Source organism: Neofelis nebulosa, chromosome 18 (genome assembly GCF_028018385.1).
Source record: "Neofelis nebulosa isolate mNeoNeb1 chromosome 18, mNeoNeb1.pri, whole genome shotgun sequence".
Taxonomy (NCBI): Eukaryota; Metazoa; Chordata; class Mammalia; order Carnivora; family Felidae; genus Neofelis; species Neofelis nebulosa.
Genome location: NC_080799.1, coordinates 36593388 through 36665476, shown reverse-complemented (window position 1 = coordinate 36665476; position 72089 = coordinate 36593388). Strand labels below are relative to the sequence as shown.

General features: G+C 39.7%; 1 protein-coding gene across 4 annotated transcripts; it reads left to right on the top strand.

The window, feature by feature from the left end:
• Positions 1–11564: 11564 nt before the first annotated feature.
• Positions 11565–71809, top strand: ATF7IP2 (activating transcription factor 7 interacting protein 2). 4 transcript variants are annotated; one of them, XM_058710213.1, is made up of 12 exons: positions 11565–11658; positions 24076–24141; positions 25013–25860; positions 27288–27412; positions 31639–31773; positions 32606–32704; positions 34817–34971; positions 50571–50644; positions 51760–51821; positions 52491–52560; positions 69599–69684; positions 70302–71809. In XM_058710213.1, exons 3-12 carry the CDS (start codon positions 25023–25025, stop codon positions 70713–70715), a joined length of 2058 nt encoding a protein of 685 aa, XP_058566196.1. In that variant the 5' UTR covers positions 11565–11658; positions 24076–24141; positions 25013–25022; the 3' UTR covers positions 70716–71809. The 4 variants fall into 4 exon arrangements, with proteins under 4 accessions (XP_058566196.1, XP_058566195.1, XP_058566197.1 ...); XM_058710212.1 differs by lacking the exon at positions 11565–11658 and adding an exon at positions 11698–12004; XM_058710214.1 differs by lacking the exon at positions 11565–11658 and adding an exon at positions 12908–13022.
• Positions 71810–72089: the final 280 nt, after the last annotated feature.

Here is a 72089-nt window from a genome sequence, read left to right as displayed (position 1 = left end):
TCTTCCAAAAGGCTGGGGGGGGGGGGTGGACATGGAGGGGGGACTTTTTTTGTATTTCATGCTTGAGCCAGCAGACCCACCCAAGGGTGGTGGCCCTCCCTACCCGCCTGGGGCCACGCCTCATTCTGCCACCTGAGGGCCACCAGCGGTTCCAACCCTCATCACCCCACGCTCTGTTCGCTTCCCTACGGAGGCCTCTGTGCACGCTGTCGGGAAGGGGGTGGGGGGCCACTTTGTCTGACTGGGACCAAGCCATCAGCCCAGGCTCGTGGGCCTCATCCAGGCGGCCAAGCTCGAGGCCCAGACCAGCCCTCTCGAGACTCTGCCCTGCGCTTCTGCTCTCGCCATTACGCTTGTGACACCATGAGCTCCACTCAAACAAACGGCGGCCCCACGGCCCAACCGGAGCGGAGCGGCGCGGCCTGTGGGGCTGGGCCAGCTGGGACCCCGGCCCTGGGGTGAGGGTCGGCCGCCGCCTGAGGCCCGGGCCAGGAAATGGGCCGTGGGCCGCCATGGAAGGCCCCGGTCCTCAGGGGCAGGCTGCACGTCCCACCGCGCCGTGCGCCCCAAATCGGCACCTCGGTCGTTCCTTTCTTAACTGCAGCAGAGCAAACACGATCTGCTGAAGTTGGTACCACCAGACGACCTTGTGTTTCCACCCCACATTTTGGAGTTACTCTGAATCCGCAGGATCTGAGTCGGTGTACTGGGAAAGGAAAAGGAAGTGAAACTGGCATCCACGTGGACACTGCGGATGAAGGAATGGACACTAGAGGTCTCACCGTCCCAGGGCTGGGCTGGACCTGCCAAGGAACACGTAGGCCTAGGTTCACCAGATAGAAAGGCTCGCTCATTCAAAGCAACATGCAGGAATGCAAGCCAGTAGCTGCGGCAGGTACAAGTACTTAATCAGCAGTACCCTGAAGATATAATCACCAAATGTACCAGATGAAATTTCTCCCCTAAAGAACAAAGACATTTTTCAGATTCCAAGTCTCTTGTGATGGAACAGACCTCCTTGTGACCAGACAAAGTGGCACCAGAAGTTATTAACATCTGCTAACAGGACTTCGGAGCCTCCGGGAGCGTCCACCTTCTCAGAAGACCCCCGCCCCAAATTATGCCCTTAAAATCTCTCACCTGCAACCACGGAGATGTTTGGGACTTTTGAGCATTAGCCGCCACTCTCTTGGGTGGCACCGTACCAATGTATAGCCTACCTTTCTTCACTGCAAAAGCTCAGTCGTCAATTTTTATTGGTTTACTGAAAGATGAGGGAAGGAACTCTCATTTGGTTCAGTTATAGGAACACTACTTTGCAATTGCTAGCTTTTTCTAGATGTTTGGGCTACTTTCGTTTTTTTTCCTGTTACTTGCAAAACATCCCAACTGATAAAGGTGTGTTCCTTCTTCCTGGAACAACTTCCTTTTTAGAACAACTCCCCATCATTTGACACTTACTGTCAAAATCTGATGTATAGATAGCATTTAACTGAACTTTTTTTTTCACTCCTAGGTCTCCAATTGCTAGAACTAAGAGGAAAAGACTAAAAAGGTATTTAATATAGTAGAAAAAAGGAGAGGGCATTATCCTATGTCCTCCAGTTAGTAATTGGTTAAATTACATCAACATAATAGAATACAGTGCACTTGTTAAGGAGAATGAGCTAGCTCTACACTGACATGGAAAGAGCTTCAAGAGATATATCTTGATTGATAAACAGAATGGTAAGATGAGCCCATTCATGCAATAACCAAAACTCTAAATTTGTATACGTTTATGTATAGAGTTGTGCGCATGCGCGTGTGTGTGTAAATGGGAAAATGTCTGGAAAGTCACATTCTGAAGGTTAGAGTAGGGGTGTGGGTAAATTCAGTTGTGAACAGGGGATTTCAATTTTTATTGTATAGAATGCTATATGGCTTGCATTTCATAAGGATGACATACGGGGGCGCCTGGGTGGCTCAGTTGGTTGAGCATCGGACTTCAGCTCAGGTCATGATCTCATGGTGTGTGCGTTTGAGCCCTGCACGGGTCTCTGCTGACAGCTCAGAGTCCGGAGCCTGCTTCAGATTCTGTCTCCCTCTCTCTGCCCCTCCCCCACTCACACTCTGTGTCTCTCAAAAACGTTAAAAAGAAAAAAAAGAAAAAAAAAGGATGCCTACGGATAGTGGCTGGGTACTTTTTAAAAATCAAAATCATGGGGCGCCTGGGTGGCTCAGTCGGTTAAGCGTCCGACTTCAGCTCAGGTCACGATCTCGCGGTCCGTGAGTTCGAGCCCTGCATCGGGCTCTGAGCTGACAGCTCAGAGCCTGGAGCCTGCTTCCGATTCTGTGTCTCCCTCTCTCTCTGCCCCACCCCCGTTCATGCTCTGTCTCTCTCTGTCTCAAAAATAAATAAACGTTAAAAAAAATTAAAAAAAAAAAGATTATAAAAAAAAATCAAAATCATTTAATGGACTTGTGGGGGTTTTAACATATGCCTACAACTTCTAGAACATTCTTCCATGGATGAGGTAAAATTTCATTACCCTCCCCATGAATATCAGATGTTCCAGGTTAACTTGTAGTCTCCTATGTATACCTGGACTCAGCTATTTCTCCAAGCTCTGGTTTCTTGCAGTGAGAAATAATATGTAGAACGAACACTGGGAAAGTCTGTTGCCCTTATATTGGTCACAGTTCCTTGGCTTTTCTGTGAGGAAAGTTAGAAATACATTATTTCTTCTGTTTGCAAAAGAAAACAGATTACAAATTCACAGTGTACAAAACAGTTATTTGCATGAAGGTGCTTTCGTGATGTAGACGAACAGGCAGTTCCTTATTCTTTTTTCAATGATATTTTTAAAGTTTAGTTGCTAAGGACACACCATCAAATAATTTTTTCTTGTGGTAATGAATCTTCTATTTTAGTTGGAAAGACAGAAACAATTATCCTCTCTTTTTCTAATATAGTTACTTGTCTCTGAATCATTCAAATTAAATTGAGCTGTTGCATAACCAAAATTAGTATCTTTTTTTGGTCTAGCTAAATATTTTTAAAATAATATTTTTGAGACAGAAAAGTAAAAAGAACAAAAGTATTCTATAATCCTGCCACTCAGAGAATTACTATCAATATTTTTAATAAAAATTACACATATACATGATAAACAGTACTTGTCAGAGTATTAACTACTTACAGATTAGAAGGCTCAACCCTGTTAAAATGTCAATTCTCCCATATTTGTCTACGTATTCAATCAAAATTAAAATCACTGTTTTTTTTTTACATAATGTAATAAGTGGATTCTATAATTTTCATGGAAATGAGAAGGACCCAGAATAGGCAAACAATTTTGAAAAAGAAAAACAAAGCTGGAGGAATTATACCCTCAAATTCAAGGCCTATTATAAAGCCATAGTAATCAACACCATGGGATGTTGGCACGAGGATAAATATATACATCCATAGAAACACATAGGGAGTCCAGAATTATATCCATATATATATGGTCAATTGCTTTTTTTTTAAGTTTATTTATTTTGAGAGAGACCACATGCAAGCAGGGGAGGGGCAGAGAGAGAGAGAGAACCCCAAGCAGGCTCCACGCTGTCAGCACAGAACCCAATGCAGGGCTCAATCTCATGAACCACCAGATGACGACCTGACCCGAGATCAAGAGTCAGATGCTTAACTGACAACTGACTTTTTTTTTTTTTTAATGTTTATTTTTGAGAGCACGAGAGAGCGTGAGTGGGGGAAGGGCAAAGAGAGAGAAGGGGACAGAGGATCTGAAGCAGGCTCCATGGTGGCAGCAAAGAGCCCGATGCAGGGCTTGAACTCACTGAACCACGAGATCATGACCGGAGCCAAAGTCAAAGGCTTAACCGACTGAGCCACCCAGCCGCTCCTAAATGTTTTTTGATAAAGTTGCCAGAGTAATTCAAAGAGGGAAAGAAGTTTTTTTCTTTTTTTTTTTTTTAATTTTTTTTTTAATGTTTATTTATTTTTGAGACAGAGAGAGACAGAGCATGAACGGGGGAGGGGTAGAGAGAGAGGGAGACACAGAATCGGAAGCAGGCTCCAGGCTCTGAGCCATCAGCCCAGAGCCCAACGTGGGGCTCGAACTCACGGACCAGGAGATCGTGACCTGAGCTGAAGTTGGACGCTTAACCGACTGAGCTACCCAGGCACCCCAAGAAGTTTTTTCAATAAATGTTACTGAAACGAGAAAAAATAGTATGAACAAAAAAATGAACCTTGATCCTAACTTCACACCATCTACAAAAATTAACTGAAAACTGATCTAGATTTAAGTATAAAAGCTATAGCTATAAAATATCTAGAAGAAAACACAGGACTGAATCTTTGAAACCTTGATTGCCAGGTTCAGCAAACTATAGACGACATCCCAAATCTGACCCACTAACCATTTTTGGTAGATAAAGTGTTTTTTTTTTAATATGAAATTTATTGTCAAATTGGTTTCCATACAACACCCAGGGCTCATCCCAACAAGTGCCCTCCTCAATACCCATCACCCACCCTCCCATTCCTCCCACCCCCCCATCAACCCTCAGTTCTGTTTTTAAGAGTCTCTTATGTTTTGGCTCCCTCCCTCTCTAACCTGTTTTTTTATTTTTTTCTTCCCCTCCCCCATGGTCTTCTGTTAAGTTTCTCAGGATCCACATAAGAGTGAAAACATATGGTAGCTGTCTTTCTCTGTATGACTTATTTCACTTAGCATCACACTCTCCAGTTCCATCCATGTTGCTACAAAGGGCCAGATTTCATTCTTTCTCATTGCCGCGTAGTACTCCATTGTGTATAGAAACCACAATTTCTTTATCCTCATCACTTGATGGACAGTAAATAAAGTTTAACTGGGACACAACGATGCTCATTGAATTATGTACTGCCTATAGCTGCTTTCACACCACAATAGCTGACTTGAGCAGTTCTAACAGAGACCATATGGCCCACAAAGCCTAAAATATTTACTTTCTGGCCCTTAGAAAAAACTTCTGCAGACGCCTGAAGTCAAGCATATATTTATTATATGACCTATAGCAGTTCCACTCCCAGGTAGGAAAAAAAAAAAAAAAAAACATACTTCCTGAATGACTTGTACACAAATGTTCAGAGCAACTGTATTTATAATAAACAAAACTAGAAACAACCCGAATGCCCATCAGCAGGTAAATGGATAAACAAAATGGAGTTCATCCATAAAATAAAACATTATTCCCTATTAAAACAGAAAAAAAAAAACCACACAGCAACATGGATGAATCTCAAAAACATTATGCTAAACAAAAAACATGAGAGGATATACTGTACAATTCCATTTATATGAAATTATAGAAGAGGTGCAACTAATATATCTTGATCAAAAGCAAATGAGGAGTTTCTTGGAACTGGGGTTCAGAGTTTGGGGATGACTGCAACAGGTACAAGGGAATTTGAGGGAAGGAAGTGATCTTAGCTGAGGTGGTGGTTACATTTCTCAGAACTCATTGTAACTTGAAATGTGTGTATTTTATGTAATTTTTTTTTAAATGTTGATTTACTTATTTTGAGAGAGAGAGAGGTGGGGGAGAGGCAGAGAGAGCAGGAGAGAGAGAAAATCCCAAGCTGGCTCTAGGCTCAGCATGGAGCCCAATGTGGGGCTTGATCTCAAGCCTGCAAGAACATGACCTGAGCTGAAATCCAGAGTCACATGCTCAACCAACAGAGCCACCCAGGCACCCTCATAAAGTTGATTTTAAAAGTAAAAAAAAGGGGCGCCTGGGTGGCTCAGTCGGTTAAGCGGCCGACTTTGGCTCAGGTCATGATCTCACAGTCTGTGAGTTCGAGCCCCGCGTCGGGCTCTGTGCTGACAGCTCAGAGCCTGGAGCCGGTTTCGGATTCTGTGTCTCCCTCTCTCTGACCCTCCCCTGTTCATGCTCTGTCTCTCCCTGTCTCAAAAATAAATAAAATGTTAAAAAAATAAATAAATGCTAACATTAAAAAAAAAAATGAATGAATCAAATTTGAACTCATACGATAGAAACAAATAGTAAAGCAAAGTCTCACTGTAGTACAACACTTGTAATAATCTATGCAGAAACGGACCTCAGGTCTAAAGCCTATTTCTGATATAAGCACCTCGGAGATTAACCTTTGATCCCTTCAAGTAAATGGTCAGGAATGTGCTGAGTTGGTTTGTGCTAGCGACCAACTGACAAGCATAACATAACAGAAGTGTTTTGAGTTGTTTGAAGATCAAAGACTTAGGAGAAGCAAATGGAAAATAGGCAGATACATAAGTATGTCTTCCTTCTAGGGAGGCTCCATAAGGAGAGGGGAAAAGAAAAGCCTTAAAGAATCCCCGTTCTAGCTGGGCCTGATCATCAACAGCCACACTACCACTGAGGAAGCCCAGGGAACCAACACTTGGTTATCTTTGCCTGTTTGCATAGTTATCACCCTGTAAATGTTTCCATAAACTTTGTCATCAAAGACACCTTACATTCTGTAGCACTATCTATGGACATCTTTTAATCACATGACTACCCTCAAGTGTGATACCCATGTGTCTTGAATCCCGAAAACAAGACCTTTGACAACAATGGAATAATTTCAGAATTGGCAGGCTCAGTGCATCCTAAACATATATTTTGGTATATAGTGTTTTCATTTTTACTCAAAGCATATTCTGATTTCTCTTGTGATTTCTTCTTCAACCTATTGGTTGTTTAAGAACATGTTGGTTAAGTTCCACACGTGTTTTCTGGTTTTCCTTCTGTTTCTGATTTCTAGTTTTATTTTATTGTGTCCCGAGGAGATACCCTGTGTGATTTCAATCTTTTTAAACGTTCGTGAGTTTTGTATTGTGGCCTAACATCTGCTCTATCATGGAGAACTGTTCCATGTGCACTTGGGAATGTTTATTTTGCTGTTTTAGTACGGGATATCCTTCAATGGTCTGTTAGGTCTGGTTGGTTTATATTGTTGTTCAAGTCCTCTGTTTCCTTACTGATATTCTTTCCGTTGTTCTATTCACTGTTAAAAGTGGGGTATTAACCACTCCGAGGATTGTTGTAGAATTATCTATTTCTCCCTCCGTACTGGTCATTTTTGCTTCATGTATTTTTTAGCTCTGTTGTGAGGTGTGAATATGTTTATGACTATTGTATTTCTTGATACATTGACCTTTTATCAATATATAATGTCCTTCTATGTCTCTTGCAATAGTTTTGGACTATAAATCTCTTTTGTCTGAAATTATTACAGCCACCTCACTTCTCTTTAGGTTACTGTTTGCATGCAATATCTATTTTTATCTATTTTCAACCTACTTGCCTTTAGATCTCAGCTGAGTTGTGTACAGAAGGCATATAGTGGGACCATGGTTCTTGCTGTTGTTTTTTAATCTGTCAATCTAACACTACTTTTGAAGAAAGTTGAATCCATTTACATTTAAAATAGCTACTGATAAGGAAAATCTTAATGCTCTCAATTTGCTACTTTTTTTCTTGTTATTATTCAATTTTTCCATTACATCCTTCTTTGGTGTTCACATGACTTTTTTTTTTTTTATGGTGTACCATTTTTATTCCATTCTCATTTCTTTTGCTGTGAAAATTTTAAAAGTTTTTTTCTTACTGGTTACCCTAAGGGATTACAATTAGACACTTCAACCTATTACAACCTATTTTGTATTTATACCACCTTAACTTCAATAGCATACAGAAACTTTGCTCTTATACAGCTCCTTCCCTCCCCCTGTATGTATACACAAATTTCATTTTTACACATTGACTTTAAAGTCAACTGATTTGTAGCTGTCATTAAATTTACAAAATATATTCACAGCAACATCTAGAATAGTATTTGACCAAACAACTGGGCACAGAGCCTTGCCAAGTTGACATATAAAAAATGACCATCATGATACTCATAGTAAAAATACATATATTCAAGATAATAATAAATTGCTTAACTTCAGAGTTATTTTTCACAGTTGACAGTGCTGAGTGCTATATATAATCCTGACTTCTTATGTTGTAAAGTACTTTGTGGCTGCTAAAACTCCCCAATACATAAAGTAGTGACAATGTGGATGGGTTTTTTTTTTAAGATTTTTTAAAAGTAATCTCTACACCCAACATAGGACTTGAACCCACAGTCCTGAAATCAAGAGTTGCAGTTTCTCAGGGTGGCTGCGTGGCTCAGTCAGTTGAGTGTCCAACTCTTGATTTCAGCTCAGGTCATGATCTCATGGTTTACAAGTTCAAGCCTGGAGTCAGGCTCCAAGTTGACAGGGCTGAGCAGACTTGGGGTCTCTCTCTCTCCCTCTCCCCTCTCTAAATAAATTAATTTAAAAAACGGTTGCAGCCTGTTCTATGATGGAACCAGCCAGACACCCCAGGGTGTACGTTTCTTTGTTTTTAATGTTTATTTTCATTTATTGTGAGACAGAGCAAGCCAGGGAGGGGCAGAGAGAGAAGGAGACAGAGAATCCCTAGGAGGCTCTGCGCTCAGCATGGAGCCCAACCCTGAGATCAGTCTCACAACTATGAGATCATGACCTGAGCCAAAGTGAAGAGTCAGGCACTCAACCAACTGAACCACCCAGGTGCCCCCCAATGTTTTCAAGGTAGGAATGTGGATGAGAGGAAAAAGGCAGAATAAACTGGCTTTTTGGTAGTGCCCATTTGGTGACCACATAAAGAGCCCTTTGGAAAAAATAATAATAAACATTTATTGAGCACTCGCTGTGTGTTAAATGCTCTATTAAGCACTTTAAATGGATTTTTAATCCAAGTAATTTAATCCATGCAATAATTCTAAAAGGTTACTTTCTTTTTCTTAGAGGTTACTTTTTTTTTTTTTTTTTTTTTTGGTAGAGAAAAAGAGGTTTCCTTTTTTGTTTTTGTTTGTTTTTTTTTTTTTTTGTAAAGAGAAAGAGAGAGAATGCAAGTAGCGGAGAAGGGCAGAGGGAGAGAGAGAAAATCCCAAGCAAGTTCCATTCCATGCTCAGCACGGAGCCCAACATGGGGGTGGATCCCATGACACTGTGATCATGACCTAAACCAAAATCAAGAGTCAGATGCTCAACCAACTGAGCCACCCAGGCAACCCTAAGACATCATTTTGTACTATGTTCCTTGTATTACAGGTAATTTCATTTCACAGATGAGGAAACTGAGTCATGGAGAAGTCCACTGATTAGTGTACAATCATGAAAATAGAAAGCACTCCAGATGTTTCAAGCATAACGGTATTTGGTACAGAGAATATGTACTTTAAAAGACTTTGGAAGGGCTAGAGGAGTTACTGTCACGTTAGTTTTCACTTGTGTCACTGCTTCTGTGATCCAGAGCATAGGGAAGTTGCTGCTGCTGGAAAAGTTCAGAAAAACCACTGTTGATTGTCCCAGCTGCCTTATGTCACTGCAGGGACTGGCTGTGAAGAGAGCCAAAGCCAAAGTGAAAAAACACAGAATGCTAATTTGTGTTTCTTCTACTTTCCAAATCTCAGGACGTGCATCCACTGGGCAAAATGTAAATGAATCCAGAACGCTGGCCACAGGTTATCTAGGAAATGTAGCTCCCAGGATTCCAGCCCTGCCTTTGAGATTGCTGAGAGGGGTATGAGAATGCTAGTATTTATTTTCTGTTGTTGCCATAACCAATTACTACAAACTTAGGGGCTTAAAACAACACTCACTTATTGTGTCATAGTTGTAGAAGTCAGAAGTTCAGTGGGCTCACCAGGAGAGCATGCACCTCTTGATCTTGAGGTCATGAATTCGAGCCCCATGTTGGGCATAGAGCTTACTTTAAAAAAAAAAAATGGGGGACGCCTGGATGGCTCAGTCAGTTAAGCGTCCGGCTTCGGCTCAGGTCATGATCTCGCGGTCTGTGAGTTCGAGCCCCGTGTCGGGCCCTGTGCTGACAGTTCAGAGCCTGGAGCCTGTTTCAGATTCTGTGGTCTCTCTCTCTGACCCTCCCCCGTTCATGCTCTGTCTCTCTCTGTCTCAAAAATAAATAAACGTTAAAAAAAATTTTTTTTTTAAATGGCACACGATATACTATTTCCCTAAATGGACATGATATTTCTTTTTTTTTTTTTTTTTTTGGTAAATGTTTTTAATGCTTTATTTATATCTGAAGCAGAGAGATACAGAGCATAAGTGGGGAGGGGAGAGAGAGGGAGACACAGAATCCCAAGCAGGCTCCAGGCTCTGAGCTGTCAGCACAGAGCCAGAGATGCAAGATCACGACCTGAGCTGAAGTCGGACGCTCAACCCACTGAGCCACCCAGACGCCCCATGGACATGATATTTCTAAAGGCTACTTATTTGCTGTTGACTGAATTAGGTCCATATTCCTTATCTGGCTCCAATTCACTTGCCTCCTACACCCTCTCTTTCTCTCAGCAACCCTATGTACACCCTTCAATTATGTGAAAAATTGTTTTCCAAAACATGGGGCGCTTGGGTGCCTCAGTCAGTTGAGCGTCCAACTTTGGCTCCGGTCATGATCTCACCTTTTGTAAGTTAAGCCCCACATCAGGCTCTGTCAGGGTAGCCTCTCTGTCTCCCTCTCTCTGCCACTCCCCACCCCCATTCTCGATCTCTCTCAAAAAATTATTTTCCAAAACAAAACATAAAAACTTGTGCAAAGATCGGTGTTATTTTACATTTTTGCCAATTTCCTTAATGTCTGACTTAAGACAGTTGGATTCTTGTATCTGTTTCTGCATTTAACCTGTTGCAACATAACACGACACTTTCCTAGAAGTTTCTGGAAAACCGAAACGTCTGAGACCAACAGAAATGTCAATACTATTTTTATAATAGAATAGACACCCACCCCCTGGACCAGATTTTTGGGAACCCACTGGGTCAAAGTGTATCATTCCGTTCATGACCCAGGCTTCCAGAACTTCCGTCCTTGCCTCATTTTCCCCGTAGCCAGTAGCTACTACACGGCAAGCAGTTGTCCCCTCGGCGATGAGAGACGTGTCATGGAAAAACTGATGGTTACACTCCCTGCGCCGAGCACAGAGAGGACACTCAGAACTGTCGAACACACAGCAGTCACAAACAGGGCCATCATCTGCCTGGAGAAATCTAACGCAGCCCAGGGTGACAGGGTGCCGGGATAATTCAGGAAACTCAAGAAAACACAAGTGGGCCATGTCCTCTCGCCTGGGTGGCAAAATTTAAGGAGTCGCCCAAAAACTCCTTCATCCAAAGAAATGAAGCTTTAAAGGCAACATTTTGAAGATTCCAATCGGTTTTTATAAAGAGTTTCAGGAGTCACGTCTCTCGGAAAACTACCGCGTCGCGCGAATCACTCAGAACGACCGCCCGCCCGGACGCAGGGCGCCGCCACGGGACCGGTGAGCACCACCGCCCGACGCGAACCGGCGCTCCAACCCAGAGGCACCCCGCCGCCGACTTCCACTTCCCTGCCACCGCCCCCTCTCGCCCCGCCCACTCCACCCGGGCGCCCCTGATTGGCCGGGCCACGGCACGCTCGCGCTGCCATTGGCCCGGAGTCCGGCGGGGGCGGGGGCGGGCAGACTTACCCCCGAGGTCCGCGCGGGAGAGTTATTGTGCGCGGCGGTTACTGTTCCTTGAGCTCCCGTTGAGGAAAGCGGCCGGTGGGGAGCCGCCGTAGGTACGTTGGGACCGGGCGGGAGCCCCGCGCGAGCGGCGGTTGGCCGGGTCGGCGGTTGCGCGGCGCCGCGCGCCTCTCTGAGGGTCGGCGCAGTTGCCCGGGGACGCCTCGCTAGCAGGGCGACAGCGGCGGCGGGGCCGAGCGAGAGGCCCCCGCGGAGTGGCCGGGGCTCCGACGGGGTCGGGAGGACGCCCGCAACGGGCGAGAGCACGCGTCCGCGGCGCTTCCCTGGCGGGCGGCGCGGGAGGCGACAGCGGTGTGCGCTCGGCGGCTGAGGCGCCCCGCGTGGGTGGGAGTGGCGGCTGCGGAGGGGCACCGCGTCGGCCGCGGGGTTTTATCCTTCCGAGTAAGTACGGGGTCGAGGCCCGGCCGGACTACTTTAGCGGCCGCGGGGGAAGGCTGGCGCCGGCGCGGCTCCCCAGGCGGCGGGGAGACTGGCGTCGAGACGTGGCGTTGGGAAGTGAGCCCGGGGCCTGGCGCGCACACGTGTGCCGGACACCTGTTGAGCTTAGCGGCGCCAGGGATCCTGCAGCCGAGTCTTCGCGGAGATGGGTCTCCCTCCCACGCAGGCGCTCTGGCTTTTGGGAGCGCTTACAAATGTATATGTACATATTTTCGTATCAGAGGCCGTTTTCTTCTTCGTGCCGCCGCCTGACCTGCTCTCTCTCCCCCATTTTGGCCAAGTCCAAGGATGTGCACGGTAGAGAGAGGAGGCGGTTAGTTTGCGTTGCCTCTCGGACCCCAGCCTGGCTGTCCTTGGAAAACTTGACTTCTCCGACTTGTGCGCGTGACTGTTGACGACGACGCTTCTGACGTTAGGAGTCGGCACCTGTTGTTGGCTCTGGGACAAGCTAGTCTGCGCTGCCCTGAAGACTTCTGTGTGGCCAAGATCTAGAAAGAGAAGCGGACCGAATAACTCCAACCCCGTGGAAGTAAAACGTTGGAAGAATTTGCGTCCTGTCCACGTACAGAGACTGTTAACTCCAGGTTGGGATTTAATAAGGCTTTTCGTGACAATCCTGTCACGCGTTTATTTGTAGCCAGCAAACGGACCAGCAGCCTACTTACTTGCAAAACAAACGGTGAAGAACAGTCAAGGTCAAGATAGGTCAGGGTCAAGGTCAAGGTGTCACAGGAGAGCTATTGAAAATGCAGAAATGCAGCCTCTGAATCAAAGATTGATGGCCCTGAATTCATCTTTTGTGAAGTATGCCTTGGTCGTGTGTCCTTCACTTCGGTTTTCCCTATCTCAGCTTTATCTGCAGATTTGCACAGACCACATCCTAAGATTATGCCTCAACAGAAATGCAGGAACAGTGTCTTATTGGAAACGATTTGTGTCTTTTAAGAACTGGTGTGTCTAGGTACATCTTGAATTTTCTGCTCTGTTTACCTTATTGACTTGTACATACCTCAGCTTTCAGCCCACTGTTATCTCCTTACTAGTTAGTATCTTGAATTCTGGTGTGAAAATTCTTGTGGATATCATGTAATTCTATCATCGTGGGTGTGGGAAGATTTATTTCATTTCATGTAATCAGATTTTAAGTAATACATTGGATAGTTGTTAGTAATAAAAACAAACTTTATAACTTTAAATGTACAAGTGTTCTCATTGAGATATTAAATATAAAAAAGAACTGTATTCTGTTCTTTTCTGTCTCCTATTCTTACATCATTTAAATATTCTTTTCTCTGAGTTTTAATTAAACTTTGACCCATACCTTTATTTTTATTATTTTTTTTTAATGTTTATTTTGAGACAGAGACACAGCATGAGCAGGGAAGGGGCAGAGAGGGAGACACAGAATGTGAAGCAGGCTCCAGGCTCTGAGCTGTCAGCACAGAGCCTGGCGCGGGGCTCGAACCCACGAACAGTGAGATCATGACCCGACCCGAAGTCGGACGCTCAACCGACTGAGCCACCCAGGTTCCCCAACCCATACCTTTAAAATGCATTATCGTAGGCTCCGGTAGCTTCTTGCCCTTCAGCTTTACCAGTCTGAGTGGGAAAGAAAAGATTGTAGTCCGGCGATATTTGGAGAGAACTAACTATGACTCTGTGGGTAGGGGAGATGATCAGATTAGTTTGAATTTTTGAATTCCTGATAAAATTTCTTGGGATACAGGGATGTTCATAGACTGATCTGGTAAATGTAGAGACTACTGTATATAGTGCTGCTGATAAGTAGCTTATGAGCTCCCAATGGCAAAAATTGCTGAGGCCTGTTTGGGTACTTAAAGAAAGACTAACCCTGGTTGACTTTTTGGATTAATTTTTAGAAGTATACATTTAAGCAGCATTTTTTAAAGCTATATGAAAGCTACCTTCCTGAGGATATAAAAGTAAATAAGATACACCTCTGACCTCAAAGCTCATAACTGAAAATATATGTAATGGCATCTTCAGAGAAGAAAGTTGTTATCTTGGGAGAAGGCTTTTTTAATTTTTTTTCTGACAGAGCAAGCCCGAGTGGGGGAGGGGCAGAGAGGGAGACAGAGAATCCCAAGCAGGCTCTGTGCTCTCAGTGCACAGCCTAACACAGGTATTGAACTCCTGAACCATGAGATCATGACTTGAGAGGAAACCTAGAGTTTGATGCTTAACCGACTGAGCTACCCAAGTGCCCCAAGGGAAGGCATTTTTGAAGATGTGATCTTTAAACATGACATACAGGTGCCTGAGTGGCTCAGTAGGCTAAGCATTTAACTCTTGGTTTGGGCTCAGGGCATGATCTCATGCCTCATGAGTTCCAGCCCCACATGAGGCCCCATGCTGACAGCGATGATCTATTGGTTATATAGAAAATACTTGTCTATAACAATGTATTGGGTTAGCTACAGATGTGATTTTAAGAAAAAAAAGATGTGTAGGGTGTAGAAAACAGCTAAATCTAATTTGTAAATATATAGGAATTGATAATTACTAGAATTTGTAACTCAGGAGATAACTAGTGTAAAGATATTTAAAAATACTGAAAAACAGGTTGTTAAATTGATTAAAATTGATTGCCACCGGGCATTAAGGAGTGCTGACGAGCAACTACATTTCATTATGAGCACTTTATAACTGTTTGATTTTAGGGCATTACATTGATGAAAGTTTTTAAAAGTAAAATTCTGCTAGCACTTAGAAAGTGGCTGGTGCAGCTGGTCCATGGACCACACTTAGAGTAGTAATTAGTTCATGCTCATTATCAGATAATCACCTGTCACAAATTGGTCAAGTTTTGTCAATTTGTTGACCATTGTATAGCCCTGAAGATAACCCTGTCCCTTCATAATTCCTAATCTGATTTGTACTTGTGATACAAGATTTCCTTGAATCTTAAGATCCTAAGATTAAATTCTGGCTCTGAACTATGTTTCCTTGAACAAATTACATAACCTAGCTCAGGTTGGTTGGTTTCTAAGTTTTACTGTTAGTAAAGGGAAGGTACATATTTGGTTCAGTGGATTTAAAAAAAAATACGATTGACATTTATTTACCGTTGATAATGTATTAAGATACTTTTGCAGCAAGAAGCATTGCAAGAGATTTTGTAATGAAAACCAATTCATCACCAGGAATAGAGAGAATAAATCAGTATGTACTTAACAGCTTCAAACTATATAAAGAAAACAATGATTAAATCAAAAGAAGTGCACAAATCCAGTGTTTTTAATAGCTGGAAGGTTGTGAACAGTACAACTAAGAACATCTGAACTAGTTGGCATTTACATATAACAACATTGTACTCAACAGTGTTAGAATACAGGTTCTGCTCAAGTATATATGGAGCTTTTGGAAAAATTGACGATGAAGCTAGCCTCAACAAATACCATTTGGAAGATAGTCATTTTGGAAGATATTCTCTGACTCTGGTGCAATTAAGCTAACTTTCAACAAAAATATAAATAGAGAATCTGCAAATTGCATGGAAATTAATGTTTCGAAATCATCCACAGATCCTAGAAGAAATTCTAATGACAATTGGAAATATTTTGAACCAAATGATAAAATTGAGAGTGGGTTTATCAAAATGTATGGGACTCAACTGAAGCAGAACTAGAGAAAAATTTTAAAGCTTTAGATGCAAAAAGTGAAGAGGGGAAAGCAGCTGAAAATGAAAGATCTGAGTTTTTATCTCAAGCTGGAAAAAGAGCAACAAATCAAGCCTGAAGAAAATGGAATTATGCCAACAGGAAATGAACACTACATACAATAGAGGGTCAACAAAGCCAAAAGTCAGTGCTTTGTCAGTATTGATTCAATAGATAGATTTCCAGTAAAAATGATGAAGTGGGGGAAAAAAACCCCACATCACTAATATCAAGAATAAAAAGAGCTTCAGTGAAGCCTGGCTGGCTACAAGGGCAAGGAAGGAGCAGTGGCAGCAACACCAGCAGACAGAGGCCCAGTGCTAGACAGCCAAGGACCAGAATGACTTCATCCTGCTGGACCACTGGGCCAGGCTTGCAGGAAAACCAACTTCTAGGGCCCATGGGTGCCAATATCCTCTGACTTCACTCACTGCCCTGACATCTGCCCAGATGAGCTAAGAAGCTAGTGTGAGTGGTAAGACAGCTAGAGATTGAACATGGCCTGAGCCGCTACCCGCTCATTTTAAGAAAGGAAAAGAAAAAAAAAATACTACAAATCTTACGGATGTTACAAATATAATTAGAGAAAATTATGAAGAACTTGATAAATTTGAAATTCTGTTGAAAGGAGAAAAACCACTAAAAGTAACAAAAAGATGTAGAAAATATGAATGGTCCTGTGTCTCTTTAAAAATTCAATTATAATTGAAAACCTTTATTACTAAGTTAACTCCAAGCCCAGGTGGCATTATGGTGAATTATTTCTAACATTTAAGGAAGAAGTAATAACCATTTGCAAACACAAACTCTTCAGAAAATAGAAAAGACTTTCAATTTTCTTGATGTGAGACCTGTAAAACAAAATGTAAAATGTAGACATAAATCGAATTGTCCATATTAATGTCAGATATTAATGGATTAAACAGATTTTCAGACTGGAGGGAAAACCGCATCCAACTATACGCTGTCTACAGGGGACACTTTAGATTGAAAGCTACAAATCTGTTGAAAATGAAAGGATAGAAAAAGATCTGTCATGCAAAGAGCAACCTTAAGAAAGAGTGGTTATACTGATTTCAGACAAAACAGATTTTAGAACAAAAGATGCTACTAGAAGAGAGATGTTTTATAAAAAAAAAGGACCAGTCCATCAGGAATTTATAACAATTATATACATACACCTAATAACAGTACCAAAATCTATGAAGCAGATATTGACAAGAATTGAAGGGAGAAATAGACAATTCAAAAAGAATGGTTGGAGACCAGTACTGCCCTGTCTTAATGTACAGAAAACTAGACAGGAGACCATAAGATTTGAATAACGCTATGAACCAACTAGACTGAAGAGATGTCTTGTGAACACTCAACAAGATAACAGCAGAATACATTCTTCTCATGTATGGAGAACATTCTCCAGTGTAGACACACTATGCCATAAAACAAACATCAGCAAATTTAAGAGGATTGAAGTCAATGAACTAGATTGATAACAGTGGAATAAAATTAGTATTTAATGCCAAGAAGAAACTTGAGCAATTCACAACTATGTGGAAATTAAACACCTCCTACTAAATAACCAGTGGGTAAAAGATGAACTCAAGGAAAAACAGAAAATACTTTGAAATGAATGAAAATGATATGCCAAAACTTTGGAGTGAAATTAAAGCAATCATTAGAAGAAAATTTTGTAGTGATGTATGCCTGTATTGAAACATACCTCAAGTCAATAACCTAACTTTAATACAAAAAGAAGAGCAAACTAAACCTAAGTCAGCAGAATGGAGGAAATAATGAGTGTGGTGGAAATTAATAAAATAAAAAATAGAGAAAATCAAGGAAACCAAAAGTTGTTTTTCCAAAAGATCAAAAAGATTGACAAACTTTTACCTCGACTGACCATGAAAGAGACTCAAATAATTGAAATCAGGAATGAAGGAGGGAGGCTTACTACTGACCTTCCAGAAGTTAAAAAAATAAATAAGAGAATAGAACAACTCACTTGTATACCAGTCAGTTAAGTAGTTGAAACAGACAAATTGCTAGAGACACAAATGAACAAACCTGACTCAGGAAGAAATAGAAAACCTGAACAGACCTATAACAAGTAAAGGGATTGAATTAGAAGGCAAAGAAGAGCCCAGTCACAAATGGGTTTATTGTTGAGTTCTACAAGACATTTAAAAATACCAATTTTTAATAAGTTATTTTAAGAAATACAAGAGGAAGGAACACTTCCCTAATTCTGGGAGGCCAGTATTCCTCTGAAAACAAAATCAGACAAAGACACCACAAGAAAACTACAGAACAATATCTCTTATGAATATAAATGCAAAAATCATCAACAAAACACTAAAAAATTCAATCCAGCAACACAGAAAAGATTATACACCATGACCAAGTGGGATTTATCCCAGGAATGCAAGGTTGGTTTCACATCCAAAAATGCAATAATGTAATGTATCACTGGAATAGAGAACAAAGCCGTATGATTATGTTAATAGATGATGAAACATTCTCTGACAAAATCCGATGCTCCTCTATGACAAAAACACTCAACAAAGTAAAGATAGTTGGGAAATTCCTTATCCTGATAAAGGTTATCTGTGAAAAATACACAGCTAACATCATACAAAAATGGTTACAGAGTAAAGGTTATCCCCTGAGTCCAAATAAAATGAGGATGTCTGTTCTCACCACTTCTGTTCTACGTTATACTGGAGTTTCTAGTTAGGATAGGCAAGAAAATGAAATAAAAGGCATCATGACTAGGAAGGAAGAAATAAAACTACTGACATATGACAGGATCTTACTTGTGGAAAATTCTAAAGAAGCCTTAAAAAACTAGAGATAAAAACAAGGTCAACAATGTTGCAGGCAAGACCAATATACAATATTCTGTTGAATTTCCATGTACTTGCAACAAACAATACAGAAATGAAATTAAGAAAAATAGTTTCAATTAAATAGCATCAAAAAGAAGTACAAAGCTGTAAAAACTATGAAATGCTTTTGAAGGAAATTAAAGATCTAAATATGGAAAGACTTCCATGTTCATGGATCAGAATGTTTGGTAGAATTGAGGTAGCAATATTCCCTAAATTGCTCTATAGGTTGAACACAACCCCTATCAAAATCCAGTAGGCTTCTTTGCAGAAATTGTTAATCTGGTCCTGAAATTCATATACACAGTCAAGGAACTCAGTCCAAACAATCCCCCTGTCCCCACCACGCCAAAACAAACAAAGTTGAGGACTTACATCCTAAATTTAAAACTTAGCAGAAACCTACAGTAATTGAAACTCTGTGGTACTGGCATAAGGACAGACCTATATGTCAATGGGATAAAATTGAGAACCTTTAAATATGCCTTAACATTGAAATGAATTGGTTTTTGACAAGAGCGCCAAAACAATTCAGTGGGGGAAAGAATGGCCTTTTCAAATGGTGCTGGAACAAATGTCCACATGCAAAAGAATAAATGGACCCCCTTGATACTATATATAAATTAAAATGGATTTCAAGAAATAAAGCTATAAAATTTTTAAACAACAGTAAATAGTCATGACCCTGGATTAAGCAGTGATTCCTTAGATATGACACCAAAAGCACAAGCAACAAATAAAAAACTAAAGTGGACATTATCAAAATTAAAAACTCGAGGTTTTCAAAGCATATCAAGAAATTGAAAGGACACCTACAGAGTGTGAGAAGTTTTCAAATCATATGTGAAAAGATACTGAAATCTAGAATATACAAAGAGCTCTTACAAGTTAATAATAAGGCAAATAACCCAATTTTAAAGTGGAAAATGAGCTGAATAAACAAGATAAACGTGGCCAGTAAGCAGCATTAGCAACCATCAGGGAAATGAAAATGAGTATCACATCACCCTCACCAAGATGAGTATACTAGGAAAGAGATCATAGTGAGTGTTGAGGAAGTGATCCTAAAACGAGATCTGTCATTCACTCCTGGTGTAAATGTAAATTTGTCTAGATGCTTTGGAAAACAGCCTTTCTCAGAAAGTTAAATATGGAGTTAGAGTATATCGCAGCAATTCCGATGGGTATATACCCAAGAGAAATTAAAACAAGTCCACGCAAAAACTGACACATGCGTGTTTGTAGCAGTTTATTCATAATAGCCAAGTTTGGCTCTGAACCAGAATGTAAATATCCAAAATTATTCTTGAAAGTATATATAACATTAGGGTAAAATCCGGGATGTAAAATTCAAATACTTTTTAAATACTCTCTATACCCAAAGTTGGGCTCAAACTTCAACCCAGAGATGAAGAGTCACATGATCTTCCAACTGAGCCAGCCAGTCTCCCTTTGGATATTTGTTTTAATAATGTATATTCAAATAATGTTTCATTTTGTACTTAAGTGGTTACTGAAACATTGGCTGAAATGCTTTTGGAAAACTTTTTTTTTTTTTAATTTTTTTTTTTTAACGTTTATTTATTTTTGAGAGAGAGACAGAGCATGAATGGGGGAGGGTCAGAGAGAGCAGGAGACACAGAATCGGAAGCAGGCTCCAGGCTCCGAGCCATCAGCCCAGAGCCCGATGCGGGGCTCGAACTCACGGACCGTGAGATCGTGACCTGAGCCGAAGTCGGCCGCTTAACCGACTGAGCCACCCAGGCGCCCAGGAAAACTTTTCAATATACTAAAATCCATGGAATTGGAAAGCATGTGTAGACCTTAAAAAAAGAACAAAAAATAAAAAGGACATTCTTAGTGAAGCATAATATGGAGATCACAAATAACAGAAAGGAAAACGTAGCAGCAAAAAGCTGTGAAAATCAGAGAGGCATAACACCAATATAAATTAAAGCTTTAATGGCATTTATATTACATGTAATTTGATTAAATTATATTGAAAGATTCATTAGACCAAAATCAGTAAGTTTTACAAGAGACATCTAAAATTGATGGGATGAACAACAGTATGTTCAGAAGGAGTTACATCATCAGATAAATAAAAGAGACATTATGTTTTTAAAGTTAAAAACTAACAGGATACTGTCCAACAATTAATTATACACCTGAGGAAAAAACGAATTTGGATTCCTTCCTTCCAGTACATTCTAAAATCAGTTCTAGATAGATTAAAGACTTAAATTGCAAAAGACAGGTCTTTAAAACTTGAGGTTATATAGATGACTTCTCTTTTCCATCCTTATGCTGCAGAACAGTACCATGATTCCAATGATGTGTCAAATGTGGTTTATTTGACAGCAAAGGATCGAAGCACAGGATTCAAGGTTGAAGAGTGTCAGGAGCTCTGGTGATGGGAGGGATCCCCCAATTACAATTTTTTAAGTTTTAATCTACCAGTAATAAATTTCACTAAACCTCTCTACAACATGTAAACTGTAGTTTACCTTTTATTTTTTTTATTTATTTTTTTTATTTTTTAATATATGAAAGTAGTTTACCTTTTAGATAGTTACTGGTACTTAAATTCCCTGAGCCCTTTACTGGCAGTGTTACTTATTTCTCTCTAAGCATACTGATACAGAAGTGATTTGTCTCTCTTTAGTGCCCTAAGTTTTATCAACGAGCAAGTTGCAGTTAATGACCCATTTTCTCATGTTTATAAACTTTAAAAATAATTCTGAGCAAGTATTTCTATTATATGCTCACTCAGGCCTGCATTTATATCATATACTTTTATAGTTAACGCAGCCACGCTACAGGTCCATGTCCCGAGATAACCTATTCGGAAGAAGGCTTCTCTACCTCCAGTGGGCCTTATTATTTCATACATTACCATGGGGGTGGGAAAGGATTTCTCAAGGGAGATTAAACTTTAGCCATAAAAGAAAAAAAGAAAGAAATTTGTCAATATAAAAATTAGGAAGATCCAAGATACTTGTAACTCATTCAACAAATGGTTGACAAAGGATTATTAGTCATAATCTATTAAGTTTTCTTAATATGTAAATAAGAAAGGACAACCCAGGGCGCCTGAATGGCTCAGTCGGTTAAGCATCCCGACTCTTAGTTTCTGCTCAGGTAATTATTTCGGAGGAGTTTGAGCCCCAGTTTGGGCTCTGTGGGGACAGCATGGAGCCTGCTTGGAATCCTCTCTCTGCCCCTCCCCCACTGACGCTGTTCCTGTCTCAAAAAATATAAATAAGCTTTAGAAAAAACCCAGTCAAAAAAAAAATTAAGATATAACCAGGAATTTTGCAGATAAAGAAAGCTGTATAGCCAATCAACATGAGAAGATGCTAGTAATTAGGGAAATGCAAATAAAGACAGTTGGGATATATATCTATATCCAGGTAGATTGATAAAAATTAAGTCTGGCGGGGCGCCTGGGTGGCGCAGTCGGTTAAGCGTCCGACTTCAGCCAGGTCACGATCTCGCGGTCAGTGAGTTCGAGCCCCGCGTCAGGCTCTGGGCTGATGGCTCGGAGCCTGGAGCCTGTTTCCGATTCTGTGTCTCCCTCTCTCTCTGCCCCTCCCCCGTTCATGCTATGTCTCTCTCTGTCCCAAAAATAAATAAAAAAAAAAAAACGTTGAAAAAAAAAAAAAAAATTAAGTCTGGCAATACCAAAGGCTTGAGGGGATTTGGATAGTGGTAACTCTCATATATTGCCCATAGAGATGTAGATTGGTATACCTGCTTTGGAAAATAATTTGTCTATCTTGAAAAGTTGAACATTTGTATATCTTACCTGCTACCCAACAGATCCACTCAAAAAATTTATACAGATATGCCCCCTTGAAACAAGTATTCGTCAGAAAAAGAAAACTGGAAGTGACTCAGATATCTTCATAGAGAAGTAAACAAGTTTTGTTATATTGACCCAATCGGTCATTATAATGCCATTAAAATGTATGAATTATTGCTATATACAATTGTGTGGATGAGTCTGGGATATTCATGAAGGAACAAGTGTTAGAAAACTATAAGTTACTCTAAAGCAAAATTAAACTATACTGTTTACACATGACATTTACAATGAAACTAACTTACAAAGGGTAATAGGAGTATAAACTCAAAACTTAGGATATAGAATTATCTTAGAATGGGTACCAGGGAGGAGACATGGTATAGGGAAACTTAAGTAAATGAAAGTTACTGGTAGTACTTGATTGAATGAGTGGTGGGTGGTTCAAAGGTATTCAGTATTTTTTAAGTAATCCCTGCACCCAGGGTGGGGCTTAAACTCACAACCCGAGATCAAGAGTCACGTGCTCTTCTGACTGAGCCAGCCAGGCACCCCAAAAATGTCCAGTACTTTCAAATTGTTGTATTTCATAATTAATGGATATTACATGCCTTTTGGATGCATCATATGGAGGGGCATATTTCCCCCAAAGTTTTCAGGGCTTTTCACTATTTTTGGCCTTCTCTAAAGGCCATGAGAAAGGACCATGGCAGTGTATTCACATGGTTGGAAGTTTTTGTAAGATTTTAAAAAATAAGATGCTGTAATCATTTAAGACTACTGTCTCTCTTCATTTTCATTTCCCCTTACCTCTGTGTCACCTGGCAGTAGAACAGCTTCAGGCAGATTGTGATTAAGGATATCCTTAGTGTGGGTTTAATAGAATACATCTGTGGTTCATAGTCACTTTTGAGTGCAGGTAATTATTGCCTGTTGGCCTGATCGTGATGGGAATGTGGTCTTCAGTGCCTAGCACCTGAAATATGTGAGGAGTAAAGAAGCCGCAAATTGAAATTTATGAAGCCAGAAGGTAGTCAGGAAGACTTTCCAGTTACCTCATGTTTAAAAATGTAAGTAGAGGATATAGCTCTCGTGGATTTCCAATCAAAAGAACTTCTCTCTTTGTTAAAAAAAAATAACATAGCATGTTCAATTAAAACTTCACCATAGGGGCGCCTGGATGGCTCAGTCGGTTAAGTGTCTGACTTCTGCTGAGGTCATGATCTCACAGTTCGTGGGTTCAAGCCCCATGTCGGACTCTATGCTGACAGCTCAGAGCCTGGAGCCTGCTTCAGATTCTGTGTTTCCCTCTCTCTGCCCATCCCCTGCTTGTGTTCTCTCTCTAAAGTAAATAAACATTAAAAAAAAAAAAAAAAATTAACCATGCTGGAAGAAAGCCTTGGTTTGATCATTCTTTCTATGGGAAATACTGCAAAAATTATGTTCACAAAGAGGCAGATATTCAGTCATAGAGGCAAAACAGGATCCTATATTGTATCAGGCCCTTGATTAATGAAAGTATGCTATTTTTTCTGGATTTTGTGATGTTTATTTATACATGACAGGTTTTGTTTTTTTTTAATTTGAATTTGTTCCGATTTTTTTTTTTCTTGCTATTAAATAACTATTCACCTCAACCTTCAGGTCTCACAAATCCTGGAACTGTTCCTGATCATATGAAATAGTGAATAAAAAGGATAAAAGCTTCAGGTAAGAATATAGTTACAAATGACAAAATTACTTAGGTAGTTTTGACTGTGTTGTTTGTTCCTTAAAAAGTCTTAGATTCTTTCAGTTTAATAAGTTCGCTATAGTTTGCTAGATAACTGGTCTACCATGCCCGTATATATTATATATATCTATATTCTTTTGCTTTTATTATGCCTTTGATTGTCACTTGGCAGAGTTCTTTCCTTTAAACCATTTACCTACCTGCAGTTTAGATCAGACTTGATATAGATACTGAGAAACACGAAGATATTTTTCTCTCTTATGTAGATTTTTCTTAAATTATGAGAAATTATTATTATAAAACCTAAATCGGCTTTCTTGTTTGAACTGGCGTCACGTTGTGTATCTTTAGCGTTTATTTTATACTCCTACTGGGAATTACTCCCGCAGTACCATTTATTTTGGAAATTTGAACATTAGGAAGGCTTTAAGAAGGTGCCATTATGTGGAGAAAATCCAAAATTCTTTGCAAAACATTGAGTTTTGTTTTTATGAAGAAATGCAATTCAGTCTTTAGATTATGTAAAGTATGACCTGTTTGGATTGTTGACACCAGACTTTAATGGTTACAGCAGTGAGGTAATACCACAAAAAGTGGCCAGATAAAATTATCAGACTTAGTATCAAGTAGAGGCTTACTGGCAATATGAAGTCTGAGTTTTACATAGTTTAGATTTATAGAATAAAATTAAAATTACTTGTACATTTTAATGACAGATGGAAATGGATGTAATTTTCAAGAAAATTACCTGACTCTTCAGGGATAGTCTGAACCTAATTTTAGTACTGCAAATAAATAAGCTTTTGTCTATTAGAGAGAAGCACTTAAACATGGTATTTTAAATTCTAGGATATAAAAGATGGTAAGTCCAGATAGAAGTAAGCGGAAGATACTAAAGGCCAAAAAAACAATGCCTGCAAGTTGCCGGAAGCAAGTAGAAATCCTGAATAAGTCAAAGAATGTCGAAGCACTGAAAACAGCAAGTGGGAATAATATATCAAGTGGTAATCAGAATTCAAATACCAGTGTCGTAACTAGCATATATGGACAGTCTGAAAATGCTGCTTCCTTGCTGGACTCTAATAAAAATTCAGTATGCTCGGTGAAAAGTAAAGTTTTGTCTCAGAATGTAATGAAACCACTAGAAACTGTTGATTCAGAAACAAGATCAGAATACACCCAAGAACAAGTTGTGTGCCCTTCCAAAAAGCCAAGTAAAACAATAGAATCTTCTGGGAAACCCTTTATACAAGAGACAAAAGATTCACAAAACACTTCTAAAAATCATTTGGAATGTCAGACAGATGTAACAAGGTCCTATTTTGAACAACGTGAAGAGGATTGTGATCTGAAATCCATTTGTTGTCCGTCCAGTTTATGCAGTGGTATGGTTCCAATACCAAAATCTACAGTAAACACCTTGGATGATAAGAGAATTGACAAGATCGTTTCCCATTTAGAAACGAACTCCATTTCCGAGTCACATGATAAAAGACAAAGTGACATTTTAAGTTCAGATACCCATTTTGTGCCTTTTGATAAAATACCTAAGTTGGTGAATTCAGTCATCTCCAGTAACTGTCCTGCTGACATGTTGAAAAGTGACGAATCCTGTAGAACCGGTCATTCCAGCGTTTCAAATTGTGACAATGCAGACTCAACATGGCCATCAGCACTCGACACAGATAGTAATAACAGTAAGTGCATACTTAAGCATCTTTTGGAGAAATGAGTCATTTTCCTTTTGGGGGATTTTTTTTAGCCTCAGATGTAGAAACAGTAGACTACATATAGTCAAGAGAAAGAGTAAATAATGATAATTGTTTTAGAATATCTTGTTTCTGAACCATTTAGCGTGAGGAGGGGGAAATAGTATTCTCCATATCCAAAGGAAAATAAATTCTGGCAAAGAAGGAATCAGTCACTTTCCCTTAAGAGTACAAAAAAATCAAAAGGTGGTTTAAGGCAGTTGTTTGGTTTATTTCATCTACATCTCTTTTTTTTTTTAATTTTTTTAATGTTTATTTATTTTTGAGCGACAGCACTAGTGGGGTAGGGGCAGAGGGAGAAAGAGAGACACAGAATCCGAAGCAGGCTCCAGGCTCCGAGTTGTCAGCACAGAGCCCAAAGTGGGGCTTGAACTCATGAACTGTGAGCTCATGACCTGAGTCGAAGTTGGATGCTCATTTCACTGAGCCACCCAGGCACCCCTACATCTTTTCTTATTTTGAATTTTTTTTTTCAACGTTTTTTATTTATTTTTGGGACAGAGAGAGACAGAGCATGAACGGGGGAGGGGCAGAGAGAGAGGGAGACGCAGAATCGGAAACAGGCTCCAGGCTCCGAGCCATCGGCCCAGAGCCTGACGCGGGGCTCGAACTCACGGACCGCGAGATCGTGACCTGGCTGAAGTCGGACGCTTAACCGACTGCGCCACCCAGGCGCCCCATCTTTTCTTATTTTGAAGATTTATTTATTAGGTTAATAAGGAGACTAGTTGAAAGAGTGTGTTTTTTTTTTAATCATTGGTGAACTCATTTCTTTCCATAGAATTGACCTGGAAATCATATGCCAAGTATAAGCTGATAGGTAATAAGGGTATATACACATGAGCATATACATGTGTGTGCATAGAGTGACAGAGAAACATCAAATAATTAACCAGTGATGTTCTAGAGCTACCAAATCAAATAGCAAAAGTAAATTTCGTTAGAAGTAGAATGTTTTTGTAGGTTAATGAAATATAAGAAAAAACCGATTTCGTAGGAGAAATTTTGTGTTCTTGTCTTGGCTTCATAGTGATGATTAAACAAGATGGATTTAAAATTAAAAATAATAATAGTATCACATATTAAAATAGGTCAGACTGCCTAAGTAACTTTATAAAAATACTGTAAGACCACTTAAGTAACTAACTAGAGGATTAAATGCTATAATTCAGTTTTTGTTGGTGTTAAATAGGCACTAAATAAGGTTGAAGGGAAAGTGCATCTGAGACCAGAACCCTACCTAAAAACCTAAGACAATCATTTTTTGGTCATTTTTTGGTCACTAGATTAGAGAATTCCCCTGTTTCTTTCCTTAGAAGGAATGTTTTTACCTCTGATCTTTCCATTTCCCGAAGGCCATAATCAAAAGAAGAGGATGTTTTCAGAAAAAAAAGAACATGTTAAGCGCATGAAAACTTCAGAGCAAATTGATGAAAATATTTGTGTAGCTCTGGAAAAGCAAACAGCATTGCTGGAACAGGTAAAATATCAGGGCATATATATTTGCTTCAGAAACTTCTGATTAATAAAAAATGGCAAAAGTTACTTGATCTCCACAATGACGTATAGTACAGGTGACTTTCACTTGGTGCAAAGGTGGTACGTGAAAACGGAATCAACAGATGGAGGTATCCGGGAAAAGATCCTTGTTGACTTTACCGTCTCTAATCAATCGAACATAGCCCTATGCAGAGCAACCTGGAGAATCACTTGGAGGTAGAGTGCTGTAGTAGAAAGAGAATGGCCTTTTTAGTCATATTACATTTCAATTTCCTTGAAAGACACTGCATGACCTTAAGCTTTGCTGGATCTCTTTTGTCCTGGTCATGGGGTTCTCTGATCTGCAGCTACAGCTGTTGGTATACCTTGTCACAATTGACCACTTCATAGACTCTGACAACCCAGAAGTCTCCATCATAAAGTCCAGTTGCATTCAGTGTTACTTGCCCTGATTTCCAGGTTTACACAGAAATGTTGCATTGTCTGACCATTTGCTGCATAGCATCATCAAGTGCACGTTTTGCTTTCACTTTTGCCCCATTTTATTTCATCGTACTACAGTTTCCTACGTCTGATCAACTCTGAGTTTAAGTGTAATGAGCTTTAATTTTAATAAAAAAGGTCCTCATTACAGGACCTATTATAACAATCATATTTTACTGTTTTACCACCACTGGAATTGTTCACCCAAAAGTCATTATGTGGTAGATTAATGTCTGTCAACTATAATGGACCACAAAGCCCCAAGCCAAACTATCCTGCTATTTCAGGAACAAAAACACTACTGTTTTCTAAAAGAGACCATTACAGTTATATGGTTATGTATTATATGAATATATAGTCACATAATAAATAAATGGAAACCTTATTGAAAGACTCATGCAGAACCATCATGAAAGCCAATCAGCAGTTTTTCCCTTTCCTCCTAGTCTTTTCTTCCAGGAAGACCAAAGGAAACTCTAATATGTACATAACTCTATTATTTGCAGGAGGGGAGTAGCAAAATTATGGTAAGCATAGATCTAGCTTACGAAAAAGTTTGCGGATTCCAGCTGTGTCTTACTTCGGTGATTAGTAGCTGAATTTAGAAAGAAGTTCTTTTTTTTTTTTTAATGGGTTTTTCTTGTTTTTGTTTTTGTTTTTTTTTGAGAGAGAGTGCAGGAGGGGCAGAGAGAGAGGCAGACACAGAATCCGAAGCAGGCTCCAGACCCTAAGCTGTCAGCACAGAGCCTGACACGGGGTTCGAACTCAAGAGGTGTGAGAACGTGACCTCAGCCGAAGTCGGACACTCAACTGACTGAGCCACCCAGGTGCCCCTAGAAATAAGTTCTGATAGGGACATATAAAGACAAAATTTAATTTTTGTATCATTTTGGTTTCACTGGCAGGGGAAGATTACACTTTTCATTCATTATTGTTATCTGTCTCACAAAATACTTGGTCTGAGTTGACACAGAAAATGGTCCTTCCAAGTGAGGTTTAAGGAATGCAGTCTATTTTGTTTTGTCAGCCCCCCCGCCAAAAGTTTTCTTGCACATTCTTCGGAAATACCTTGGGTTTCAACTAATTACTATCTTTTTACCTATCTCTAAACAGCTAGCTTTCCATCCCTTGATATTTTAATTCCTGTTCAAACAGTTAACTCTCTAAACCATACCTATTTATTTTTCTTGTTTGATTCCCAGAATAGGTCCTACCATTCTGACATCGTTCTTCCCTGAGAGAGTCCCAGAGCTGTTGACTCTTCTCTCTCAAGATTCTGTAAGGATCTTGGCCTCACTGATTTCAATTAAATTATTGAAGTGGAGGGGTTTTTCTTCTAAAGTCCAAGGTATTCATCTACCCATAGATAAGTGGAATTCCTCATCCTAGGAAGTTGGGGCAGATTGGAAATGCATAATTGCCAGTCTTTCTCCAAGCTCTAGGCTACTTTGACTGCCATCTGCAAATTGTACCTAGGATTTGCATCTGATACCATACTTTTGGACACATTACCATCAGCACAAGACATTTATGAGGTATTTGGTCGAAGTTATTACATCTTCCTTGTTCTTCAGGAACATCACCACTAAACGAGAACAAATGTCCCCTCTAACCAAGAGTAATCACCCGTAGGTGGGCAGTTAGTCCTTTTAAATAACCAAGTTTTAAGAGTAGGCCTCCATCTGAATCACCAGGAATACTTGCTTGGTTAAATTGTGGTTTTTACTGGGCTCACTAATAGTTGAAGACTGTTGTTTGAGGCTCCTTTTTTCTCACACTTACCTGAGAATTACTCGTGGTGCCTGTTAATTATACAGCTTTCCAGGCCTTTTTCCAGGAAGTTCTGGTTGGTGAATTCAGGGTAGGGCTTAGGAATCTGTGATGTTCACAAATGTCCCATAATGGTTCTTGGTCACCAGGGAAGGTTCGCAAATACTGTGTGGCCTCCACTTGTTAGCAAAACGCTATTTCCATATTCAAAACATTTAGATAGTTTCTCCAAGATTCATCTCAGTATGAGCTTTACATATTGACCCCAGCCATTGAACTGGCAAGTATGCAGTAACCCATAAAAACCACACATGGGTAACAGGTAACACCCGACAGTAAAAAATAGTATGTTTTTCTGAGCACTTATTTATATAATATACTTATTTTGAGCACTTACTAGTTTAATCAAATACTTAAAAGTTTGAAAGTGAAAATGACAGTCGTGCCTAATATTGAGAAAACCACTGAAGAAATGTTAAGCATTACAGAAAAAATCAAGTAGATGATAATGTTGAAGAGTAAGAACAGTTGGAAATGTGAAGGAAAAACCTTAGGAATAATCAAATAAAATTGCTGAGTATGAGAAATCATCCAGGTGATACCAGTGTAAAAGAGTTAACATAGAAGCTTTGTGTTCCAATTTCAGACACCAAGAAACAAGAATTTATGGGGAAAAATACAAATATTACCAATAAATATCTTAAGTGTATCATGATAGGTTTTGTTATTAAGAGAGACTACTTACTGTGTTAGGAAAGTGGCTTACAGGAGGTTACAGGTTCAAAAAGGTACAGTGGATGTTTCTGAATATATGGCTCGACAGAGCTTTTCATAGCCGTGGGCATTGAGATTAATTATACTCCCTGAAAATAGGCCAGTCTGTTTTCTAAAAAACAGCCAGACAATGAAATGCATTAATGTTTCGTGTGATAGCTACTACAGACTGTTAGGATAGCTTGTTTTATGCCAAACGGCATTAGTCACTACCTAATTGTTCCTGGCCTCTTTCAGTTTTAACAGTAGGAAAGTCACCCCCTAAAAAAACCTATGCAAGTAAAGTGGATTATGTTGCATATTTATTTCCTTTATGCCAATTCACTATTTTCTATTTTATGGAGCTCTTTCACATATTAACCTTTCGTATTATAAAAATCCTATGAGGATCATTTGTTCAGCATTGTATTATCTACCCCTATGTGGACAAAGAAAATGAAGCCGAGAGATACTGTGACTTCCCAAAGGTCATGTAGCTTGTTAATGACTGGGCCAAGGCTCAGACTTCCATAATTTGCTTCAGATTTACTACAGACCAACCAACCATGTTCATTGGGCTCTGGTTTTCAGATAGGTAGAGATCCTTTTTATGGAATACAGGTTTCAGTTATGCTTATTAAAAAATCTAAATGGGGGCCCCTGGGTGGCTCAGTCGGTTACGCGTCCGACTTCGGCTCAGGTCACAATCTCACAGTTCACGGGTTCGAGCCCCACGTCAGGCTCTGGGCTGACTGCTCGGAGCCTGGAGCCCGCTTGGGATTCTGTGTCTCCCTCTCTCTCGCCCCTCCCCTGCTCACGCTCTCTTGCTCTGTCTCTCAAAAATGAATAAATGTTAAAAAATATATATATAAATGGGATATAGGCTTTTACCTTTCCTTTAATATATATTATGGAATTCAGCTGAAACTACAGGAAACTAAAATTAGCACTGGGAGACGACATTTAATTTTTTCTAACATCTCCATAGATGGTGTGTCTTGCTGAATTTGATATTCGAACTTCTATAAAACTTACTCATACAGTCATATACATAGAAACATAAAAATATGAAAAAAAAAAGTATATTTTATTGGTTACAGTAAATCCAAAAAAGAGCAAAGATGTTTTGAAGGGGCAGAAAATAAAATTGTTTTTCAACTTGAAACATGGGGTGTTTGGGGTTTTTTTTTTTAATTCTAGGTCAAACATTTGATTCGACAGGAGATCTATAGTGTAAATTACAAACTATTTGATAACAAACTGAAAGAACTGACTGAACGCATTGGGAGGACACAGTGCAGGAATAAACATGAAGCAGTAGCTGATGAACTCTTCGTAAGTTTCTAATTTCATCTGACTTAATTTAGAAGTGGAATATAGTGATATTTTACCTGTTAGGAAATGGAAACAATAAAGCAGACCCAAGTCTGATCCTTGACCACAAGCATTATGTACTATACCAGAGGCAATAGAATCTATTAGCAATATTGGCCCTTGTGAGATACTTTTAGAAATATTATTCTGTGCTTTTCTGTTGTCAGTAATTCTGTGTCGATTGACCTAATACATAGGCAGTTGTGTTTTTTTTAATTCAAAACATATTCTGTATTAGAGCTCCTACAGCCTGTTTCAAACTGTCTCGGGGGTTTTGTTTGGTTCTACTTTTCTAAGGTTACTTGCTGATTGGTGTTTGTACCGACATGAGTGTTACTGTGGCTCAGTTAGAAGTTTGGGGTTTTTATCTTCCATTCTTTTTTTTTTTTTTTTTTTTCAACGTTTTTTATTTATTTTTGGGACAGAGAGAGACAGAGCATGAACGGGGGAGGGGCAGAGAGAGAGGGAGACGCAGAATCGGAAACAGGCTCCAGGCTCCGAGCCATCAGCCCAGAGCCTGACGCGGGGCTCGAACTCACGGACCGCGAGATCGTGACCTGGCTGAAGTCGGACGCTTAACCGACTGCGCCACCCAGGCGCCCCTTATCTTCCATTCTTAAATGGTATATCAGCATCAAACATGATTTAAATCTTTGCTTATATAAGAATTTCTCATTTACTTGGGTGGCTACCTAAGTGTTAGAAGACCACTTTGGCAAATACATAGTTTTCCCTTCATCTCTATATTATTTAGTACTTTGGTTTCATATTTGTTTTCCTCTTTTTCTTCTAGGCGAAAATATCCAAACTTCAGAGACGCATTAAAACAGTATTGCAAACTCAAAAGAATTGCTTGGAACCAAATGTATTAACCAATAACACAGCCTGTAAGGTTGGTATAAACATATAGGAGTTTTAATTACCTCACTGACCCACATTACAGGTAGTTGGATTTTATGAAAGGAAATGTCGGCTTTAAAGACAATACATTTGTTTTTGGAATGTTCCTATGATGCTGTCTCTGGAGAAGATAGTCTGCAGAGTATCCTCCAAATGCCACTTATATTTCTTTCATCAAGTGAGTGGAGAGGTAAAAAATAAAGTAAAATAAAGTGAGTAGAGAGGTGATTTGTGATTACCTAGACTGCTCCCATCCCCACCATTTTATCATGATAAAGAATTTAAAACACACACTACAGCAAAGTTGAAAAAATTTAACAGTGAACACTTGTATACACGGCATCTAAATTCTACCTTTACTATTTTTATGTGTTGATTTTTGTCATATATCTGTCAATCCATTCGTCTCCTAAGCCATCTTTATATTTGGTGCATTCCTAAATACTAACCTGTTTTGTAGCAGAATATATTTCCAAAATATTTCAGCAAGGGTATCATTGGAGTTTGGCATCTGTTTATATTTTTTATATAAAATTTGAATCTAATCTTCAATGTACGTTCACTGAGTTTTTTTCTTGTAGTGTCTTTATTTTCTTTGGTATCGTATTTATGGTAGCTAGCCTCAGTACAAGAATTGGAAAGCATTCCTACCCCTGTTTCCTGGAAGTTTGTGGTAAAGTTTTTGTTACTGCCTTAAATGTTTGATAGAATCCATCTCTGAAGACTCTCTGGGCGAGAGCCTTTTTTATAGGGAGACTTTTTCTCGAAATGCAACTCTTTAATAGGTACGGGGAAGTTCACATTTTTCTCTTTGATCTCGTGTCGTTTTGTAAGTTACCTTCACAAGGAATGTGACCATTTTATCTAAGTTGTTGAATGTGTTGACAAATGAATGACAAAATTTTCTTGTCCCTTTTTTTTTTTTAAATATTTTTTTTATGTTTATTTCTTTTTTTTTTTTTTTTTTAATTTTTTTTTTTCAACGTTTTTTATTTATTTTTGGGACAGAGAGAGACAGAGCATGAACGGGGGAGGGGCAGAGAGAGAGGGAGACACAGAATCGGAAACAGGCTCCAGGCTCTGAGCCATCAGCCCAGAGCCTGACGCGGGGCTCGAACTCACGGACCGCAAGATCGTGACCTGGCTGAAGTCGGACGCTTAACCGACTGCGCCACCCAGGCGCCCCTATGTTTATTTCTTTTTGAGAGAGAGAGAGATAGAGCATGAGCAGGGAAGGGGCAGAGAGAGAGGGAGACACAGAACCCGAAGCAGGCTTCAGGCCCTGAGCTGTCAGCACAGAGGCTGACATGGGGCTTGAACCCACAAAACAGTGAGATCATGCCCTGAGCCAAAATCAGGAGTCTGACGCTTAACCCATTGACCCACCCAGGGGCCCCAACTAACACAGATATTTTAAGTACTGCAAGTTCTCAGGGCACCTGGGTAGCTCAGTTGACTTAATTGTCCAACTCCAGCTCAGGTCATGATCTCACCACGGCTTGTGAGTTCGAGCCCCACATCAAACTCTACGCTGTCAGCAAGTTCTCTCTCTCTCTGTCCCTCTCTCTCCCCCACCCTCAAAATAAATAAACTTAAAAAAAAAAAAAACACTGTAAGTTCTCAACCAAAGCATGTACTAAGTACTTCAGCTTCCAAGTTTTAAACAAAACTCACCAACTGGAAGAACAAGTTGGAAATTTGATTTATTTCTGGTTTTCACTTATTATTAGAAGTATAATGAAAGTAAAAATTTGCTTATTAAAGTTTAATGTTTCTGAGTTCCTATAACATAGTCTGATAGGAATAAAACGTTGTATAAGTACTTAGGTATTTATTTTTCTTTTCCACGCAAGCTAACAAGTTCATTTGTTACTATCATTTTTATTTCCTAGAAGTATTTTTAAAATTCATTTTGGCAGAGAAACTGCAGTGATTGTCATTAGCCATCGAAATACATATAACTTAACGTATGTTTTGCCATATGTATTCGGGAATATCTTGAGAACATTTTCCAGGTGAAAGTTTAACTAGTAGTTGTGTGTGGAAGAATACAAGTGGTAACACTCCACTCCCTTTCAGTGCTTTCCCCTCACCCAATTAACAGGTTACAAATTCAGAGACGAATTTGGATAAGAGCCCAGAGTCAGTCAGTAGTCCAGATAAAAGAAAGACTTCGGTGAACTCTGAATCTGCTAACCCTTCACAAAATGCGAGTGAAAAGATTAATTTATCAAGGAAACATGATGCTGTTTCTGAAAGGTAGGCATTTCTATAAAAATGCATATTTAACTAAGTAGATGCTTGTAAACTATGTTTCTCAAGCGTAAAACAGCTTAAACGTTCACATTCATTCTTGTCTGTTGTGAAGGAATGGAATGGGTTATCCAGGGCTTTTATCATTGTTGTTTTACATGGTGGTTTTTACTAAATATGGGCACCTGAATGGCTCAGTCGGTAGAACATGTGACTTTTGATCGCTGGGTAGTGGGTTCAAGCTCCACATTGGGAGTAGGGTTTACTTAAAAAGAAAAACAGTACTAAGTCAACTTTAGAATTGACTAGGGGATTGGGTTTTCCATTATGCTGTGTTCCAGCTTTGGTATGGGGACCAGAGTGGTCACTTGATCACTCCTGTGGTTTTTGTTCTACACACGGAAAAGTCAAGGTCCTGTGAAACAGTGGCTTACAAAAATTACAGAGAAGACTGAGGCTAGGAAAGTAAGAGTGGAGAAGAAGTGCCTGAAATTATTAGTTTCTTAGAGGTTGAAAGCAGTGTCATGGCAACTTCAAATTAGAGTGAACAGACTAACTTCCTTGTCTAAAAAAAGCATCCAAGGGGAGCCTGGGTGGCTCAGTCAGTTAAGCATCCGACTTCAGCTCAGGTCATGATCTCACAGTTCTTGAGTTCGAGCCCCGCATTGGGCTCTGTACTGACAGCTCAGAGCCTGGATCCTGCTTTGGATTCCGTGTCTCTCTCTCTCTCTCTCTCTCTCTCTGTCTCTCTCTCCCTCTCTCTCTCTCTCTGTCCTGCTCATGCTCTGTCTCTCTCTCTCAAAAATGAATAAACTTAAAAAAAAAAAAAAAAGCATCCAAGACCTGGAACCCCTGATCTAGTCTAAAAGATTTGGGGCTGGTAGGGAAGAAATCATTAGGTTTAACAAAGAAACACGATTACTGATTCCAGCCTAGAGAGATGATGGAGGAGGGGCATTTTAGTGAATTCTTTTCTTTGGTGATTTTGAACAGTTTTGGAGCTTTATAATACTATTTATTCTTAACATAAACTCCTTAAAATGTCCTCAGGTTTTACTTTTATATGTTAAATTATACTCCAGCTTTTAAAAAGAGAAAAATATATAACCAAAAATAAATAAAGGATGGCCATTATTTGAAGAACAACACCCTTTCTCCAGATAACTGCGCATACCCAAGGAGGCAGCAAAAGAAGGAGAAGCATCCCAAATATACACCATTTGCAGTAGATTCTTGGTACTTGGGAATTTACATGCAGTTTTGACTCCTCGGAAGAAACCCTAACATTCCTAATATTCCTAATATTCATTTTAGTTTTGAGCCAGGAAGCTGCTATGAAGAATGCATTTATTTAGTTTATGAAGGCAGGAGTCCCATTTCATCGAGTCTTTGTTGTTACCACTTCTTTTTTTCTTTTCAATTTTTTAAAAATTATTTTGAGAGAGTGTGAGCAGGGTAGGGGCAGAGAGAGAGAGAGAGCAAGAGAGAGGATCCTAAGCAGGCCCTGCACAGTCAGTGCACAGAGCCGCACACGAGGCTAGAACCCACGAAACTGCCAGATCATGACCTGAGCCGACATCGGCCACTTAATCGACTGAGCCACCCGGGCGTCCCTGTTGTTACTACCTCTTAATGTGTGTGCTGAAACTCATCATGTGACTAAGAAGAAAAATAAAATGCTTGTGATAGAAGTTGAGAAGTGAAGACCCCATGAAAATAGCATTTTGTAGACCAATATGGCAAATTTGTCAGTGGCTTTATCTGATAAGAACAATCTACCTTGTGCTCTGTCATGAAGAATCTGCCATTTATGGAACTTGTCCCAGGCAACCATGCTAACAAGTGTGTATAACTTGACCTGGATGGATGGATTCAGTGGTGAGTTTTAAAAACACCGAAGAAAGAAACAACACCGGTGTTAAACTCTTCCAAAGAATAAAAAAAAAAGGAAATACTTGAGTTCATTTTATGAGACTAGATACTACAATCTAGCACAATTCTGATACAAAGTCAATTTTAACATTTTACAGAAATGGAAACCTACAGTCCACTTTTACCCACAAAACAGACACAGGTATCCTAAACAAGACACTAGTAAGCCGAGTCCAATAATCTATAAAAGTTGAGTTTGTTACAGCAATGCTGCCAGGTTGGTTCAACAATAAAAAAAATCAGCGAATGTAATTTGCCAGGACAAGAATCATTGTTAACTCACAATAGAGGTCGGATTTGACAAAATACCTGTTGATGATTAAAAACCAAATTCCTGGCAAACTTGGAATAGGGAGGTAACATCCTTAATCTGATAAAGAATATCTACAAAAACCCTAAAACAGATCTGATGGTGAAATATTGGAAGTATTTCCTTTAAGATATAAAATAGAAGGATGCCTGCTGTCATCACTTTAACCTTCTACTGGATCTCTTGGCTAAAGGAAGAAAAAGAAGTCAAAATATAGAGGGTTTAAAAAGAAGGAAGAAATATTATCGCTATCCTTGGATGATTAGTGTAGGATTATAATGTAGGAAATGCAACATAACTTACAGATACATTATTAGGATTACTAAGAGGTTAGCAACATTGCCAATCTCAAATGTGTAAGAAATCAGTTATATTCCTGTATACCTGATACAAACAATTAGGGAATTGTAAGATATTTTTTAAAGATACCACACCAATACAGTAGCACCAAATACAGCCATTAGCTAAGCTAGGAATACATTCACTAAGACATGTAATAACTGAAGAAAAGGAACAAAACTTCCAGAGATTTTAAGAAAAATTCAGTGGAGAAATGTACTATATTTATGGGTTGCCCAATGCAGTATTTATAGAATGTTCTCACTTTTGTTGAAATTAATTTATGGAGTGCAATTCCAATCAGTTCCCCAGTGTGTAATTTTGTGGAACTTGACAAGATGATTTGATTTCTAAAATGTGTGCATAAATGCAGTAGATTAAGAAACCCAAGATGTCCATCAACTAGAGAAACACAAAGGAAGGAGTTTGCCATCAGATGTCAGGACACTACTAAACTGGAGTAATGAGGATAATGTGATACGAGTGATAGACAAATGGAGAATCCTTAAACCTATGCATATATATATATGTGTGTGTGTGTGTGTGTGTGTGTGTATATATATATATATATGATCAGTGATGGAGAATGTATGGCACATCATCTGGGACATGAGGGACTTAGTAAATACTGCAGTTACTTTGCTACTCTTGTTGAGGGAAATATGAAAGAAATTGGATCCCTATATCAGACTATACATAAAAATCAATCTCATGTGGATTAGGAACTAAATAACAAAAGGAGAATTATAAAGCTTTTAGAAGGTAATATAGAATGTCTCCATGAACTTCAGATAAGGAAAGATTTCTTAAGACACAAATACCTTTGCAATAAGTGAAAAAATTGATCACATTAAATCTTTTTTTTTTTTTATTTACCACATTCAAATTCGAAACTTCTTCTCTCAAGGCACTATAATTTTAGTGAGAAGACAAGCCATCAAGGTGAAGAAGACATATGCAGCACATAGAACCTATTGAGGACTAGTACCCAGAGTATATATATAAAAGAGTTTCAGTGAGTAAAAGCCAGATAATACAAAAGGAAAATGGGCAAAAGACTTGTATGTGTATTTCACAAAAGAGGAATTCCAAATGACCAATAAACATATGAAAAGGTGCTCATTTTCATTAGTAATCAGGGAAATGCAAATTAAAGCCACAATGAGCTGTCATTTCATATCAGGTAAGGAAAAGTAAAACGTTGAAAAATCCAACAACACCAGATGTATTGGAGAGGCTTTGAAATAAAGGGAACTGACTGTTTAAAATTTTGTTGTTAGAAGAGCAAATTGGTATAATGCTTTAGAAAAAATTTGGCATTATCTAGGAATATTGAAGATCTGACCATCATTTGACCTCATGTTCCTATCCTTTGAAACATGCCCTTTAAATGTGCAATAGGATATATGCAGAGGAACATTTATTAGCATTTTCCATAATAGTCAAAAACGAGAAGGAAAAAAAGCCCATCTACACTTGAAGTGAATAAATTACAGTAAATCCGCACAGTGGAATTCTGTACGTTAGTGGAAAGGGAGGAACTGCAGTCACATGCAACTGAGTTACTCCCGTAAAAACATTGAATGGTTCGATTCTGTTCAAATGAATGTCAAAAATAGCCAGAAAAATAGAAGTACGTTATGTAGGAATTCAAGGCTAGATGGTGAATCTAAAGAATAAAACAAAGAAATTAGCACTACAAATGCTATTTATGGAGGAGATTTATAATACAGGATAGAGGCACGTGGGTTTCTGAAATGCTGATCATATAAAATATATTTACCTGAGCGGTGGTTACATGGGTGCTAGCTTTTTAATTATTAAATTAAACATGTGGTTTAAACCCAATTTGAAAATAGTTGCCTATTTATTAGAAAATCTAGATTTATGTTTAATGTAATCTTACTGAAATACATGGGTTCAGAACTACAGTCTTTCTTCTGTTCTCTCTCATTCCATCTGTTTTATGCTCCTTCTCCCTTGTCTATGTCTGTGTGTTGGTCGCTATTTTAGCCTTTTGAATCAATCTTGTTTTCCTCTTTCCCCATTACCTTGTTAATTACACATCTTCATTGTTCTTTTAGAAATTGCCCTAAAGATCAGATTTGGATCCTTGACTCTAGTAATCAGAATCTCATATGATTTGCTACCTCTGCCATTTTGTAGGCAGTGCTTGACCTTAGAACCCTGTAACTCCATTTACTGCTCTCACTCCATCTTTTGTGTTTTCACACATTTTCATTTTACATTACAGTCGACACTCGAATAATGCAGCATCGACCCCACGCACAAAACTTCACACATAACTTTTGACTCCCCAAAAATGTTAACTACTAATAGCCTACTGTTAACTGGAAGCCTTACTTAAAATAAACAATTAAACATTTTGTATGTACTATATATTACACTGTATTTTTACAGTACTGCCATCTAGAGAAAAAATATTAAAAATCATAAGAGAAAATACACTTGGGGTACTGTACTTTATTGATCGAAAAAATTTCCACCTGTAAGTGGACATGCACAGTTCAAACCCTTGTTGTTCAAAGTCCTCTGTATTTTAAATCTCACAAGACAGTATCACTGTTGTTTCTTTTTAATGTTTTTATTTATTTTTGAGACAGAGAGAGGCAGACCATGAGCAGGGGAGGGGCAGAGAGAGAGGGAGACACAGAATCTCAAGCAGGCTCCAGGCTCTGAGCTGTCAGCACAGAGCCCGACATGGGGCTCGAACTCATGGACTGTGAGATCATGCCCTGAGCGGAAGTTGGATGCTTCACCGACTGAGCCACCCAGGCGCCTGGTATCACTGCTTTGTTACAGTCATTACTCAGAGTTACCCACATATTTACCACTCCTGTTGCTCTTCATTTCTTCCTGTATTTCTGTCTTTCGATCTGCGGTAATTTTCCGTCTGCCTGAAGAACTTTGTTCTTTGTTACTTCTTTTTTTAGTTTTGCTCAAGATAAATTTTGTCAGGTTTTTTTGGTTTGGAAACAATGCCATTCTGTCTTTTTTTTTTTAAGTTTATTTATTTGAGAGAGAGAGAGAGACAGAGCCCAAGTGGGGGAGGAGCAGAGAGGGAGAAAGAGAGAGAATCCCAAGCAGACTCCACATAGCGCAGAGCCCGATGTGGGGCTCGAACTCATAAATTATGAGATCAAGACCTGAGCAGAAGTCAGATGCTTAACTGAGCAGAAATCAGATGCTTATCTGACTGAGCCACCTGGGTACCCTCATTTTGTCTATATTTTTAAAGACTATTTTAACATAGGTATTGACTTGTAGGTAGTTACTTGCTTTCAGAACTTTTAAGATGTCTTTACCTCTGACTTCTACCATCTCTGTTGAAAAGTTAGCTTCAGTCTGATTGTTGTTTCTTCAAAGATTGTGTGGGTATTTCTGCTTTTAAGATATCCTACTTACCTTTGGTTTTCATTAGTGCACTATGATGCTAGTTGTGGGGGCTTGGGTTTAGTGTTTGGTTTTTAATTTATCTCGATTGGGACTCACCGTTTTCATGAATCTGGTTTTATGTTTTCCACTATCTTTGGAAAAATCTTTGGAAAAATCTTGGCCGTTGTCTCTTCAGATATTCCTTTGGCACTATTCCATCTCTTCTCCCCTCTGGTATTTCAATTACTTGCTTCTCTGTAGCCGCCATGTCTTCTGTTCTCCAGGCTTCAGTCTGGATATTTCCTATTGACCTATTTTCCAGTTTATTAATCCTCTCTTCAGCTGGAGCCTGCTTGGATTCCCTCTCTCCCTCTCTCTGTGCTCCTCTCCCACTTGTGCTCTCTCTCAAAAATAAATAAACAAACAAACAAACATTAAAAAAAAAAAACAGCCATCATTGGTGTCAGTCAGTAGAACGGTTTTATAAAAGTCACATGTCTTTGAATGGTCATGGGATTCCAATCTTCAGTGTGCAGATACACAGATTAGCTTCTCCGGGTAAGTATTAACAGTTTATATACACACACAAACAGACACACTTTTCTACATGCATATATATACACACACATTTATATAAATAATTTTTAAAAATTAAGTTAATTGACAATGCCCACTGAAAACTACAAAAGATAAATGTATAGCTTGGCAAATGTATAGCTTAGAAAATAAAAACATTTTGTAACTACCTCTTGGGTCAAACCAGTGCCATCCATTCTGCCTCATGCCTCACTTCTAATCACCAATCCTACTCCTACCAGAGCGACCTAAGTAACACTATCTGAACTTTTAACCTAAGTTTTTGGTTGGTTTTCACCTTTATAGAAATGGAGTCAGATTCAGGGAACACTTTGGTGTCTTGCCTCTTTTGTCCAACATTATATGTTGTGAGGCTCATCCATGCTCCGCTGAGCAGCAATGATGTGTTCATTCTCTTTTCCGTATAATGTTCATCATATGAATATACCTCAGTTTACTTATTCGTGGGCACCTGGTTTGTGTGCAGATTGGGGAAATTATGAGTAGTGCTGTTATGAACATTCCTTTACATGTGTTTTGGTGAATGTACGTACACACATTTCTGTTGCCTGGAAATGGAATTGGTAGGTCCTAGAGTATATATGTACTTTCAGGTTTAATAGATATTACCACACACTTTACCAGGGAAAGCATACCAAAGCTGTATTTCCATTAGAAAGGATAATGAGGTGGTTGTTCTCCCATATCCTTGCCATCACTTGATACTCTCTTTTTTGCCTCGCTACACTGGTATGTTGATAACACCACGTATTGGTTTTGAATTTGTATTTCCTTCTAATAATGTAGTGAAGTACAAGTTATGGTTGTGAGCCATTCTAATACCTTTTATGAAGTTTCTCTAAGACTTTTGCATGTTTTCCCTTTGAGTTGCCTGTCTTACGTTTTTTGTCAGATACGTTTGCAATGAATACCTTTTTCTAGTCCCAAGTCCTTCCACTTTCTTAATAGTGTCTTTATATGAATTGACTTGTTAGTTTCAGTGTAGTCTTTTTTTTCCATAGTTTCTGCTTTTCTGATGAATGTTCCATCTGGCTTTAACTATATCTCTGTCTTTCCTCACTATTCTTAAAAGTATTAATTATAGTTTTTTTAATGTCCTTGTGTTAAAACTGCAGCATCCACATCATCTGTGTAACTGTTGCTATTGCTGTTCTGTCAGTTTCTGATCATTTGATTCTGTTTTCTGGCACACTTGATAATTTCTGAAAAATTGGTGAGGCTCTGGAATGATATCATACTGTACACAAGGTTCATTCTGTCCTCTGGCAGAGTAGGGCCTGGTCACCTAAGCTCCTCAGAGAATGGTATACATTTAGGCTTGTTGTGAATGTGGCAAGGTTCCTTCTACCTTTCGTTCACTCTGGCTCTTAAGACATAGCCCTATGTTTTGTTTTGTATGGAACAAACATGTGAAACTTAAAAAAAACAAAACAAAACAAAAAACCTAGCCCTCCATGGATTCCTGGCTGAAAGCTTGGAGCATTCACTAGGTCCCTCCACTTTAGTGGGTCTCAAATTGCAATCTTTACCACCCCAGCCCAGTGAAAAAGCCAAAAATTCCACTCTGCTTTTTAAAGTCTTCTGCTTGGTTTCTTAGACTCCTAAAATAGCACTGTACTGTATTTGGGTTGCCTAGGTGGCTCAGTTGGAGGAGCATGTGACTTACAGTTTTCAAGCCCCAACATGGGGATAGAGATTACCTAAATAAACAAACTTAAAAAAAAAATACTAGAAATACTTTACAAATGTTAAATGAAGAATTTTGAGATTGATAAAGAGATTTTGACTCTGGTGTAATGAACATCTGAAAAGAATTGCTTATGGTTAAGCAACAAAATAAATATAGTTATCAATCTTTCAACCATATGATCACTATTACTGGTAGAAAGAAATACATACAAAGCAGTTTTGTTAGAGACCAAAAGTGGATAGAAGATTAAAATGTTGTTGATCAAATTTCGATCTCAACATTTGTTTTTATTTACTGAACTTAGAAATGATGGCTATTAGACTCTCTTATTGATAAATTTGGGGAAAAATAATTGAATTAAATCTGCTTTAAAATGTGCATTTAAACCAGTTGATTTCACAAAACTAAAGGGAGCATGTAGGAAATGTTCACTTCTGTCCGTGAAGTATTAATTACTACAGGAATTGTTCTTTGGTTGTCAACAAATAGAAAACCAAACTAAAGAAGAAAAAGAATTGTGTTCAGAAATGTTCAACAGGGAGCATAAGACTGTGTTCCCTGGGGAAAGGGAAGCACCTGAAATGTACCTTACAGTGTTCAAGCTTACTGCCCAGAGGCATTTCGCAGGTTGAAAGACAGGGGCAGGAAGAGCCCAAACAGCCTACAGGTCTTGCTACATTTATTTATTTATTTTTACATGTTTATTGTCTATTTTGAGAGAGAGAGAGTGAGCAGGGGAGGGACAGAGGGGGAGAGAGAAAGCATCCCAAGCAGGTTCCACGCTGTCAGCACAGAGCCCAACATGGGGCTCAGGTCACAGATTGTGAGATTGTGACCTGAGCTGAAACCAAGAACCCAATGTTTAACCTACTGAGCCACCCAGGTACACCTGAGATCTTGCTACATTTAGATCAGAGACTTGGAAGTCTGAGTTGGCTAGAATTGTGAGGCAGAACAGTGATGAAAAGCAACTGTGTAAAGATAGAGGTCTGATGACTTGCAAAGGCACCCTCTTGAGTTATTGTTTGAATACAGATCTTTACGTGCAAAGGATGAAACTTCAAGAGGCTGGGAAAAGAACCATTGAAAAGAAGAAGACCAAACATTTCTTGGGTATTGTACAGGGTAGGAACATTTTGCTTTCCCTCTGGCTACAACGAAGAAACTTAAAGTATGAACACCAGGTAGAGTCTTGAGGTGGGCATGCTATAGTGGGGCTGGCTTCATCCTCAAAACTGCAGTGGACCTACTCCCAAAAAACTGAAAGGACACCAAGGATGAAACTAATCCTGAGTATTTAACTGCATGCCGGAATCAAGTCCAGCATTCTTTGAAAGAATGAAATGTCATCCATCACTCAACAGTGTAAATTTTACAATGTCTGGCACCTTTACCGGGGATGCAAAGTAGCCAAAAATATAATTCATAGCAAGGAGAAAACTGAAATGATAGAAACAGACCTGGAAACAGTATGTTTGATGGACAACCACAACATGAAACAGCTATTAACCTGTATAGCGTTCATGTCCTACGATAGAAAGGAAGATGGAGGATGTAAAAAACAACAACAAAAACACCCAAGTTGAACTTCTAGAGGTGAAAAACACAGTAAATGCAGAGTACACTGATTAGGATTAAGAACAGAAGAGATAATTACTCATTTAAAAAACAGTGGAATAGTACTAGAAACTGTTCAAACAAAAGCATGGGGAGGTAAGAGACTAACAGAAAAAAATGAACAGAGCATCAGAGACCTTTGGAACAGTATCAAGCAGTCATATATATACATATACTTTATTGTGTGAGAGAGAAAGAGAGTGTATGCAGGCGGGGAGGGGGCAGAGAGAGGGAGACAGAGAATCCCACGCAGGCTCCGCACCGTCAGCACAGAGCCCTATACAGGGCTCGATCCCAGGAATCTGAAAGATCATGACCTGAGCTGAAATCAAGAGTTGGACACTCAACCAAATGAGCCATCCAGGCGCCCCAGTGACAAGATCTTAAAAGCAGCCAGAAAGAAAAGACTCCTTACATAGAAAGGAACAAAAAAAGTAAGATAAGGAGACTTCTTGCTGTGCACTATGCAAACTAGAAGGCATTTCTAAAGCATTGGAATGAGGACATCTCTAAAGCATTGAAAGAAAAATGACCCATTAAAATTTTAACACTCCTGTGAAAATACCTTTCAGACATGTAGGGGGAAACAGACATTTTTCCACTAAAAAAAGGTGAATATAGGGGGGTGGAGAATATATCAGCAGCTGACCTGCACTGCAAGAAATGTTAAAGGAAGTTCTGTAGGCAGAAGGAAAACAAAACCAAATGGAAATGTGGATCTGTGCAAAGGTAAAGAGATGCAGAGTGCTGGATATTGTAAATATGTGGGTAACGTAAAGTATTTTTCTGTGTTTCCATATAGGGTATATATGCGTGTATATAGTATGCTGTTCCTCTATATTACATGGTGTGTGTGTGTATGTATGTATATGTGTGTATATATGTTATATAAGTCCTGTTTAATACAGTGTTTCTGCATACAGGCCACAGATAGTTAGAATTTCAAATTTAAAATCCATCCTATTTACAATAATGTCAAAGAACATGATATACATAGGGCTAAGATTACTAAAATATCTGTAAGACCTAATTTCAAAACTACAAAGTAGATACCAGGTTTATGATCCAGCATGCAGGGAGTCGTCACTCCATTCTAACGACAGGTAAAAAAGCTGAACAAATTGAAAAATCAACAGCTCTTCTTAGAACCACTAGAGAAGAAGTAAGGCCACAGAGCAACGTTCCTTCCCCCCCCCCCCCCCCCACCAATGGAGAGGACAACAGGCAGAAATAATCCTCACGACATCCAGGAACGAGAGCAGAAGACTCCGTGGGAACCAGTCCCAGGGTAGGAAAACCTAAACTGTAATTGCTGGAGGCTCAGTGTAGACAAATCAAGAGTTAGCACCTCCAGGTGGGGCTTTGCCAGGGCCTTACGGTGAATACTGGAGAAAAATCCCCTCGTGCTTATAGAGGCGGATAGTGAAAGGAAGCTTCTAAAATACACCAGAGCACTGTGTTCTTAACAAGGCCTGTCCTAGAGAGAAACTGTTACCAGAACTTAACCTACCTGGGGGAAAGTAAATGTCCAGTTCCTGCTCCCTCTGGCCTTCCATCTGGAGGAAGTAAATACGCAACTCCACCTGCTCCAGCCATCCTGTCCTGCCTGAACGGTGTCGGGGACTGAGAAGCACTGGTGAAGTCCACACTCCAAGGGCACAGGCTTACTTAAAAGCTGAGAGCTAATCACAGGACCAGTAGAAGCTTCCCCTCCCTACCCCGTCTTATTAATGCATTACCAACGACCTTTTTATCATAGCTCCTTTCACCCAGTATATCATGTCCGCCTTTCAACAACAACAAAATATCACAAGACATACTAAAAGGCAAGAAACACGATTTGAAGAGACTTAAGCATCAGAAGCAGAGTCAGAAATGTTCAAATTATCAGACTAGGAATTTTGAAAAATTACCACTTTGCTAAAGGCTTTAATGAAAAAAAAAGGTAGAAAAAAATGCAAGAACAGGTAGATAATGTAAGCAGAGAACCGGAAATTTTATGAAAAAGAAGTGCTTGAGATCAAAACAGCGACAAGAATGCCTTTGATGGGCTTATTAGAATAGACATCGCTGAGGAAAGCTTCACTGAGCTTGAGAATGACAATAGAAGCTTGAAAACAGAAAAGCAAAGAGAAAAAGACAACAGAAATCTCCAAGAAGTTGGGACAACTACAAACGAAGGCACGTAAGCAAAATGGGAACACCAGAAGGATAGAAAAGGGGAGGAGGCTGATAGAAGGAGTAAAAGTAGTATTTCAAGCAATCATGACGAAGAATTTCTACCAAATTAATGTTAGATACCAAGTCACAGAACCAGCAATCTCAGAAAACACCAAACAGGATAAATACTAAAAAACAAAACAAAAAAACCTACATTTGGGCATACGATTTTTAAAATTCCGAAAATCAAAGATAAAATCTTGAAAAAAGCCAGAGGAAAAAAACACCTTACCCATAGTTGAGCAAAGATAAGAATTACCTCCAACTTCTCCTTAGAAATGATGTAAGCACGAAGAGGGTAGAGTGAAATGTTGAGAGAACAAAAAACCACCAACTTAAGATTCTGTACTCTGTGACATTCTCCTTCAGAATCAAAGGAGAAATACAAACTTTCTCAGACAAACAAAAGTTTAGTGTGCTTGTTGCCTGTAGACCTGCCTTGCAAGAAATGTTAAAAATTCTTCACAGAGAAGGAAAATAAATCAGAAAAGCAGATCTACAGAAAGAAAAGATTGTCAGAGACGTAATAAGCAAAAGTAGAGCGCAAGCTTTTATTCATCTTATTAAGTGATTTGACAAGAGTTTGTTGGAAACAATGGCAACAGTGTATTTATGTATGTGTGTGTTTGTTTAAATGAAATGAACGATAGCAATGATACATGGAAAAGGCAGGAAAGATTAGGAATATTTTGTTATTGGGAGGTACTTGCCCTACTTGTGAAGCAGCATAGTGTTATTTGCCAGTAGTCTTGGATTCGTTGTAAACGTATAGACTCTAAGGGAACCATCTAAAAAAAGAAGTATAACTGATAGGCTAAGAAAGGAGAGAAAATAGAATCATATAAAATGTAATTTTATTCGTCACTGCCAAAACTTGGAAGCAACCAAGATGTCCTTCATTATATAAATAAACCGATACATTCAAGACAATGGAATAATACACGACACTCAAGAAGAAATGAGCTCTCCAACTATGAAAAGATCCAGAAAAAACTTAAATGCATATTGCTAAATGAAAGAAGTCAATTTGAGAAGGCTGTATATATTGTGATGCTAACTACATGACATTCTAGAAGAGACAAAACTATGGAGACACTAAAAGGATCAAATGCAACCAATGAGTTAGGAGAAAAGAATAGGTGAAGCACAGGGACTTTTAGGGCAGTGACACTATGGTCTATGGTTTTATAATGGTGGATATACATCATTTTACATTTGTCAAAACTCATGGAATATTCACCACGAAGAGTGAACCCGATTGTAGAGTGTGGACTTTGACAATGATAATGATGTGTCAGTATAGGTTCATCATCTGTAACAAGCATACCACCGTGATACAGGATTTTGATGGGAAGTTGTGGGCGAGAGGTTGGTTAGGGACAATAAGTACATGGGAACTCTCTGGACCTTCCACTTAATTTTGCTATAAACCTAAAGCTGCTCTTAAAAAACTCATCTGTTAGTTTTTAAAAGTACAAGAAATTGCTGAAATTAAAGGAGACCTAAATATAGGGTGAGCTACGTCATGTTTACAAATCAGAAAATTCATTATTAATGTCACTTCACCCAAATTGTTCTATACGTTTAGTGGAGTCTCAATCAAAATCCTGGTGGCCTTTTTTTTTTTTTTTTTTTTTTTATAGATAGTAACAAGCTGATTGAAAACTTACATAAAATGCAAAAGATCTACAAGATGAAAGCAGTGTTAGAAGAACAAAGTTGAAAGACATGCACTACCTAAGTTTAAGACATTTATAAAGTTGGAACACTTAGGTGGCACAGTCGGTTAAGTGTCCGACTTCGACTCAGGTCATGATCTCAAGGTCTCTGAGTTTGAGCCTCGCATCGGGCACTGTGCTCAAAGCTCAGAGCCTGAAGCCTGCTTCAGATTCTGTGTCTCCCTCTCTCTCTGCCCCTCCCCCACTCACGCTCTGTCTCTCTCCCTCTCTCAAAAATAAACATTAAAAAAAAAAGACTTTTATAAAGTTATACTCATTAAGACAGCACTTACGTGGTGGTGTTTAGGATAGACCTACAAATCGGTGGACAGGTTAGAGAATATGCATATGATCCAGTGGTTTTCAACAAAAATTCCCAAGGTAATTTGTTGGAAAAAAGATAGTCTTTTCAACAACTGTTGCAGGAATAACCAGAGGGGAAAAGTGAACCTCCCCTCTTAGCTTACACCATATACAAAAATAATTTGAAATGGATCATAGACCTAAATACAAAAGCTCAAATTTAAAACATCTATAAGTAAGTGGTGTAGGGGCGCCTGGGTGGCTCAGTCAGTTAAGCATCTGACTTTGGTTCTGGTGAGGATCTCACGGTTTGTGAGTTTGAGCCCCACATCGGGCTTTATGCTGACAGCTTGGAGCCTGGAGCCTGCTTTGGATTCTGTGTCTCCCTCTCTTTGCCCCTCCCCTGCTCACACTCTGTCTCTCTCAAATAAACATTAATTTTTTTTTTTTTTTAATTTAGAAAGTGGTGTAACTCTGTGCATAGAAAATTCATCTAACAATTTTATGGGCTTAATGAAATTTTTGTCAAGATTTTCTTAAAGATTCTGATTTTAAATATCAAACTCACGAAAGTAGTAGGGGCACCTGGGTGGCTCAGTCGGTTGAATGTCTGACTCTTGATCTGAGCTCAGGTCTTGATCTCAGGGTTGTGAGTTTAAGGCCTGTGGGAACCCATGCCCAGGGTGGAGCCTACTTTAAAAAAAAGGAAAGACGGAATTATGTTTAGGCCTCTCTTATTTCAGGGCACCTGGATGGCTCAGTGGGTTAAGCATCCAATTCTTGATTTCAGCTCGTGGTTCATGAGATTGAGCTCTTTGCTGACTGCCCAGAGCCTGCTTGGGATTCTCTCTCCCTCGCTCTCTCCTCCTCCCCCATTCTCATTCTCATTCTCTCTCTCTCTCTCTCTCTCTCTCTCTCTCTCTCTCTCTCTCTCCCTCTCCCTCTCCCTCTCCCTCTCCCTCTCCCTCTCTCCCTCTCTCCCTCTCTCTCAAATAAATAAACTTTAAAAAAATAATGTAAACTCATGAAAGGAGTCCGGGTCAAATGGGAGCTGAAGACAACCTTCTGACTCAGGATATTCTGTAACCACAATCAGCATCATTTACCAACTTTGTTTAGTTTAGTAAATGTATGGTAACTATTTCTACTATAGTGATACAATGTAGAATCGTAGCAGAACTAATTTGTTATAGCTTTGTTTGTTATAGTCCTGTATCTGGAAGAGTCTAAGTGTCTTAATGGGTTTCTTTCAGTTATACTTTTAATTTTCATGAAGGCAAGTATACATGTTAGGGTGACTTGTATGTGTTGAACACTTATGTATATTGTATACTTATCATCTCTCTCCCTCTGCCTACAATTGTTAGATTAAAACGTGTCAGTTATGAAATGTTAAGTCAGAATTCTAACCACTGATTGCATGTTTCAGCCTAATAATGCATGTTTAGTTTATTTTTGTTTTTAATTTTCTTTATCATTTTAGTAACAATGATGATGTTATGTTGATTTCTGTGGAAAGTCCTAATTTGACAGCTCCAATTACATCAAATCCAACAGGTATCTGAAGTTGATTAAAATATCATCTATCAAATTAGAAAACCTCAAATCAGTTTTTTTCTAATAGAGAATTGAATATTATCTTTCAATAAATAAATATTTTAATTCTGGTTCCAAAAGTGTTTTAGTTTATGTCTGTGTTTTAATTTATATCTGAATAAGTAAACGATTCCTTGATATAACTGAGGTTTCTTTTTAAACTCGTGTTTATCACTTTATGGCCTTTTGTTTATTGTGTTTAATGGCTTTTTGAGTTTTGAAACTACTTACCCTTTCGTATACATTATTTTTCCATGTTTGCTCTGGCCTGTGTTGGGGGAACAGATTTGTTTTTTGTTTGTCTTTTTGTTTTGTCTTTTAAGTTACCTTACAGTCCACTTAAGATTTAAAGTCTGGCTGTTGTTTTGCATCTTTGATGTTTTAACTTTTACTTTCTTTGAGAATACTTTGTTGTTCTTTAGAGTTTCTGTCTTATTTCACTTACGTAAAAATCTTTAACCTAAGATTTCTAAAGTTTGTCTCTTTTAAAATGGCTTTCTTGTTGGCCTAGAAGTTCTCATTCAAAATTATCCATTTCCTTTTCATGTTTTACTATTTTAGAGTATTTGCATCTTGATTTCAGAAAGCTTTGCCTCCACTTATGTATCTCCTGAATTGCCCCCAGGGTTTGGACTGTTAAGATTGTGAATCAGATAGTTACAAGGGATATTAAGCATTGATCTGAGATTTTCTACTGGTTCCGGATCGAATGCTCTTCAGCCCTCTCCAGTAGTCTAGTTTAGAAATACTGTGAATAAAAAATGTGCGTCTTTCCTCAAATGCTATGTTAATTTACAGATGGATTTTCAAAAAAGGGTCACTAATACACTTGTAAAGTCAAAGAACAAAATCTTTTGAACAAAAATTAGATTTTTTGTTTGTTTGCACTGTTCCTTGGTCTTTGGAATAGGTATGTCCATTGAATTACTTTTTGTGGCTATGTACCCATACTTGGTAAATGGTTAATTAGGATCCTCATTATTGTGTTTTAGCATTTGTATATATTACAAAGTTCATAAATATTTAATTGCTTAATAAACTTGTCAAATGTTGGTATTTTAATAATTGTCTTTCAGATACTGGAAAACCTACATCAGGAAATTCTAACAGTCTACCAAATGCTGAAACAGAAGTTCAGGTAGGTAATAAATATTGTTTCTGAGTGCTGTTTATTTGAATATGTTAGTTCTGTGAACTTGAGTGTTGCTACATGTTGGATGACTTAGTTTTGTTATTCATTCTTCGGGAGATTCATTCTCTGTGAAATTCATGTCTGACTATTTGACATACCCATGGTCCAGTCTAGCTTAAACACTAAAAAGCAAACAGGGCACTTGACTGGCTCAGTCGATTACACATTCAACTTTGGCTCAGGTTGTGATCTCACAGTTCATGAGTTCAAGCCCTGCATTGGGATCAGGCTCTCTGCTGTCAGCACAAAGCCCACATCAGATCCTCTGTCTCCTTCTATCTCTGCCCCTCCTATTCTCATGCACCCAGGCACAGGCACTCTTCTCTGTCAAAAATAAACATTAAGAGAGAGAAAAAATTAAAAAAAAATAAAAGCAAACACTTAATGATAAACATATTTCAAAACCATACTTACCAAATTAACTCAGACTTTGCTTAGTCATATTGTGAAAAACCACGTAGTATTTCCTGAGCTTCTCCCTCATAGAATTAAATTAAACCTTAAGGACTTATAGGATGTTCTATCTTCTAAATGGTAATTTAAAATTTGTGTTTTATTTTTTTAAAAATGTGTTCTGTTATGGAGGCAAAATCTTGTTTAACAACAACTTTTCAGGCCACAGAGAAAAAGAAATTTGATTCTGTGATCGATCTGACAAAAGAAGCCCGATCAAACTGCAACGCAGGTAAAGGAGTTGTCTTTCCTTCTTAAGTACGATGGAAGGTAACAATTCAGAAAGCATTTGACACATTTATAGAGTTTGTTTCAGTGTGTTAGTATATGTGTGTGTGTAGTTCTGTGCAGTTTTATCATGTAGAGATTCACGTGATGGTCACCACAGTCCAATGACACAACCATCTGTGGGTGTTCTGTGATGATATGCGTGTATCTTTTTGAGATTGGCTTCTTTTCCTTACTTAACACAATTCCCTCAGAGGGTCACCAGAGTTGTGTATCAGTAGTATTCCCTTTTGCTGCTGAGTAATATTCTGTGGTATAGATGTATAAAATAGTTTGTATTCACTCACTGAAAGACATTGGGTTGTTTGGGGCTATTATGAATCTCTTCTCTGGTACACACCTTTTTTCTTTAACTATAACATTAGCACTGTGAGAGGAAGCTAGGACATAACATGAAAGGGAAGAGGAACAGCGCCCTCTTTCTCAGAGTTAAAGAGAAAGAAGTAAAATATAGTCATCTGGGACTAGTAATGAGTTATAGAGTTTCAGCCCTTAATAACTGCACTTGAATGTTTTTGAAACTCTTGATAAACTCTTGAAATATTACTTATTAGCAATAGTAAAATGGTGTAATATTTAAAAATGGAGATCAGCATAGGAAATATATAGTCTAACTCCTTCTCCCCTTTCAACTGTGGACCCAAACAAAGGTTGGAACCATTGAAATCTCCAGGTACCTCATGATAGAATTAAGAAACCCTTCAATTTCCAGTTTAGTGATGAAAATTACAAATATAAATCTGAAAATGAGTTGGAATCTATAATAATCAGTTGGTTGTTAATTCAGATTACAGATTGTTTCTAAACTACATGGTACAGTGCCGTAGACTCTAAGTCTAAAGTTCTCTCTTGACCACCAAGAGAGCGGACACAGGATTAAAAGCGAGAGATGGCTAATATCCGGGAAAAGAGCCCCGATTAAGGGTCCTTGCTCCATTTTTATTAGGATCAGAAGGCTTACAAACATGGTAATGGACGTGCACAAAGAGGCAATGAAACTGTGAACAGTAACTCATGGACGTGAGGGAAAGGGGGTCTTGAAGGGGTTTAGGGGTTTGGGTTAATAACAAAACAAAATCCTGACACCAGGCAGATGGGTAGATGGTTGTTAAGGGCAGACAGGAGGCCCCGTGTCTGTTTATCTTGGCTAGCCTAGAGGATAAGACAGAGCACATAACATAACCTCAGGGTTAACAAGACACCTTTCTTTTGTTAATCAGCTCCACTCTGGGCAGCTTCACCCACAGCACAGAGGTCTGTAGCCCTATTTACCTGTTTACCTAATTTGGTCCTTCCTTTTAAGCAGCTTTCTGCTATAGTACTAAATTGGGGAGCCCTTTTGCCCTGAATACCTTATCTTGCTTACCTCATATACCTTTGTATTGGGGGCCTTTGCCCCCTCCTCTATTCTGGGGACCTTTGCCCCCCTTCTCTATCCTTATTCACCTAATCTTGTTTACCCATACTTGGGTGTGAGCATCCTATGGCTTTGTAATTCTTTCTGCCTTGTTAACTCATCAGTGCAGGCTCAGGGAGTCCCTCAGCTTATTCCCCAAAGTACAGGATTTGAGACACAATAAAATAAAAAGTAGGAACACAGATTCGTCACTGCTTAAGAAGATAAATCAGACCTCTAACCTGGGGGGCTTTAGTCTGAAATCTAGCAGTTGGACAGAGAGATCATGTTAATTCATGCTGTTGACCCATGATAACATGAGTCTGTTTATCTTGTAGAATATCCACTTCTCAATAAAGGTTCGTTTCTCAGGTCAAACCTAGACTGTCTCCTGTATTCCCAGTCTTGATGAATGGTATCACCAGCTCACTCCATTTTCCAAGCTAGACAGTTTTCCTAGACAAAAGGAAACACTTTTGACGCTTAGATCTGCCTCATTCCACGGTCTCGTCACTTTTCAAGCCCATCAGTTCTGTCTCCTGAAAAGCCAACCCGTCTGGTCCATGTATTTTCTTATTTCAGAATTCCATCACCTTTAGCCTGGTCCTCTGTCATGACCTAGTAAGTAATGTTCCTGCCCTAAACTTAGTGCTTCTGGTGACTCTTGCAAGCTGTCACTGCAATACTGCTTCCTGTGTACACACCTGTGTGTACAAATCAAAACTCCTTAGCACGACAGAATCCTTAATGACGTAGACCCTGCAAACTTTTCTAGCTTATGTTCTACAAATCCCTTAGCTGTGCCTTAATCGCCTCTCAACAGGGAGGGCTGCTTCTCTCCTCACCACCTCCACGTGTGCGGTTCCCTTTGTCGGGACACCTCTCCCCTCTGGGCCTCCCTAGGCTTGTGTGATGTCCCCACTCTTCATCCTTTCGTATTCAGTTTAGACACTTTGGCTACACTGTTCCTTCCAGGTTCTCCTTACCATTGGTATGTAGCGCACGCCCATATTATAGCTTGATTACACCGTTCTGTAATCATTTCTTTACATATGTCTTCCTGAAAGCACCTGAACTTCTTTTCTACAGCATCCGTGTCTTTATTAATCTGTAAGTTCCCATCCTTTTAGCACAATGTTTATCACGTAGTTTACTTCCCCACCAAAATGTTCAATTAGTGCGGCAGATTTTCCACTAAAGAGTTTTAAAGGAAATATAATTTTGCACACTGTGAATGGGAGTGTGAATCTTTCTGGATGACATTTTTATCAATGTCAAAAACTTTACAAATATGGAAGCCTTTTGACCCCCAAATTCTTTGAAAATGTTCATCACAGTGCTATTTGTGATAAAACTTTGGAAACCCTTAAATTCCTAGAAATATAGGATCGATTGCACACATTTATATGGTGCAGCAGTATTCAGCCATTAAAAATAATGCTGTAGAAGAAGTACATGTGTTGATGAAAACGTGTTAGTAATATAACAAGAGAAAAAAGTTACAAATGTATGTATAGAGAGTAGTGATGTGAGTAAATGATCCCAGACTTCCCTTTTCTGCCATAAACACACTAAACTAAACAAGATGTAATTTTTAAAAACCTTTTCAGATATTGCAGGATAGGAACTACAACCCCTGAGAGAAGGCAGTGAATGAGATGAGCTGTACAGATCGTCCCAACTCCCTTCCTAGACTGTGGTACACGGTAGGAGCTCCCAAGCAGAGAATGTCTGTCTTGCTGAGGTGAGGAGACAGAGATTGGCGTCCAGAGAGGCTAAGGCAGCTGGAGAGAAGGGGAAGACTATAGTATCAGAATCAGCAAGCCACTCAGAGAAAGAGCCCCAGGAGGTTACCATAGAATCCTCTTGAGTCCTTACTGAAGTATTAAGCCACACATGGGTAGAGTGAAACTCAATACATCTGGGCAAAGAATGACCAAAGAGCTTTATGCTCACAGGTAGGAAATGTTTCCATTTTGACCAGCTATAGTGGCAGAGTCTTCTGAATATCTGGGTGTAAACTCATCTTAGAGCAAAGCCAACTGTAGCCTTACCCTAATAAAATCTAAAAACAAACTTCGAAAGGATCAAGCTGAACTACATGTAACTTGATGGCTTACCACACAAAGCTCACTGTGTTCTGTTTAAAATGAGAGAGAATGGAATTCGACATACAGCCATTTACATTTTATAATATCCATTATCCAATTTAAAAGTCACTAGAGATACAAAGATTAAAAAAAAAAAAATTGGAATCCAGGGGCGCCTGGCTGGCTCAGTCGGTTGAACGTCCGACTTCAGCTCAGGTCATGATCTCATGGTCCGTGAGTTCAAGCCCCACGTCAGGCCCTGTGCTGACAGCTCAGAGCCTGGATCCTGCTTCAGATTCTGTGTCTCCCTCTCTCTCTGCCCCTCCCCCGCTCATGCTCCATCTCTCTCTCAAAAATGAATAAATGTTAAAAAAATTTTTCTTTAAAAAATTGAATCCATAACCAAGAGAAAAATCAATCTATTTGAAACAAACTTAGAAATGACAGAGATGACAAAATTAACAGAGAGGGACTTTGAAAGATGTGATATAAATATGCTCAAACTGGGGCACCTGGCTCTTGATCTGGAGTTTGAGCTCCAAATTGGGGGATTACATAAAAAATTTAAATTGAAAAAAGAAAAAAGAAATATGCTCAAAGGTAAAAAGTACACAGGAACATAATAAGAGAAAGAAAATATATAAAATAGAACCAAATTAGAAAACAGAATTCAGTGACTAGAAAAAAACAGCATATTAAACACAGAAGAAGGAAAACAAATTGGTAAATTGGAAGAAATAGTACCTGACCAAATAGCTTAGAAAGAAACTATCCAAATTAAAGGAAGATTAAAAAGAGAAAAGAAAAAAGGCTGGGGAAAAAAGGAGTAAGAGTTTTTTAATGAGCTGTGGGATAATACCAAGTGTACCTACATACATGTATGGTCAGAAGTTTTCTAAATTTAATGAAAAGCACAAACCCACATAATTAAGAACTTCAGTAAATTCCAAGGAGGATAAATACAAAGAAAACCATATCAAGGTACCTCATAATCAATTCCTGAAAACCAGGGATAAATCTTCAAAGCAATCAGAAAAAAAACCAAAAATTGTTTTTAAGGAAAAAAATGTATCATAAAATATAGAGAGAAGAACGAAGAATTCAGTTTTCTCATTTGGAACTGTGCAAACCAAAAGACAGTCAAATGACATCATTAAAAGGCCGGGGGGGGGGGGATATCCTTACCAAGTATATCTTTCAAAAGTGAAAGCAAAATTGAGACTTTTTTAGATAGGAACGTGTGGGTGGTTCACTCAGTTAAGGATTCGACTCTTGGTTTCAGCTCAGGTTCATGCATTCTCATGGTTCGTGAATTCGAGCCTCACATTGGGCTCTGTGCTACTGGTGGAGACGAGCCTGCTTCAGATTCCCTCTCGCTCTGCTTCTCCCCCCTCCCACACACATGCTCTTTCTCTCTCAAAATAAATATATAAAAAGACTTTTTAAGATAACATTTGTTGCCAGTAAACCTTCATGATTAAAAATAAAGGAAGTTCTGGGAGGGGTAGAGGTCCCTAAACTTGCCTCCTCTCTTGAACACAGCTAGATAAGTATCAAATCATTCTGAATACCCAGGAAATCGATCCGAGGCCTGACGGAGGAAAACTGCACAACTGAAAGTAGGAAAACAGCCATGTTGTGGAAGGGGAGCTGCAGAGACTTGATTTAGGGGAGAAAAGAGCTGTGGGTGCTGCGAACGGAAGGGAGCCCTGATCACAGAGAAGGGAGCAACAGAGAGAGAGAGAGAGAGAACACCTGCAGTGGATTGCACAAGAAGAAAATCTTCCTCGAAACCATCAACCGGGAAAAGAAGAAAGGCTGACTGCTGCAGGTTATTACAAGCAGTGGAGCGCAAAGTCTCAAGTTTTAGAGGGCTACGCCATCGCTGTGGCCGTGCCTGGTGGGCTTAGCAGGTGGGGAAGGAGGGTGGAGACCCAGGAACAGGCACCGTGGTCTGAGGATCCCTTGGGTGGCACAGGAAGAAACGGTTCCCCTGCTTGGAGTACGTGTGGGAGTGGTGGCATGGCCTCTCTGGGGACAAACAGAACTGGCGGCGCCAGCATGCTGCCCTGTTTGCTAGCGCAGGAGCAGACACCAGCTGGGGGGCAGCAAACCTCGGTGCCAGCCTTGTTGTGCAGTTTACCGTGAGCTCCGAACCGCCGTGCAGTTCTGCGACTGCTCTTCTGGGACAGACTAGCAAAAGGCAAAAGCAAGGCAAGACCCTCCCCCAGAGGATCAGCGGGGGTCTGCGTCTTGGAGTTTGGAGTTTTGAAACCCAGGCACACACCCAACGTAGAACACAGCAGTACCGTGCTGCCTGGCAGGTGGACAACTCAGACACAGGCAGGGTGAAGGCAGGGATTTGGCAGCAGTGGGGCACACAAGAAAGGTGATGATTCACATTTCTCTGAGGGCGTCCTGAAGGGTGGCGGGCACAAACTCCCAGCTCCTAGGAGGAGAGAGCAAGGCAGTGCCATCCCCACCCCCTCACCCTCTACGCCTCAGTGCCCCCCACCTCTACCCATCAGCACGGACCGACTTCAATGAGCAAAACAGTGCCATCCAGTGGAGGCTAGAGCCGCTTACACCAAGCACCCCCCCCGCCCCCGGGAGATGCACCTCCATTAGGGCAAGTTCACCTGAGAATCAGCATAGCAGGCTCCACCTCCGGGAGGCCAGCACAGACCCCCCCCTCCCCCCCCGCACAAAGTCTTGGACTGCTGCAAAGCTTTGGCTCTAGGGGAAACTGGACCTAGCTTCCTTTTTTTGTTTTGTTTTTTGGATCTAACTTATTTTAACAAGCAGACCAAAGCACACCCAGGATTTACTTTCATTTTTTTTTAATTTATTTTTAAATATTGCTTTATTTATTTATTTATTTATTTATTTATTTATTTATGGATCTACTTCTTTTAACAAGCACACCAAAACACACTTAGGATCTAGTTTTTTTTTTGTTTTTTTTTTTTTGTTTTTTTTCCCCCCCTGTAATAGCCATTATTCTCAAGAGTAGGAATACAACAGACTTTCCTAAACAATCACACACACAAACAGACCAGTGGCCCAGACAAAATGACAAGACGGAGGAATTCAGTAATCACAAGGATACTAGCTGGGCTTGAGAAAAACATAGAAGACACTTAGAGAATCCATTACTGCAGAGATCAAAGAACAAAACACTAGTCAAAGGCCAAAATAAAAAATGCTGTAATTGAGATGCAAACCCAAATGGATGCAGTGACACTGAGGACGGATGAAGCAGAGGAACAAATGAGTGATATAGAAGATAAAATTATGAAAAATAATGAAGCGGAAAAAAAGAGGGAAAAAATGTATTGGATCATAATTGTACATTTAGAGAACACAGCAACTCCTTAAATGTGTAAACTTTCGTATCATAGGAGTCCCAGAAGAAGAAGAGAAAGAAAAAGGAGGAGAGGGTTTATTTAATCAGATTATAGCTGAAAACTTCCCTAATAAGGAAACAGACTTCAAAATCCAAGAAGCACAGAGAACTGCCATTAAATTCAGCAAAAGCTGGCCATCATCAAGGCATATCGTAGTCAAATTCACAAAATACATAGACAAGGAAAGAATCCTGAAAGTAGCAAGGGGGAAAGTGTCCTTAACCTATAAGAGAAAATAAATCAGGGTCACATCAGATCTGTCCACAGAAACTTGGCAGGTCAGAAAGGAGTGGAATGATTTGTTCAACATGCTGAACGGGGAAAATGTGCAGTCAGGCTGCATATCCAGCAAGGCTATCATTCAGAATAGAAGGAGAGAGAGTTTCCCGTGCAAGTAAAAACTAAAGGAGTTCATGAGCACTAAAACAGCCCTGCAAGAAATATTAAAGGGGCAGACTCTGAGTGGGGAAGGGAAAAAAAGACCAAAAGGAACAGAGAACATCACCACAAACACCAACTTTACAGATAACACAATGGCGCTAAATTCCTATGTTTTCAGTACCACTCTGAATGTAAATTGACTAAATGCTCCAGTCAAAAGACATAGAGTATCAGAATGGATAAATAAAACAAGTCTTGTATATGCTGCCTACAAGAGACTTATTTTATTTATTTTTTGAATATGAAATTTATTGTTTAATTGGTTTCCATACAACACCCTGTGCTAATCCCAACAGGTGACTTCCTCAATGCCCATTACCCACCCTCCCCTCCCCTCCCTTCCCTCCCAGCCCCCATCAACCCTCAGTTTATTCTCCGTTTTTAAGAGTCTCTTACGGTTTGGCTGTCTCCCTCTCTGACTTTTTTTTTCCTTCCCCTTCCCCATGGTCTTCTGTGAAGTTTCTCAGGATCCACATAAGAGTGAAAACATATGGTATCTGTCTTTCTCTGTATGACTTATTTCACTTAGCATCACACTCTCCATTTCCATCCTCATTGTGACAAAAGGCCATATTTCATTCTTTCTCATTGCCAAGTAGTATTCCATTGTGTATATAAACCACAATTTCTTTATCCACTCATCAGTTGATGGATATTTAGGCACTTTCCATCATTTGGCTATTGTTGAAAGTGCTGCTATAAACATTGGGATACAAGTGCCCCTATGCATCAGCACTCCTGTATCCCTTGGGTAAATTCCTAGCAGTGCTATTGCTGGTCAGAGGGTAGATCTATTTTTAATTTTTTGAGGAACCCCCACACTGTGGACTGGCGTGAGGTGGTATCTCAGTGTGGTTTTGATTTGTATTTCTCTGATGAGGAGTGACGTTGAGCATCTTTTCATGTGCCTGTTGGCCATCTGGATGTCTTCTTTGGAAAAGTGTCTGTTCATGTCTTCTGCCCATTTCCTCACTGGATTATTTGTTTTTCGGGTGTGGAGTTTGGTGACTTCTTTATGGATTTTGGATACTAGTCCTTTGTCTGATATGTCATTTGCAGATATTTTTTCCCATTCCGTTGGTTGCCTTTTAGTTTTGTTGATTGTTTCCTTTGCAGTGCAGAAGCTTTGTATCTTCATGAGGTCCCAATAGTTCATTTTTGCTTTTAATTCCCTTGCCTTTGGAGATGTGTCAAGTAAGAAATTGCTGCAGCTGAGGTCAGAGAGGTTTTTTCCTCCTTTCTCCTCTAAGGTTTTGATGGTTTCCTGAAGAGACTCATTTTAGACCTAAACATAGGTGCAGACTGAAAGTAAAGGAATGGAGAACCATCTATCATGGCTAATGGATGCCAAAATAAAGCCAGAGTAGGCATACTTATATCAGAAGTACTAAATTTTAAACCGAAGACTTAAGAAAAGATGAAGAAGGGCATTATATCATGATTAAGGGGTCTGTCCATCAAGGTGATCTAACAGTTGTGGGCCGTCTGGGTGGCTTAGTCATTTGACCATCCGACTCAATTTCAGCTCTGATCATAATCTCAGGCTCCACGTTAGGCTCTGCGTTGAGCATGGAGCCTGCTTAAGATTCTCCCTCCCTCCCTTTCTCTCTCTCTCTCTCTCTCTCTCTCTCTCCCTCCCTCTCCCTCTCTCCCTCTCTCCCTCTCCCTCCCTTCCTCCCCTGCCCCTCTCCCCCATTCACACGTGTGTGGTCTCTCTAAAATAAATAATAAACTAAATGAAAAAATAAATAATAATAAATATAATACATTAAAAACAAAATCTAACAACTGTAAATATTTATGCCTCCAAGTGGAAGCCCCCAAATATACAAATCAATTAATAACAAACATAAGGAAACTCACAGATAATAACACAATAATAGTATGGGACTTCAACAACCCACTTTCACAGCAATGGACAAATCATCTAAACAGAAAATCAAAGAAACAGCGGCTTTGATTGGCACATTGGACCAGATGGACTTAACGGATTTATTCAGAACATTTCATCCTAAAGTGGCAGAATACACATACTTTTCAAGTGCATATAGAATATTCTCCAGAATAGATCACAAATCAGCCCTCAACAAGCACAAAGAGACTGAGATCATGCATGCATGTTTTCAGACCACAGTGCTATGAAACTTGAAGTCAACCACAACAAAAAATTTGGAAAGACCACAATACATGGAGATTAAAAAATATCCTACTAAAGAATAAATGGGTTGGGGCACCTGGGTGGCTCAGTTGGTTAAGCATCCAACTCTTGATTTCAGTTCAGGTCATGATCTCATGGTTTGTGAGTTCAAGGCCCACATCAGGCTCTGTGCTGATAGCACAGAGCCTGCTTGGGACTCTCCCTCTTTCTCTGTCCCTCTCCCACTCGTGCTTGAAAATTAAAGCACAACAGTGCAAAACTTTTGGGATGCAGCAAAGGCTCTGCTAAGAGGGAAGAATATTGCAATACAGGCTTACCTCAAGAAGCAAGAAAAGTCAAATATGCCACCTAACCTTAAGGAGCTAGAAAAGGAACAGCAAATAGAGTGAGCAGGAGAAGGAGAAAACAAGGATTAGAGCAGAAATAAATGATAGAGAAACAAACAGATCAATGAAACTAAGCTGGCTCTTTGAAAGAATAAAATTGATAAACTCCTAGCCAAACTTATCAAAAAGAAAAGAGAAAAGATGCAAATAAATAAAATTACAAATGAAAGATATCACCGCAAATACAGAAATACAAAAAAATTTAAGAAAATATTATGAAAAATTGCCAAAAAAACCAGGCAATGTGTAAGAAATTGACAAATTCCTAGAAACATATACACTACCAAAACTGAAACAGGAAGAAATAGAAAATTTAAGCAAGCCCATAGCCAGCAAAGAAATTGGATCTGTAATTAAAAATCTCCCAACAGGGAGGGGTGCCTGGGTGGCTCAGTCGGTTAAGCATCCGAGTTCAGCTCGGGTCACTATCTCGCGGTCCGCGAGTTCGAGCCCCACGTCGGGCTCTGGGCTGATGGCTCAGAGCCTGGAGCCTGCTTCCGATTCTGTGTCTCCCTCTCTCTCTGCCCCTCCCCTGTTCATGCTCTGTCTCTCTCTGTCTCAAAAATAAATAAACGTTAAAAAAAAAATTAAAAAAAAAATCTCCCAACAAACAAAAGTTCAGGGACAGATGGCTTCCCAGGGGAATTCTAACAGACATTTAAAGAAGAGTTATTGGGGCGCCTGGGTGGCGCAGTCGGTTAAGCGTCCGACTTCAGCCAGGTCACGATCTCGCGGTCCGTGAGTTTGAGCCCCGCGTCAGGCTCTGGGCTGATGGCTCAGAGCCTGGAGCCTGTTTCCGATTCTGTGTCTCCCTCTCTCTCTGCCCCTCCCCCGTTCATGCTCTGTCTCTCTCTGTCCCAAAAATAAATTAAAAACGTTGAAAAAAAAATTTTAAAGAAGAGTTATTAATATAATATCCCAAGACCAGACAAAGACCCCACCTAAAAGGAGAATTACAGGCCAATATCCCTGATGAACATGGACCCAGAAATTCTCAACAAGATGCTAGCAGATTGAATCCAACCGTACATTAAAAGAATTATTCACCACAACCAAGTGAGATTTGTTCCTAGGTTGCAGGGGTGGTTCAATGTTCACAAACCAATCAGTGTGATAATACCACATTAATAAAAGGGTAAGAACCATATGACTGTCTCAATAAATGCAGAAAAAGCATTTGACAAAATACAGCATCCATTCTTAATAAAAACCCTCAACAAAGTAGGTATAGATGGAACATACCTCAACATCATAAAAGCCATATACAAAAGATTCACAGCCAATATCCTCAGTGGGGAAAAATAAGGTTTTTCCTCTGCAGTCAGGAACAAGACAGGGATATCCACTCTCACCATTATCATTTAACATAGTACTGGAAGTCTTAGCCTCAGACAACAAAAAGAAATGAAAGGCATCCAAATCAGCAAGGAAGAAGTCAGAGTTCTGCTATCTGCAGACATGATACTTACTGTGGAAAACCTGAAAGACTCCAACAGAAAAATTGCTAGAACTAATACATGAATTCAGCAAAGTTGAAGGATATAAAATCAATGTACTTCTGTACATCTCTGTACTTCTGTTGCATCTCTATACACCAGTAATGAAGCAGCAGAAAAAGAAATCAAGGAATCGACCCCATTTACAGTTGCACCAAAACCAGTAAGATACCTAGGAATAAACCTAACCAAAGAGGTAAAAGGTCTATACTCTGAAAACCAAAGAGCACTTACAAAATAAACTTAGGAGGACACAATGAAATGGGGGGAAAAAAATCCATGCTCATGGACTGGAAGAACCAACATTGTTAAAATATCTACATGATCTAAAGCAATCTACACATTTAATGCAATCCCTATCAAAATACCACCAGCATTCTTCACAGAGATAGAACAAACAATCCTAAAATTTGTGTGGAACCACAAAAGACCCTGAACAGCCAAAGCAATCTTGAATAATAAAGGCAAAGGTAGAGACATCACGATTCCAGACTTCGAGCTATATTACAAAGCTGTAGTCATCAGGACAATATGGTGCTGGCACAAACAGAGACACATAGATCAGTGGAACATTTCAATGGAGAATTGAAAACTCAGAAATGGACCCACAACTATATGGTTAACTAATCTTTACCAAAGCAGAAAAGAATAGCCAATGGGAAACAAACCATCTCTTCAACAAATGGCGTTGGGAAAATTGGACCACTTTCTTATACCATACACAAAAATAAATTCAAAATGGATGAACGACCTAAATGTGAGACAGGAAAGCATCAAAATCCTAGAGGAAAACACAGGTAGCAACCTCTGTGACCTCTGCCGTAGCAACTTCTTACTAGACACATCGCCAGAGGCGAGGAAAACAAAAGTAAAAATAAACTATTGGGACTTCATCAAGATAAAAGGCTACTGCACAGCAAAGGAGACAATCAACAAAACTAAAAGGCAGCCTAAGGAATGGGAGAAGATATTTGCAAATGACATATCTGATACAGGGTTAGTATCCAAAATCTATAAAGAACTTACCAAATTCAACACCCCAAAAATAACCCAGTTAAGAAATGGGCAGAAGACATGAATAGACAGTTTTCCAAAGAAGACATCCAGATGGCTAACAGACACCTGCAAAGATGCTCAACATCACTCATCATCAGAGAAACACAAATCAAAACCACATTGAGAAACTACCTCACACCTGTCAGAATGGCTAACATTTAACAACACAGGAAACAACAGATGTTGGTGAAGATATGGAGAAAGGGGAACCCTCTTAACACTGTTGGTGGGAATGCAAATTGGTGCAGCCACTCTGGAAAACAATATGGAGGTTCCTCAACAATTTTAAAATGGAACTACCATACAATCCAATTGCACTACTAAGTATTTATCCAAAAGATATAAAAATACAGGTTCTAAGGGGTGCATGCACCCTGATGTTTATTAGCAGCATTGTCAACAATAGCCAAACTATGGAAAGAGCCAAAGTGTCCCATCAATTGAAGAATGGATTAAAGGTGTTTGTATATGTATGTGTACGATAATACACATACATACACACACCCACACACAATGGATTATTACCCAGCCACCAGAAAGAATTAAATCTTATAATTGGTAACAGCAGGGAAGGAGCTAGAGTATATTATGCTAAGTGAAATAAGTCAGTCAGGGAAAGTCAAATACCATATGATTTCACTCGTGGAATTTAGGAAAGAAAACCGATGAACGTATGGGAAGGGAAAAGAGAGAGAGGGAAGCAAACCATAAGAGACTCTTAATGATTGAGAACAAACTAAGGGTTGATGGAGGGGGGGGGGGAGATGGGGGATGGGCATGAAGGAGGGTATTTGTAATGACGAGCACTGGGTGTTACGTGTAAACGATGAATCACTAAATTCTACCCCTAAAGCCAGTATTACATATGTTAAGCAACTAGAATTTAAATAAAAATTTGCAGAAAAAAAAATAAAGGAAGTTCTTCTAGCAAAATGAAAATGATAGCAGATGGAAAGTGTTGTATGTGAAAGAATGTAATACCATGTTGTAGAGTTTCTAATATATGTGGAAGTTAATATATGACAAGAGTGGTGCATAAGACAGGAATGGATGTATGCTCTTGTGAGGGTCTTAACGTTTTATTCGTATGTTACTTGAAAACAGACTAAGTTATTGAAGATACATATGGTAATGCCTAGAGCGATAATTTTTTTAAGTGCAAGTATAGCTAATAGACCATAGTGAGGATAAAATGGAATTTTTAAATAATCTAAGAGAAGCCACAAAAAATGCAAAGAGCAAACGAAACTAACAGAGAACAGAAGGCAAGGTGGTAGAGTTAAACCCAGCCATACTGATAATTAGAACGAGTGTTCGTGGTCTAAATACTACATTCACAAGCAGACCTTGTTGGACTGGATAAGAAAACAAGATCCAACTTTAAGATAATTATATGATGCCCTTCAGATACAAATACATGGAGAGGTTAAAAGGATGGAGGGAGACAGCTATGCCAAAGCATACAGACGCTAGTCGTGAGAAAGCTGGGGTGACGGTATTACCATCAAATGGACTTGAGAACAAGGAATATTACCAGGGGTAAAGAAGACTATCTCTAATGGTAAAGCAGTCATTTCAACAGGAAGACCTGGGAAACCTACATGTGTATGTACTTAATCACAGCATTTCAGAATTCCTGATGCAAAAACTTATAGGACTGAGATGACAAATAGAAAAATAAGCCATTAGAATTAGAGGTTCCATCACTCCATTCTCAGCAATTGACAGGGTATGTAGAAACCTGAGCAACACTACCAACCCAGCTTAAGCTAACTGACATTTGTAGAACGCTCAACTCAACCATGGCAGAATATACCTTCTCTTTAAGTGCATATGAAACATGCAGTAGGACAGATTGTGTTCTGGACCATAAAACTAGTCCCAGTATATTTAAAAGGACTGTAGTCCTGCAGGGTATGTTCTTTGACACGGCAGAATTAAATTCACAATCAGTAACAGGGATCGCTGGAAAATCGCTAGGTATTTGCAGACCAAACACGTTTCTAAATAACCCAGGAGTCAAAGCAGTCAAAAGGGAAATTTGAAAATGTTTTCAACTGAATGAAAATTGAAACAGCAAAATGTGAGGGAAGCAGATAGAGCAGTGCTTGGAGGGAAGTTACTAGCATTAAATGTTTATATTAGAAAAAATGGAAAGTCTAAAATGAGCAATCTGATAAGCTTCTCCCTTAAGATGCTTGGGAGAAAAAGAGCCAATTAAACGCCAACAAACGGATGACACTTCACTGTAGAGGCTGTGGGGATGGTGGACTGGCACGAGAGAACATCCTCGACATCGTCACTCGCCAGGCCAGTGCAGACTGGAATGAGATGCCGCAACATGGCTACAGAGGAGAACAACTGAAAATACACAGAGTGTGGGCACGGATGTGGAACAGCCTAGAATTCCCAGGCCGTAGCGGTAGGGATGTACTATGGTAAAACCACTTTCGAAGTGATCTGGCGGTTCAGTAGGTCAACTGCACCCGTACCGTGTGACCGCGTTATTCTAATCTTAGGTATTGATTGGCCCAAGAGAAATGAAAACCCACATCCACAAAGACTTGACACGTATGTTTGTGGCCACTTTATGCATGTAGCCCCAAACTAGAAACAGTGCAAATGTCCATCAGTGGATAAATGGAGAAACAGGTTGCGGCATATCTATAATACAGCTAAATGCTACTCAACAGCAAATATGAACAAAATGTTGGGGTGTCTGGCTGGCTCCGTTGGTGGTGCACGTGGCTCTTGATCACAGGGTTGTGAGTTCAAACCCCACTTTGGGAGCTTATTTAAAAAAAAAATAGGGGCACCTGGGTGGCTCAGTTGGTTGAACCTCCGACTTTGGCTCAGGTCATGATCTCACAGTTCGTGGGTTTGAGCCCCGCATCAGGCTCTGTGCTGACCTGCTTGCTCAGAGCCTGGACCCTGCTTCGGATTCTGTGTCTCCATCTCTCTCTGCCCCTCCCCGGCTCATGCTTTGTCTCACTCTGTTTCTCAAAAATAAATAAATGTAAAAAAAAAATTTTTTTTAAATAAGCAAAATATTATTATATACAACTACATGGATACAACTTCAGAACATTGTCCTGGGCCAACTAAAATCTTCTGTCTCTCCCTTAGGCTCACATTTTCTCTGTTTTACCCTTTTCTTCCCTTCACCAGCTCTCTTCTGTTCTCCTTTTTCTCCCTTTTCCCTCCCCTCTCCCTTACCACAGTCCACAATTTATGGTTGACCCTGGGTAATGTGGGGGATAGGGACACCAGCCTCCACACAGCTGAACATCTGTGGGGTGACTCAGTTAAGCGTCTAACTTTGGCTCGGGTCATGACCTCATGGTTTGTGAGTTCGAGCCCCACATCAGGCTATCTGCTGTCGGCACAGAACCTACTTTGGATCCTCTGTATCCCCCTCTCTCTGTCTCTCTCTCTCTCTCTCTCTCTCTCTCAAAACAAATAAACATTAAACATTTTTATCAAGAAAACAAAAGAAAAGAAAATCTGCCTAGGGGCACGCAGGTGGCTCAGTTATACATCCAACTCTTGATTTTGGCTCAGGTCATAATCTCATAGTTCGAGAGTTCAAAGGCCCGCATCAGTCTCTGCGCTGGCATTGTAGAGCCTGCTTGAGACTCTCTGTCTCCCACTCTCTGCCCCTCCCCCATTCACACTTGCTCTCTTGCTCTCTCAAAATAAATAAACTAAGAAAAAAAAAAGAAAAAAGTAAAGAAAATCTGCATATGACTGTTGGCTCCCCAGAATGTAACTACTAACAACCCACCGTTGACTGGAAACCTTACTGATAACAAACAGTCAACACCTGTTTGTGTGTTCTGTGTCGTATATACTGTTTTCTTACAATACAGTAAGCTAGAGAAAAAATGGCTTGACAATTATAAGGAAGAGAAAATATTTGTACAGGACTGTACTACATTTAGTGAAAAACAGCGACATCTAGGTGGACCGAGCCTGTGTTGTTCAAGGGTCAGTGGTATATCTGATGCCCTCTAGGCTGAAGTAGCCTCCGCAGCAGAGTCCTATAACCTCCAGGATGCCTGATATTTCATTTGAATTCCTAGGACTTGTGTGTGTCACATATTTATACAGGATTGCAGATGGCTCTGTTTGCAAATATCCTGTTGGCCTGAGAGAGCACAAGCCACCTCTAAGAGCCCTGAGCCAGGAGCACTCTCCTGGGTGTAGTTTTTCCTACTTGCAGCTTACATAATGACTTCAGTGTTTAAGGGGAGAATTCTTGTCCCATTTGAAGGAAAGTTCGCTGTATTTAGCACCTTTGGGTCTTGAATATTTATCAAAAGTTTGTCATCTTATTTCACAGTTTTGTAACTTTAGTTCACATTTAATTATTATTAAATAATGTGAATAATATGTCATCTTCTGTTGTCTCAAGATTCCTAATACTTGGAGCATATGTTTTAACAGTATAATTGTGATACATAAAGTTAAGGTGGACGTAACTAGCTTTGCTTAAAGGCTATGGAATTGATTGTTGCAGATAAATTTTACTTCTTACACCTTGTGTTCACAGAAAGTTCAGTATCCACCCTGGAGTCACCCGCAAAAGCGGTTTCAACCTCAAAAGAGACAACCCCAGTGGCACAAAATGCAGCCCAGGTACTGATGGGAGATGCTCTATAAGGGATGCTCCTTCCAGATTGAGGGGAAGTACCCATTTACCTAGGCAGACGCATTTGGGTCCCCTTGCAGCTTGTGCTTTTAAAACTGTGCTGTTGTACATCTCCTTATGTATGCAGTCAAAATAATGGAGTCTTCCAGAAGCTATAAAAGTTAAAGCAAATACAACTGTGTGTGTGTGTGTGTGTGTGTGTGTGTGTGTGTGTGTGTGTATACAAAAGATTTTTAAGAGCAGTCGCCATTGTTGATGATGGTGGAGAGAAATGGGTGTTCATGTACACTCACACCATTCATGTAAACTAGCACAGCGTTTGGGAACACAAGTTGGAAATGAGCTGGAATATTGATCCAGAATGTCTGGGACCTCACCGTTCTGGATTAGTGACACTGCAGAGTGTGCAAATCATAATGCCAAAAGCAGCTTATGCTTAAAAAGACTGCCCCTAGCCCCACATAGTCTTGAAGCATCCTTTTGTCCTGAGGATTTGGAGAAACGGACAGAAAACTGGGAAGTAGATTTCGAACTGCAGTTGCACGCGTGTAAATTACCAGAGCCCGCCGAGCCAGCTCGCTAAACTTTCTAAATGTGTTTTTAGGCTCCTGAGTCCTTTGAGCACCTGCCGCCTCTCCCAGAACCACCACCACTGCTGCCCGAGCTTGTAGACAAAACCCGAGACACGCTTCCCCCGCAGAAGCCTGAGCTCAAAGTGAAGCGGGTGCTGAGACCCAGGGGCATCGCGCTGACTTGGAACATCGCTAAAATCAACCCCAAGTGTGCCCCTGTGGAAAGCTATCACCTCTTTCTCTGCCATGACAACCCTAGTAATAAGTTTATTTGGAAGAAAATCGGAGAAATTAAAGCTTTACCACTCCCAATGGCCTGTACTCTATCTCAATTTTTAGCTTCCAACAAATACTATTTTACCGTCCAGTCAAAAGACATTTTTGGACGATATGGACCATTTTGTGATATAAAATCTATCCCTGGGTTTTCTGAAAATCTCACCTAAAAGTCTTTGGTGATTATTTATTGTATCACACTGTTTTGTTTTTTCATTTTTGAGTTGTTGGTTTACAGTGTTCCTCTAACACTATTTGCCAGGGGCCAGTTCAGATTGTGAACCCTTTGAACAGGGACAGGCCTCGTCCTTATGTTGTAAGTGACGTCTCATTTCATGAATTTCTGATTTGCGTTCAATAAGTACTTCCAGAAGATATGTTCTAAAACATACGCTTCCCTGGACTCACGTCACTTCGGCTGTGCTGTGTACATAACCTCTAGGACTATGGAGGTGCTGCTGTTCTGTCTCCAAAGCCCTAATACGAGCAGCCACTTGTGCCTTTGGAAAGCAGCGTTCGGTGCCCTGCTTTGTGGTCAGTGTAGGTACAAGAAAAATCAGCTCTCTGCTGAGGAAGGGTCATCCCTGGCGTGCTCACCAAGATTTTACGAAAATAAATGTCTTCTCCTTCTGTTCAAATCTTAAGGGCTTGTCATTTGCCCTCTCCCTGTGTTTTTCTTTTTGGCCCTGTCAGTCATCTGGGGAAAGAGCCTGGAGGTTTTCCCTAAATTTGTTTGTATATTTCGATATCTATAATAAAATTAGTTACACACTGTGTGCTGTGTATATAAAACAGAGTATCTCTGATAAGAACAGTATCCAACCCTCTATTTCAGCTCCAGAAAATGGAGTTGTCTGCCTGAGGTTCAAGGCTTTCCTTTGCTGACTCCTCAGTGCTACTCTCTGTTCATTTGCTGGCTGCCGTCATACTCGGAGAGAGGACGTAACACTAAGGGGCCCCGAGAGATGCGGCCCGTGAACCCCTCTGAGGGGCACTAAAGTGAGGCGGCAGCCAGCACAAGCTCCCCAGGAAACCGTGAGCAGACTGGATACGTGTACTTCAGGGCCCAGGGGGTGGTGAGAAAAGGAACACCAACTCTTAGTGTGAAGAATTGTCTGTTCGGGAGGTGTCCTTTCCCGGTTTGTAGTGAAAGCTCAGTCCTCTGAGCTCTGAGATTTCAAAAATTGAACGAGGAATGATTTTCTTTGGCATTTTGTGAATATCTTCACATCTCCAGTCATAAATAAAGCTATTATTTTACGGTTTCCTGTGTCTTTATCTCCTAAGACATTTCTACTGGAAGAGCCCGATTCTGGCCTTTCTGTGTTGTAATAGCTTGTGCTATGTCCTGCACCTGTGACAACTACTACATTAAAAAGAGGTCCTACGCCGTCCAGGGCCTGGCATTTGAGGAAGTGTTTTTAGAGGGTCTTGCATGCACTGTTGTGTCTTTGGCTGCTCTATCTCGCTACTCGTGGTGGGGAGTTGGACCTTCCGCCTCATGTGCTTTGATTCGTCTGCTGAAGTAACCCTGGGAAAAAGGA

Bases quoted from the DNA above. Each gene is read 5' to 3' on its own strand.
- ATF7IP2 (XM_058710213.1), top strand. From the start codon at position 25,023: ATGGTAAGTCCAGATAGAAGTAAGCGGAAGATACTAAAGGCCAAAAAA. The intron at 34,972-50,570 runs GTAGGCATTTCT...TTATCATTTTAG, and splicing joins CATGATGCTGTTTCTGAAAG to TAACAATGATGATGTTATGT. The intron at 51,822-52,490 runs GTAGGTAATAAA...ACAACTTTTCAG, and splicing joins ATGCTGAAACAGAAGTTCAG to GCCACAGAGAAAAAGAAATT.